The 72089-nt window shown below is 41.8% G+C and overlaps 1 protein-coding gene across 1 annotated transcript; it reads left to right on the plus strand.

The window, feature by feature from the left end:
• The first annotated feature begins 11059 nt into the window (after positions 1 to 11059).
• On the plus strand, positions 11060 to 43611 carry zswim6 (zinc finger, SWIM-type containing 6). The gene is made up of 15 exons (XM_034192968.1): positions 11060 to 11092; positions 11531 to 11603; positions 20879 to 21235; positions 24670 to 24818; positions 24906 to 25056; positions 30006 to 30170; positions 31524 to 31700; positions 31806 to 31952; positions 33535 to 33681; positions 34326 to 34577; positions 35655 to 35790; positions 36538 to 36674; positions 39101 to 39264; positions 39347 to 39428; positions 41946 to 43611. Exons 1-15 carry the CDS (start codon positions 11060 to 11062, stop codon positions 42806 to 42808), a joined length of 3033 nt encoding a protein of 1010 aa, XP_034048859.1. The 3' UTR covers positions 42809 to 43611.
• Positions 43612 to 72089: the final 28478 nt, after the last annotated feature.

Here is a 72089-nt window from a genome sequence, read left to right on the forward strand (position 1 = left end):
ATGGCTCTGTGGATACGAGACCGTCGTGTGCTCTTTCTCTGGTTATCACAAGAGCTGGACATCAGCCATTTTCCGGCAGACTTCACTTTTAACAAGAGAATTTGTCATGGAAAGCTGCGCGGAGGCTTCGCGCGTCACGACCGATTTGCTGATGAAGCAAGACAAAGGAACACCTCCGTTTCGGAGTGTTAGAGGACAAGTTTGGACATGCCTGTCTCGGCTTTCAGTGCTTACCAGTTGAGTGAGTATAAGAGAACTTGTGGAGAGCTGGACATGTCCAAACTTGTCCTCTAACACTCCGAAACGGAAACATGTTTGGGATGCTCTGGACCAGCGTATACGACAGCGTGTACCAGTTCCTGCCAATATCCAGCAACTTCACACAGCCATTGAAGAGGAGTGGACCAACATTCCACAGGCCACAATTGACAACCTGATCTACTCTATGTGAAGGAGATGTGTTGCACTGCATGAGGCAAATGGTGGTCACACCAGATACTGACTGGTATCCCCCCCAATAAAACAAAACTGCACCTTTCAGAGTGGCCTTTTATTGTGGGCAGTCTAAGGCACACCTGTGCACTAATCATGGTGTCTAATCAGCATCTTGATATGGCACACCTGTGAGGTGGGATGGATTATCTCAGCAAAGGAGAAGTGCTCACTATCACAGATTTACACTGGTTTGTGAACAATATTTGAGGGAAATGGTGATATTGTGTATGTGGAAAAAGTTTTAGATCTTTGAGTTCATCTCATACAAAATGGGAGCAAAACCAAAAGTGTTGCATTTATATTTTTGTTGAGTGTAAATTAATTTTGATCACTTTGACCCTTCATACAGCGGAAGCTGCTGTTTCACGGTGTCTGTTTTGCTGCTCTATAAAGGGGCTGCCGATAAAAATTTGTGTCCACTTGCTGGGATTCAGGCTCCAACAAGGCTGGACAGGCCTGAAGAGAGCGTCAGGAGGAAAGTGGCCCTCCATGAAAAGAGGCACTGGACCCAAACAATAAGGCAGTCTGCCGCTGAGAGACGCATACGTCTCCTCCTCTACCAGTGAGCTCACGGGTGGGAGAATCCCAGTGGACTTTCTTTTTTTTTTTTTTTTTTTAGTCAGTGCTGCCGTACCAACACTTGGATGTGCGACTTCAGCTTGGAAAGATGCACCTGCACAACCCCCGATGCATGCGTCATATCATATCATATAAAAAGTCATTGTCTTTCTGTTAAAGGTGTTAATATTTGAAATTTGTGCCCTGATAACATTAAATCACTCTGAACACTTTAGTTCAGTGATTCATTTATATTTTGTGTTAGTTATCATAGAATATATGTATATTTTTATATACATATGTATCATTTTTATTTTTTGGTTAAAGGGGTGGGCGTTTATAAGCTTTTGCTTCTGCCTGCACCCTTTTGGGCACATGGGTATGTTGTTAAATTGTTTTCTTTATGAGTTTTCTTTGTTATTTTATGTCTGTGTGTGCCGAATAAATAAATAAATTCATAAAATGATAAAATGCTAAAGCACAAGATGTTACCAGCTCAGTCCCTCAAAATCCAAATCAATTACATCAGTAAATTCAGAAACATAAATTACACTGATTCACATCGTACAGGATCAAATTTTTATGCTTAAAATGAATGAAACTGCTACTGAGTAATATTTCACAGAAAACCTTTGCAGTAACAGTAACATTAATAAAATGTTGCATCATATTTAATATCAACATTCTCCCTGACATCTAAAGTCAGTAAACTAAAAGTTGTAGATTTTGTAGGTCTGCAATTATTATTTTCTTTTAATAGGATTCTATGCGTATTTAAAAATTTAAATCTTAACTTTTGTTTTTTGATATTTGACTGCAAACAGCTTAAAGTTTTTTTTGCCAAAACGTGTGACAGAAACTTTACTCAAAACAAACAAAAGCCAAAACAAATCATGAAACACCAAAAAGAACGACTGCAACATTTACGAGGTCTGTCAATAAAGTAACGGCCCTTTTTATTTTTTTTCAAAAACTATATGGATTTCATTCATACATAAATATTGAATGTGGTAAATATGAACGCAGTAAAACATAGATTGTGGTAAAAATGAAAGCAGTAAAACTTGAATGTGGTGAAAATGAAAGCAGTAAAACAATGTGGTTAAAAGTGAAAGCAGTAAATATTGAATGTGGTTAAAAAATCAAAAGGGTAAAACTGGACTTGATAAAAATGGAAGGTGTGAAGTACTAAACATGAAAATGAGTGACGTAAAAACATCTGATTAATATTGCCCCTTTGAAAATTAGAATCGTTAAATTTGGATGCCATTAAAATCACATTATGGTAAATATTAATCTTATAAATATTATGTCTTAAAAATATAACATTGGCTAATTTAATTCACTGCCTCGTTTTTAGTACCTCTACTTTACCCACTTCAATTGTATCATTTGCTGTACTCAATTTAACGTTGAATGTTTTCATTCACTGCTTCAATTTTAGCAGGTCCACTTTACCCACTTCAGTTTTATCATTCACCGCTTCAACTGTGCAATTTTGCTCACTTCCGCTGGATCGGAATACGGCAGCAGCCACTGTTGCGACAGCGGAAATTTGTAGTCCAGAGCCACTGCACATGTCACTGACTGCGGGGTGGCGCCATTGGGAGTCACGGGCGAAGAGCGCCCAAATCTAAAAGCGGTTTTCTACTTCATAAAAGTAGCACTACTCGGCTCGACTCTACTCGTTGTACATGTTAGCAAAAAGTACAAAAGTTTATTCAAAATTCACAGTGAAACATAACCGGTGTATAACATGTAGGCAAATGACAGGTAACCCATTCCGTGGCATGAACTTTTGCAGCGGTGAAAAGAAAACCATCTGAAACACACACACACACACACACACACACACACACACACACACACACACACACACACACACACAGCATACATATTTTAATTGGTGCTGTCAGGTTATTACAAAATAATGTAATTGATTACAGGGTTTGTGATTAGTTAAGCTAAATGAATCATTTAATTGAAGGTATATTTAAAAAAATCTGTGTGTGTTTGGGGCATTTAATAATCTGGTAAACAGGGTGTGGGTTATTTCTGTTACACATCAAGCAGGTATTAAGCTGTTAATTGATCTTAAATTGGGAGAAGTGTCTAACTGTAATTTGGATGGGTTAAATGCAGACAAATTTTTATTGTGTTTATGTGTACAATGACAATAAAAGGCTGTATTATAAAGAATGCCTATAAAAACAGAATTTTGGAAATTTGGAAGCTGATTCTTTCTGCACTATGTTAATTAACGGTCATTAAAACCGAATTAACATTTTGTGCATGAACGTTAAATGCACAAACTCCCATGTTTGACTTTTAACAATAGTTATCAAAGCAAGTTACTTCAGTATAAAAAGTATTGACATCCAACACATTTATTGCTGTCAGAAACGTGTCTTCCTTTACAGACCAAGTCACTGACGTCTAAACAAAACTGAGCAAAGTGTTACAGGTGCTGTAATTAATTAATCTAATTTAACGCTTTATTTTGACAACCACAATTTTAATACTTAATAGCGACAGCCTGCAGTTATTACTTATTTATGAGCTAACGATTAGCTTACTGTCATGCTTTGTCTATTCATCTGTAGCACCTCATATCTTCTCGTCTTCATATTGTTGTATGAATTCCCAAAGTCTTCTGTACTTTTCAAGCGTGTTTCGTCTCGTCGCCAGCAACTTTCTCTTAAAAACTCACAGAGCAGTAAACACACGGAGTCCGCCATTGTTTGTTTGTGTCGCGTGTAAAACAACATCACTGCAGTTTGCTCTGCTGACCCCGCCCACGTTGAGGAGGTAGTGGAAAAGGACGCCTGGAACCAAACCGAGTAGAGTCGAGCTGAGTAGTGCTACTTTTGTGAAGTAGAAAAGCGCTTTTAGATTTGGGCGCTCTTCGCCTGCGACTCCCAATGGCGCCACCCCAGTGGCTCTGGACTACAAATTTCCGCTGTCGCAACAGTGGCTGCTGCCGTATTCCGATCCAGCGGAAGTGACCAAAATTGCACAGTTGAAGCGGTGAATGATAAAACTGAAGTGGGTAAAGTGGACCTGCTAAAATTGAGGCAGCGAATGAAAACATTCAACATTAAATTGAGTACAGCAAATTATACAATTGAAGTGGGTAAAGTAGAGGTACTAAAAACGAGGCAGTGAATTAAATTAGCCAATGTTATATTTTTAAGACATAATATTTATAAGATTAATATTTACCATAATGTGATTTTAATGACATCCAAATTTAACGATTCTAATTTTCAAAGGGGCAATATTAATCAGATGTTTTTACGTCACTCATTTTCATGTTTAGTGCTTCACACCTTCCATTTTTATCAAGTCCAGTTTTACCCTTTTGATTTTTTTAACCACATTCAATATTTACTGCTTTCACTTTAACCACATTAATTTTTACTGCTTTCATTTTTACCACAATCTATGTTTTACTGCTTTCATATTTACCACATTCAATATTTAAATTAATTTTGATCACTTTGACCCTTCATACAGCTGAGTTGTTTGCTTGTTTGAGTGACGAGGACACTTGCAGTTCCTCACGTGTGGTGAAGGCAGCCTTCTGACTTTCTGAAACAACTGAGGAATTTGCGTCCACTTAGTGAAGCTGAACTCCTTCCTCCTTGTAGTATTTCAGTGCAGTTTGTTAGTTCTCGAGGTGTACAAGCAGATCAGGTGGAAGAAAATACAGAAAATTAGTTAATTTGGGGGGTGGCGCTTTTTAAATGGGCTGTGGGTTTTCCTGGTTTTTCTGTTCGTGTTGTGTTCACTGTACTACAGGATGAAAGTATGATCTCAGAGTTGTGCCAGGTTTGATGTTTTTGGGTTGCAGGTGGTGATCTTCAGGTTAAAGCAGGTTTGTGACCTGAGGATCCTCAGTTTGATTCTCCATCAGACAGGAAAATCATTAGTCTTTTGGGCAAGATCCCCAAATGCAGTTATGGCTGTGTGCGTGAATGGGTGAATGATGAGGTACTGTTGTGAAGCGCTCCAACTGTCTGCTTCAGATGGAAAAGTACTATTAAAACCACAGTGCTATTTACATGCAGGTTCTTTGATGATGGCACATCTTTCAACACTGCTCACCACTAAATGCAAACCTGCCATTGTGGGTTTTTCCATGATCATTGCTCAGCACGTGTGCCATTTACTTCTTAGAATGCCATGTAGTTAATGTTTGGATGCTTCAACCATGATATGAGGCATCACAAGAAATTGCTTACTTTTTTTCACTGAGTCCTCCCAAGAGTTGAACAATATGCTTTAACATTTTGCCACTGATGAGTACAGTCTAAATTGGTGCAAGACTGCATAATGCTTGTGTCTATTATTGAGTCCGTTAAGCTCAGTTCACCCAATGAGTTAAAACCTCACTCCCCTCCAATTTATATGAAATTTGTATAGAGCTAATTCATGACCAGAAAAGCCAGAATTTTAATAATTTCATCTTCATCAATAATAACTGTTTTTCCAAAATCGGACCAGTGGTTTGCTGACTTACAGCAGTTTGAAATTTGGCAGCCACACCCCTTTTTGCCAAAAAAAAAAAAAAAAAAAAAAAAAAGGAAAAATTGAAACTGTGATATCTCGAAAAACCACTGGTCCAAGAAAGACAAATTTGAAATTCTGTTTTTTCTGGCCAAGAATTACATGTATACCAAATTTCAAATAAATTGGAGGGGTGAGGTTTAAAAATGCAATGTTTTGGGTGATCTGAGATGGACTAACCCTATTATTTCTTATTCGTTAATTTTCTTACACACTGTTTACAGTCACCATGATTACTCAGTGTAATTGATAACATCAATGTCAAAGACTGAAGGCATCCAAAATATGGGAGGTGGCTTGTATATTGTGCAAGGTTTTATTGGCAAACTACAACAGCAGTGGCACTATGCACGAAACTCTGATGAGGAAACATACAGGCACAATTCTGGTTGGTGATCCACCAAAAAAAGGCAAAACCACTGTAGGTACTGTCTGTTAACATTTATTGATATTCATGGCTGCCATCGGGCATTATAAAGCTTCTTTATAAAATATGACGGTACATGTTTTTTCCACTTAAAATATTTATGTATGTATTTATTTGTTTTTAGCTGAAATATACAGAAATACAATTGATAAATCCTGTATTGCGTAACTTATGCTAGCTATGCAAGAGGCTGTCAAGGTTGAAAATGATCTTGAAATAATCCACAAAGTTAGTAATGTTTTAAACTCCATTAATTTTTCAATTTATTTTCATTTATATAGCACCAAATCACAACAGAGTTGCCTCAAGGCGCTTTACACAAGTAAGGTCTAACCTTACTAACCCCCAGAGCAACAGTGGTAAGGAAAAACTCCCACTGAGGAAGAAACCTCAAGCAGACCAGACTCAAAGGGGTGACCCTCTCGTGGGCCATGCTACAAACATAAATTATAGACAATTCACAAACAACATATACAGGAAATGCTGTTGGTGCACAGGACAGGAGGGTCTCCAGTACAAATACCACACCCATCTCTGGATGGAGCTGCACCTTAACAGAGAGAAAAAAACAGAATCAGGCATCATACAATATATTTGTCAGCATTAAACAACAAGAAAAACAGGAAATACTAAGGTGATCTCCGGCCACTAGCCCTAAACTTCACTGAAAGACACAGAATTTAGATAAAGTTGAGGCCGCAGCACGCTCCGTTTCCTAATAAAATGAATTAAAAGAGTAAAAAGCGTAAAACTATACTATGCCAGTATGCTAGCCATACGAAAGGGAAAATAAGTGCGTCTTAAGTCTGGACTTGAAAGTCTCTACAGAATCTGACTGTTGGAGATCATTCCACAGAACAGGGGCATGATAAGAGAACGCTCTATGACCTGCAGTCTTCTTATTCATCCTAGGGACACAAAGTAGTCCTGCACCCTGAGAACATAAAGCCCGGGCCGGTACGTAAGGTCAGCTAGGTAGGGAGGTGCCAGTCTGTGAACAATTTTATAGGCTAGTAGCAGAACCTTAAAATGTGATCTCACTGGGACAGGAAGCCAGTGAAGAGACGCCAAAATGGGTGTAATGTGGTCGAACTTTCTGCTTCGTGTCTTCGTGTCTGCTTCATTACTGTGGTTGTGGGAAAAGTGTTGCCACATCTGCACTTATCTGCTGAGTTGAGCAACTTTTTAAAGTTTTGCAGTAGTGGGCAGAGGTGGTCCTGAACTGTGGACATTCTGCTTTGCGAGTAAGCACACCACCCGTTTAGCCACCACACTGTCCCAAAAAAGTATAAACATTAATCAACAGAAAAATAGTAGTTAGTAGCAACCCTACTGGAGCTGCAGTTAACCGGGTGCACACATCTCCAGATCCTATGCTTGACCAGTCATGTGAGTCATTTTTCCACACTTCAGCTGGTGGACAAAGCGGCAAAGGGGCACTACATCTACAGCTATCCTCAATAATGGTGGGCATCACACTGAGCTCTCTTCCATTCCACCCGCAGGTCATTTCTGCCGTTACGTCTCCTTGGATACGCTGTCAAGAGTCTGAATCAGCACACACTATATCCAACAGGATAAATGTACAACCTCTGTATATGTGCAGCTTGGTCATCATTGGCACATAACAATGGCCCCTGTTGGCCAGCCGACGTGAGGTAGGTCCGTCTTGATCATCTACTTAAGGCGGGCCACAGATTGACCTAGTTGACTGTAATCCTCAGTGACCTCCTCCCGACTGTAATGAAGGTACCTTCTCTGCTCCTTTACAGCACCTGTGAGGACACGTGCATATCCCTCCTCTTCCTTAACGCATTAGAATCAGAATTGAATTGATTGCCAACTAAATTTGCACATACAAGGAATTTGATCTGGTGTTTTTGGTGCATAAACAGTAAGAAAATAAAAGAAAAACACAGAAGTAAAAGAGTCGAACAGGCAAAGCTATATTCACTGTTAAATAAATATAACGTATACAAATAATGATGTTTATGAGTTCAGTGGTATGAATATTTCATGAGGTGAAAGCTGGAACATACCATTGAAAGAGGCGAAGCCTCCTCCAATGGTATGTTCCAGCTTTCACCAAATTACATATTTGTTCCATTGAAAGAATGTAAAAACATTCATTGTTTGTTTTATATAACAGCTAAAATAGATCCTTGTCATTTACAGTAGTGTTCATAATAATAGTAGTGCTATGTGACTAAAAAGATTAATCCAGGTTTTGAGTATATTTCTTATTGTTACATGGGAAACAAGGTACCAGTAGATTCAGTAGATTCTCACAAATCCAACAAGACCAAGCATTCATGATATGCACACTCTTAAAGCTATGAAATTGGGCTATTAGTAAAAAAAAAAAGTAGAAAAGGGGGTGTTCACAATAATAGTAGCATCTGCTGTTAATGCTACAAACTCAAAACTATTATGTTCAAACTGCTTTTTATCAATCCTGTGAATCACTAAACTAGTATTTAGTTGTATAACCACAGTTTTTCATGATTTCTTTACAACTGCGAGGCATTAATTTTGTTGGTTTGGAACCAAGATTTTGCTCGTTTACTAGTGTGCTTGGGGTCATTGTCTTGTTGAAACACCCATTTCAAGGGCATGTCCTCTTCAGCATAAGGCAACATGACCTCTTCAAGTATTTCGACATATCCAAACTGATCCATGATACCTGGTATGTGATATATAGGCCCAACACCATAGTAGGAGAAACATGCCCATATCATGATGCTTGCACCACCATGCTTCACTGTCTTCACTGTGAACTGTGGCTTGAATTCAGAGTTTGGGGGTCGTCTCACAAACTGTCTGCGGCTCTTGCACCCAAAAAGAACAATTTTACTCTCATCAGTCCACAAAATATTCCTCCATTTCTCTTTAGGCCAGTTGATGTGTTCTTTGGCAAATCCTGGAGCTGATCAATGGGTGAGCCTTTGCCATTCTGGTTATTCTTCTATCCATTTTGATGGTTGTTTTCCGTTTTCTTCCACACGTCTCTGGTTTTTTTTTTTGTCCATTTTAAAGCATTGGAGATCATTGTACATGAACAGCCTATAATTTTTTGCACCTGTGTATAAGTTTTCCCCTCTCCAATCAACTTTTTAATCAAACTACGCTGTTCTTCTGAACAATGTCTTGAACGTCCCATTTTCCTCAGGCTTTCAAAGAGTAAAGCATGTTCAACAGGTGCTGGCTTCATCCTTAAATAGGGGACACCTGATTCACACCTGTTTGTTCCAAAAAATTGACGAACTCACTGACTGAATGCCACACTACTATTATTGTGAACACCCCCTTTTCTACTTTTTTTTTTTACAAATAGCCCAATTTCATAGCTTTAAGAGTGTGCATATCATGAATGCTTGGTCTTGTTGGATTTGTGAGAATCTACTGGTATCTTGATTCCCTTGATTCCCATGTAACAATAAGAAATATACTGAAAACCTGGATTAATCTTTTTAGTCACATAGCACTACTATTATTCTGAACACTACTGTATAAACAACAGAAAAGGGACTTACATTTTGGGGATCCACTGCTGCTAAAGTCCAACAGGAACTTTAAATAGGAGTCCAAATTGTAACATGTAGTCTGATGATGCTGTGCCTTCTTCCAAAAAAAAAAAGAAGACTTTTTGTAGTTCCTCAGTGCAGCCAAAAAAATCGTGTCAGATGTTCATCTGAACAGCTCTTCATGCATCCAGACGGCTTACAGTGGAGTGGATTTTGTGTGTCTTACAAGAACTAGCACAGTCAGCGCAATCAAATTGTCATCCCGCTTGTGTTGTTGTCCCACGTGCACAACTGAGACAGCGCTTGTGCGCGCATGTACTACCCAAAAAAACATATGACACTGTACTTCCTCAGTGCAGCGAAAAAAAGTCCAGCTTTTCATTCTAACGTCCTGCTAACAGCCTCCAGACGGCTTACAGTGCAGTGGATTTGTTTTGTTTTGTGTGTGTGTGTCTGTGTGTGTGCGCGGGCTCGCGCAGAGTGCAATGGTACTAAACGGATGGACCCAAATTTGCACTCTAAATGGAAGCATATTGCACTCTTAAGTGCAATGCACCACAAATGGGACAAATAACCCATGTCACGTGACACACAAAGGGCCAGTCAAATGACAAGTATCCACTCAGCTGTTATATAAAATGAAATGACAGTGCAGAGACATGTGATTGGAGTACAGATGTACAGTACCTTTCAATGCAGGGATGATCAATTTGTACTTTGTGGTAGTGGGAGGGGGGTGGAGCAGGGTAAGTGGGGGTCTCTGGCATTATTTATTAGTCTAGCTGCGGATGTAAAGAAGCTGTTTTGGTCCTGATGGTATCTCAGCCTCCTGCCAGAGGGTAGGGTGACACAAAGTTTGTGTCCTGGGTAGGAGGGATCGGCCACAATCTGACCTGGAGGTGTACCGATCTTGTAGGGATGGCAGACTGCAGTCAATCACCTTCTCTGCTGCGTGGATGATATGCTGCAGTCTGCTCCTGTCCTTAGCAGTGGCAGCAGTGTACCAGACAGTGACAGAAGAGCAGAGGATGGGCTCAGTAATGGCAGTGTAGAAGTGTATGTGTTGTTCATCGTAACTGGCTCCAGGACAGTCTTATCAGTAACCATGGTGATGAATGACCAAATTAATGTCTAGAAATGTTTTTCAGAGTGACTGCCCTTTGTAAGACATGGTGACACTAGAATCACTGGAACAAGTTGGTACAGTTGAAACTCCAAACAAAGGAAGCTGCTGAGTTGGGGGTCATTAAGGCCAGGCAGCAATCTGCGCCCTGTGGCTATTGATTAGTTGTTTGCCTTCCTGTAAGCCTCAGCGGTGATGCTGAATTGCCGCAGATGAGAGACGAGGCTCCCAGATGTCATCACAAGTGCGCGGCACACCTTTAACGAGAGCCTCTTACTTGCACCTCTGGAGGAGGAGTGGAATATTTGACTGGTGTGACCGGCTTTTGTGCACCGAGTCGTGTTAAACAAAGGCTTTGGTCACATGGCTCAGAGTACCGCCCCCTGCAGCCAGACTGTGAGTGGCTGACATTGCACACAGCCTCTGGGATGAAGCGCTCCTTCCACTCTGTGGGGAGCGGAGCTACTGCTCTTTCACAGACTAACGCACGTTTTCAGCCACGGAATCTCACCCCGACTACGTCACAGCATAAGACAGAGATGACCTCAGTCAGCTCCCCCAGGCTTCAGTGGGGGTGAAAGGTTAAAGTTTGGTTTCCAGGCAAAAGTATTCCTCGGCACTCGTCGTGAAGGAGTTAAGTTTGGTTGCTACGTGGTGCACAGAGGCATATTATGCAAACTCTGTAGCAGATGCATGCAGAGAGGAAGTGCATCACAGAGTGCTGAGCTCAGGGCTTTGGCTCGCCGCCAAGCGTGCCGTCGCTCTCAGCTGAGGGCATACCGATTTTTCCAGCAGGTCTCCGCCTCTTGTGTCTCTCTTGTGCATATGTCACAGGTTCAGCTGTGGGCCAGAGGCGTGACGTGTGGAGGAGAGCACCGCGTGTTTGTTTCAGACGGGATGTGGACATGTGGATGTGTAAAGTGTCACGCTGTGTGTGTGTGTGTGTGTGTGTGTGTGTGTGTGTGTGTGTGTGTGTGTGTGTCATCTGCGTCCTCAACAGAAACAACAGAAGGAACTGAAAAGTCTCTATTTTAGCTTCACTCTAACATGTTGTTGTGCAGTTATGCCTCTGTTTTTTTTCTTCTTCTTCTTCTTTTCCCCTTTGGCTTGATGAAAAACACTGAACTTGTTAGTTGCTTTCTTCCACCCGTAGGGACAATATGTGTCATGCATGAGAATGCATGACCACAGTGGAAACTGAATCTACCCGTTTTTTCCAGTATGATTAGAACTTCAGATATTGTGTTTCAACATACTGCTTGGACCCAAAATGATTATTCACTTCAAGGTTTTTTTTTTTTTAATGACTATCAACAGCAAATGTAATATTTGAGTAATTACAGCACATGGAATCTGAGGATTTGCTCAATCCCAGACTTTGGAAAAGCCTAGACATGTACTCTCTAAAATGCAGTGAATAAAAAAACAAAAAAATGCTAAATGATTTTAACTGAAAACAGTAAATACTGTCATGTTGTAACTCGTAGCATTAAAAAGCAACAGTGTGAGGATAAACCCTGCCATATATTGTCAACTAACTACTTTGTTTTGCCCATGTACTGTGCCATAAATGTGTCTGCCACCTGCTGGACGGTTAGTGGATTGGGATTGATGATGAATTAGGAGCAGGTGTGGTGCAGACTGTTTCTGCACAGAAATGCATTAAATCATAACTTGAAGAATTCAGGTAATTTTCACTATCGTACATGAACCTCAATTTTAAAACAAACAAACATAAATTAGACAGAAGCTGAGTGACTGGAGTATGAGCTGGACTTACTAGGTCAGAAGAACCGGGTTATACATCGTTTTAAATATCTGTAGTTTTGGACTGCCGTCAGGCAAAAGTCCTGTTGTTAATTGTAGGAAATTTTACCAAAAGAAAATGCTTTTAACTGTGTAAATGTATAGTTTTAAGGTAGTTTTAGATTAAGCTCAACAAATATAAATGACAGCTTGGATGTTGATTTGTCATTAACAATAATAAAAGAGCAGAGTTTTGTTTTTGTATCAGATGAATATGGGGACATTAAGTTTTTTAAAACAGCGATCTGACGCTGAACTTCATTTTTTAATCTTTGTAAGATGGTAAAATGCTGTTGTCTTTCAATTAAGCAAGTTATTGTCTGTCTAATTTAACACCAGCAAAATGTCACGACTCACATCATTACCTACGGTTGATCATTACAATTCTACTTTAATGACCGATATGTTAGTTTTTCTATTATTGAAATTAGTACTCCAGAATTTTTTTTTCTTTTGTACTGCGGAAATTGCCAGCCTTGACGTCACTTCGGCAGATTTTCTGTCAAGAAGGGTTTCACTTTGTGTCTGTTACCTCTATTTCCAGAACCTGCACAACAAATGATCACCTTCAACATGTGAAACTATACAAACATGAAATGTAACCAAAGATGACAATTTAAAATATACACCGGGGTGGGTACTTGTTTTTAATCCACAATAGAGGAGGACATTTGAAGACGTTAAACAATATCGAGCTGTGACTGTGGTCGCACCTGAAGAGACCGTGCTGACATTGTGCTGATACTGTGCATGCTGGGCAGAAGTAGTGCATCGATAGACATTTTGATTTAATTGCTGTGGTTCGTACTGATTTCTGTGTGTACACAGTGCCATAGCTGGAGGGACAGTGAGTCAGAATAGAGCAGCATCTATAGCAGTCTGTCTGTCTGAGTTACATTAGCATGATTTAACTACCGTATTTTCTGGACTTTTGCAGATTGTGTTTCTAGTTTGGGAGGTCCTATGACTTCTATTCTGAAGCAAATTATACAGTGTTTCCCCTGCAGTGTTAGTAGCCTGGCTGGCTGCCTTTCCAGAAATATTTTGTTCATAACACCAACAAAAAAATTCAGTCAAATTATTATCTGTGTTATAATAGCCAAGTGGTGTGTGTGTGTGTGTGTGTGTGTGTGTGTGTGTGTGTGTGTGTGTGTGTGTGTGGTGTGTGTGTGTGTGTGTGTGTGGTGTGTGTGTGTGTGTGTGTGTGTGTGTGTGTGTGTGTGTGTGTGTGTGTGTGTGTGTGTGTGTGTGTGGCTTCAGTCATGGTGAAATTAGGGAGAGCTGACAATTGCTATTTGGTATGCTTATGTATTTTGGGTCAAGGATGAACACTGCAAAAATGGAACATGACAGGACAAATATTTTTGAGAAATGAGCCATTTTAACTAACCAGTAAACAATGGACGTTGTGCTGCAGTGCACCATGTGAGTTTGGGGTTTTAATTGTTATTGTGGCTCATGTCAATTTAACTGTTAGTGTTGTTGATTTAGGTGGTTTGTTTTTTTTTTTATTCAATTGGTTTAGTCAGCTTAGTTAGGTGTCATGTTTCTGTTACCAGGATCGAGTTAAGTGCCATGCTGGTGGTACCATGAGTGAAATGTGTATTATGAGTGAAATGTGTATTGCCTTTGATGTCTTCTGCCACCGTCACTGTTTGCATCTAAAAATAGAAGCACCTGCATGCGGCAGAATGCATAAGAGACAAGAACCTCTGCGTGCATTTGTATGTATAACGTCAGTCATGGCCAAACTGAGGACTGCTGACATTTGGTATGTTTATGTATTTTGTGTTAAGGATGAACACTGCCAAAACAGAACGTTGATGGGACTAATATTTTTAGACAGTCTACAGATATTAGCCAACATTGCCAATTACATTCTGGACTAACACACCATTCCAGCAGGGGGCGATAAATCATCTTTATATTAAAAGTGCAAGTGCATGCTTGCATGATTTTATTTAGTAAGTTTAATGTAAGTACATAATATAATTGTAAGTACATTAAAAATACATGGATGACACAAGAAAGTGAAAACACTTATTTCCATTGTGGTCTATTTAAAAATGAAATGACAAAATAGATGTAATAAAATAAAATTTAAAATAATGATAATAATAGTGTGTATATGATAACAACAACCTAAACAATTTTTAAATTCATTAAGACATTAACATTTTTTTAAAAATTACATAATTAATAGGATATAAATGCGTTTATTACTTCTTCTAAAAATGGTTGAGGTCTAACGTTCTGAAAACATTCTGGACTCACACGTCATTCCAACTCATTATAGAAACTTTGCACAATTTATTACCACCCTTGAAAAATGGCGGCTACCTATTTTATGAACACGACCCAATCTAGAGCCCATGGATCCCCACGGACAACACGCTAGTCATCATTAATTTGGATGTTAATAATCATTTCAGCACATTAAAGGCCCTTTTGACTCTGGTGTTCTCAAACACAATAGTATCTTCTGTGGAGTTAATGTAATTGTTCATAGTGATTTGACAGCATGGTAATTGCTTAATTGTTATTTTTCTAATCTTACAGCTGGAGATGGAGAGTGGCGTTACAAGCTTCACTTTGAGGACCACGTCGTCAGTGCAGTCAAACCATTTTAATAGAACATGTCAGAATCTGGCACCTATTCAACTATTCAGTCTATCTATTCAGATTTCGACTTGTTTAAAAAAGAAAAAAGAAAAGTTGGGTGACATTCAGTAACATTAAAAGCTCTTTCACCATTCGTGCTGTTAAAAGCTCCTCCATAAATCCTTTTACACAAAAACCCTGCTGACAAAGCCAACATGTCATTTAAAAAAAAAATTTAAAACGTGATTTTTAACTTTGTCTGAGTGATGGTTTATGTCACTGCAAGCCTACGGTTCAGAAACACACCAATTAGGGTTACTAACTGGTGCCCTGCAGGCCTCATAAGGCCCAGTGTCCTTTGTGTGGACATGCTTTACCATGGTGACTTAAACTTTGAAGAAAAAATGGGTGCACATGCACCCTGATATTTCTTAGTGATTTAATAAGATTCCACTGCTCATCATTTACAATTCTGCCGCACGGCCACAACTTGAACACTTGACCTCTCGCAGTTACTACTCCAGGCCTGTAGGAGCACCATACCCGGTGTTGATCACTTTGATTATCTGTTTAAATTCAGGTTTCAGCTTTTGTTTAAACAGTTGTTTGCTTGCTTTGACCTGGAGTTGAACTTCTCACCCCGAGCCTGTATGCTAACTTGACGTCAGAGCTCTGTCACAATGCTGCCAAAGATCATTTGTTTTAAACAGACATGCTGCTCTTGCCTAACCTGTTTGATACGCCACATGGTAGGAGTGCTTCTCTCAAGCATTTCTTAATTAGCAGCGACCGATAAGTTGAAGGACAACGTGTGAACGTGTGGGTCCGTCCTGCTCAGCCGGGGAGATAAAACCAGATGTAACATCTTCTAGCCTGGGAACTGCCCTCAGAACAATGGCTGATTGACTCCTCTGACCTGCATTCTCTCTCCTGCAAGTAGAAATAAAATCCACAAAGGCATTTTAACCATATTTTGACTATTTCTGATTTACAGCTCTCATGGGTTTGGGTCAACAGTTCTTCCACCACATTCCCTTTATTCCTAAGATTAGAGTTAGTTTAGCTGTTTGAAAATTATAGTACAAAGTTCCTGTGCTGGTTTCTATACAAACTGTAATTCTGACCCCAAAGAGATGAGCTGCCTTCGAGCTCCGTGCTCGTTTTTGCGGTGTATACTTGAGCCTGATGCAACATTTTTACCAACATTGTCATTGACCTCACTGAGCATTAGCCACTGATGCAGTGAAGACTTGCATATCGTGCTTTGATTCAGGATGATGTGTGTGCACATGATGGCCACGTGTGTTTTAAGCACGACGGTTGCACCACTTGGACAAATCCAGTTGTGTGTCCGAAATCTTTGTGAAATATTTGGAGAAAATGAAAGTGTTTGAATCAGATCAGCAGTTATTGACCGTCTTTACAGAAGAGCCTGTGCAGGTCACAGTGGAACAGTACAGACATGCACGCCGCTCACAGTGTGTGTGTGTGTGTATGTGTGTGTATATATACACACAGAGTGAAGTGTGTTTGTGTGTTTTTTTTGTTGTGATGGTGTTATCACTGGTAGTCGTGCACAGCAGTCCAACACATGTACTCACATGGATTCTACTTGGAGTCACATTCAGCTCTTTCAGCAGAGACCCTACAATAAAAAAAAACATTTGATTCTCTTAAATCTGAGACCTTCCTGCTCATTAGGGCGGCTGCACAGTTTCTTCTTGTGAGCCTCCGTCAGCTCTGTGGTGCTGATTTGCATCAAGCTGTTCACATATTTCAGCCGGCCAGATTGATGGGAAGCACAAAACTGTTTCTTCTCACAGAACAAATCGTACTGCTTGTGCACACTATTGTATAATTTATTTATTTATTCATTCTGATGAAGTTGTTTCCTGTACATATTGTGAGTGACGTTCAGTTCAGGCCTGAAAGACCAAACCTGAGGTGAAGCTGAAAATCTGCACCATCAAAATGGAAAGATACAAATTTCAGCTGACCGAAAAACCCATATTTTGAAAAAAAAAAAAAAAGCATGTAAAGGCCCAGTTTCCTGTTGTATATCCAGGTCATTTGTAAAATCTTAATCACTTGCTTCCGGTCCCCAGGTGAACGCCTACAAAAAATCCACCTACAACGTGTAATTAGCCCGGCGACCCATGATTAACATCCTTGTTGCAGGTCAACAGACACTTTTCGCCAAACTAACCAAAACCTCTGTTCTGGAAAACATAGGAGCCAAATGATCAGAAGTATCAGAGCAGACTGGACTCTGTTTCTGTGCTAGAAGTTTTCTCATTGGTTGTTATTATATGATTGACAAGAGAATAATGTAGTTGACTTTGAAAGCACTGATGGATGTCAAATAGTCCATTTCACCACTCTGTTAATTAGACAACAGAATTAGATAAAATAATGTGTGATGCTGTACTTTTATGTTGACAACAGCTGTGTCTTTGTAGTGTTTTAGTCCAGTTCACTAACTACGCTATATTTTTGTTCATAATTTTTTTTTTTTTTACATTTGGAAAACTATACGTTTTTGAAACAACAAAGTAAACTAGTATCTACACTGTATCAGGTTCATGGATATCTGATAATAACTTTCAGTACAGAACAAAGGACGTCATTCTTCACTGTCATTATCTGAATCACGATTCTTGTAATGTGTGTCGTCATTTTCGCATTGTGTGCTGCAAAGACAAAGGTCTGTGTCAGGTAAGTTCTTTGACTGGCATGAGCATCGTTTGGATGTACAGTTCCCCAAAAGCTCTGGTGTGGCAGACAGCTGTGGCCTCTCAGAAATTGGATGGGTTGTCACCTCAATGCTCTTCAAATTAGAGGATGATGCAGGTTGGGCTGGCTACAACTCTTAGCTGTCCACAAGCAAACCACTGAGTGAGGCTGGTGCATTGCCCCGACTCCCAGAAGTGGCACACTGAAGGTTATCTGATATCCATGAACCTAAGACACTGTAGATACTACTTTGCATTTTGTATCCCCAGTTATCCAGCATCATGATGAAGTGCTACAGAGAAAAAGAAGACCTGAAAGTTTAGCTTCACACTGCCAGAAGATGCATCTGAGATACAAGCCTAGATTTGATCTGTTTTGGTGAAAGAATCTCCTTCTCCGCTCTACTCCACGAGGAAGCTCAGAGTGGTGATACAAAATGCTGAATTTACACTGTGCATAATTTCTCCAATCACAGCCACAGAAGCCTGTAACTTCTGCATTGTCTAGGTGTCTTGGTGGCTTTCCTCACTCTTCGCTTTCTTGCACAATCACTCAGTTTTTTGAGAACTCTCTACTCCACACAGATTTACCATAGATTCATAATTGATGTAAATAAAGTTCAAGACATTCAGTGGCAGCTTCACCATCAGAGAGCCTCGACCACAAAAGACTCCAAGCTGTCACTGATGTTAAAGGGGGCAACACACAGTGTTAAGAACAGGGGGATGGAAACTTTTGATCAGGGTCATTTGGGTCGTACCTGTTGTCATTATGATTTAAAAAGAGTACCATCATTTCTGGACTATAAGCCACTACTTTTTTCACATGCTTTGAATACTGCATCTTAAACAGTGATGTGGCTAATTTAAGGATTTTTTTTTCCCAGGCTTTCTCATAAGTTGAAATATGTCAATTGATGTTGTCCATTAATTGGCTCTAAGCTGCGGTCCTCATGTGACATAAAGTCACACACACACAATAAATATAAAGTCTTACCTGTTAGTTTTAGTGGCTTCATCAACATGTCCTGAAGAAAATGACATCTGAAAATACTTCAATTCCAGTCCCTCTGGCACTTTGTGCTACAGTTGCACCTCCGTCAGATCAGTCAGCGGACCTTTCTCTCTGTCCCCCCCCCCCCCCCCCACACACACACACACACACCCTTCCCCACCGTGTCTCTGTCTTTGCACTACAAGTTGAAAAAGTCACAGCGCCTCAACTAGGGGATTAAGGACCTTGCCCAAGGGCCCTTAGTGATTTTCCGGTCAGGCTGGGATTTCAACCAAGGATCCTCTGGTGGACTTGATATAGACCATTGAAGTTTCTTGTCCCTCACCGCGGGACCTAGTCTCATGATTCAGGTGAAATATAAGAGAAATCCCTTTTTCCATTAATAGCTGAGAAGGAAATCCATGGGTGTCAAAGGGTCACCTGCACTGGAGTTCTAAAGTACACCAAACTGCATTTTTATGAACTTTAAAGTTGCATGGCATAGTTATTACCTCATTCTTGTATTTTATGATTACTATTACATTTTTATGGACAGCTGAATGGTGGTAAGGATCAGTGAAGGATTACACAGTGGTCAACGTTTAAAAATGTTCAAATCGTACTGAAACGTGTCCCACATTCTTTGTCTGATCAGAGATTCCAGAAAGGTACATTTTTTTTGGCAAAGTTTGTCTTGTTGCTGGTTTCTTGTCAGCAAAGTTTCTCTGTGTGTGCGTGTGTGTGTGCGTGTGTGTGTGCGTGTGTGTGTGCCTGTATACACACACACACACACTGTATGTGAGTTAATATTATGTCTTATTTGTGATTTCATCACAATGTCACTCTTATAGAAGTTGATCACAAATATTTTACAAATCAGTATGATCTTTTAATCAAATCTGTATCCATACTGATAGCAGAGATTTGAAGGTAAGAGTTTATTTTTATTGGTGTATATTTTTGCTGTCTTGAGTTTTAGCAATTTTTCCAGTTTTTCCAAAAGTTAATAATGTGGAGAAACTAACCAAAGTAATATTCCCACCGGCTTTGGTAAACATCAACCCACTTTTTTTCTTTTGTTTGTGGATTGCAATACTCTGCTCACACACACTAGCACACAGCACAATGAACACCTTTACCATACGACCTCCACTACCAGTGGATATCAATCAATACATATTTGTGATTGATTGGTGTCAGTGGCTTTGTGATAAAGTCACAAAGAAGTTATACTATGAAATCAGAATGTGTGTGTGTGTGTGTGTGTGTGTGTGTGTGTGTGTGTGTGTGTGTGTGTGTGTGTGTGTGTGTGTGTGTGTGTGTGTGTGTATATATATATATAAAATCTCCTTATTTGACTGTGTTGTCCATTGAAGCTGACTGACCACAAGTCTTAGTAAGTCATATGATAAAGTCATATCTGAGTGTGCGCTGGTGTATCCATCAGCCTTCTGATGCCTTTCATTGAATATGTTTCTCACATCCAACGTCTGACCAGACAAAGCTGCATTCATAATGAGTTTTGGACAAAAAACATTATTGGACAAGGACGGACCTCAGGAAGCCCTGGGGTCCAGAGTTTATTTTCCTTTTAGAGACCTCTAAAACTGGCACTTGAAAAACTGTATTCAAGGACACATTCTGATCCAAATGTTTAGAGACCTGTGGGTATGTGCACGTGTTACTCAGCAGCCCCAGAAGGAGTTGCGGGTTCCAAATGTACAATAGCAGTTCTGTAGTGAAACGATCCGCTGGTCTTCAGGTAACTTAAGCAACCAAGGATTTTGAAAGGGAAATTAAAAGGAAATGAGGATATTTCACTCTCCGGCACCCTTTCTCACTCTTTTTCTTAATCTTTTCAACCTGAAAAGTATTTACATCAACAAAAGAGAGTCGGTTTCACAGTTTCTCTTTTATTTGACACCTGTTTAAAATGGGCATTCATTAAAAAAGGAGAGAGCAAACTTTTTCCAGTCTAAATACTCATTATTTGAATCATAACACTGACCGTTTGATGACTGACCGTTCATGTTTGCTGTTTCTCTGCAGGGTTTAACCTCAGCGGCACAGTAACAGAACCCACGACATCCTCAGAACCTGAGGCAGTCTGCAACGTCAGCATCAGCTTCGATCGTTGCAAGATCACAGCAGTAGCGTGCAGCTGTGGAAACAAGGGCATCTTCTACTGTGCCCACGTGGTGGCGCTCTCACTGTACCGGGTACGAAACCCCGAGCAAGTGGAACTGCGGCTGCCCATCTCAGAGAGTTTGCTCCAGATGAACAGAGACCAGCTGCAGAAGCTCGTTCAGTATCTGATCGCGTTCCACCACAACGAGGTGCTACCGACGGCGCAGGTCCTCGCAGATGAAATACTGTCACAGAACTCTGAGATCAACCAGGTTCACGGTGAGTGCAGCTCAATGTGGAAACAAACCGATGCATATATACGCACGAGCACACAACACATGCTGGGGTCCATGCTAAATTTCCTCCGTCTCGCTCTGCTGGATGCCCAGCTGGGGACAACAAGATGCTGAGGAGGATGTGAAGAGGAAGCACTTTGATCAGGCTGTGCACAAAACTAAAGTCTTACATCAAGTTACATTTGACTGAAATGCAGTGAAAGAAAGCGCATGGAATTGATGCATTTGAACCACTTGGGGAACCCCCCCCCCCCATCCCACAGTATAAAATACAGGGGGAATATAACAATCTGTCTGTCTGTCTGACATGCTAACAAGCTAAAATTGACAGCTCTGTGAATACTTTCTGGCTGCATTGTAAATAAAGTCTTTGAGTATAGATTTTTCAAATATTACAGTTACTAAAGTTGTAGCTGTCCCACAAAGTGCAAATAAATTGAGTGCTCTGTAGAATGTTAGTCCTTATCTTTATTCAAAAGGTTAATCCCTCTGTTTATTAAAGAACATGGTTTATCAATTTAACTCATTCTCAACCCAGTGCTTCCTCTTCATTCAGATCTTATTCTTCTTATTTTACTTTAGCTGGAATTCGTCTTGATGGTGCATCACCACCACTTTGTGCTCTGAAGTTTGGACCAGACAGATCAGTATACATCTTGTCCTGCATGTAAATGCTGCCATCTTGTGGCCATAGATCATAAAGCAGTATTTTTTGGCATTTAATTCTCTTTTGCAGGTCACAGGATCAGCCATGTTAGTTAAAATAAAAATCCACACACAACACACACAATTCTGTATTTGTTTTTAGGAAAATATCTTAAGTGAAACATCTTGCTTTTAGTAATATTGAAGATGAAACAAGCTGTTATTTTCTAAGAGATATAACTCAAGAAATCTTAATTGAATTTTTACTTGTTCCACCAGTACTTTTTTTTTGTTTCTTTAACTTGTTGCAAGCTGGTTTTAATTTGAAAGATAATTCCACTTGCTTTGAGCTGCAGTGTTTTTTTGTTTGTTTGTTTTTCTGTGTGTGAGGTGGTGAATGTGGTGAGGTGCGGGGTTGAGCACATCCTCCCAGACTTGACCTGACCACTGTAAACGGCTCTGTTACATGTTCACTGTAATCCTGCTGTCTTTGTGTTTAACTGTCAAACCTCCCTCCATGGAAGTAAATACAGTTGTGGAGCGTTTCTAAAGTTCACTGTAGGTGGTGTATGTGCCGAGTGTCATTTCCCGTCTGGTGGAACACTTTCAGGAACTGTCATGTGTGTCGTCTGTCTGTGGTCTTACTTTGCTGCAGGGTTCCTTATCCCAATGACATTTCAGATGCTTTGTTGCAGTTCTGTTTGACTTTTCATCCAAACGTTTACTTACAGGTACTTCTAAATGTGGTTTGATGACAGATTACGGTGCCACATGCTAGTTTGGTTACGGTTATAAAACCTTGCACAGTGTGACAGTTTTTGGTCCTTTAAGACAGGTTAACATGAATTATAATGGATTGTGACCCGTGTGGTTTTTTGGATGCGTTACTGTAAATATGTGGTGTATAAAACTGGACTTGGTTGTGCTTCTGCAGGACATGTAAAAGTTCCACTTTTGGTGACTGTGTGCTGCCGTTTAATTCTTCTATACATGTAGATGTTTAATCAATCAATCAATCAATCAATTTTTTTTTTTATATAGCGCCAAATCACAACAAACAGTTGCCCCAAGGCGCTTTATATTGTAAGGCAAGGCCATACAATAATGATGTAAAACCCCAACGGTCAAAACGACCCCCTGTGAGCAAGCACTTGGCGACAGTGGGAAGGAAAAACTCCCTTTTAACAGGAAGAAACCTCCAGCAGAACCAGGCTCAGGGAGGGGCAGTCTTCTGCTGGGACTGGTTGGGGCTGAGGGAGAGAACCAGGAAAAAGACATGCTGTGGAGGGGAGCAGAGATCGATCACTAATGATTAAATGCAGTTTAGTGTTTAGTGTTGCTAGAATTCATTTATTTTTCTTAAATGATTTTAACTGCAGCATCGTTCCTGTCGTACTATAAGCAGAACACAGAGTCCCTCACTGACTTGTAGTGACTCGATGAGAGCAGGTTGGGGTCAATGTATAACCGTAATTGGTTGTTTCAGAAATTTTTGTCAAATTAAATGCGGTGAAGAGTATATTTGTGTCTTCCTCTCCTTGCTACCGGACACTTCTAATGTCATTTTATCTTCTTCAGTAGTGATCAGACGTGGTTATCGTTAGCCGGTTAGTTCCTGACAGCGTTTGCTTTCTAAATCAAGACTGCACCAGTTGAAATAGTTTTTGTCCGGAGTAAAAAGCTGAAACAAAAACCATCTTAAAGTAGAGTCCAGATTGGCCTTGTGACTGTGTGAACAGACAGAATGAAATTGAAGCTGATTCATATCAATTCAAGTCCAGTGCTTTTCTCTGAAAATGTACTGTGATTTTTATTTGTTGACTATTTTAATGCATTTTAAATTCAGCAGGGCTGCTTTCACCCTGAGTCATCCGGATGGCGTTGGGGAAGTTGAGGGTAATGATGGGGACTGTATGCTGGGGGGGCATCCCTGAAGGACCTGGTGGTGCTTGATGGGTGCTCAATGTTTGTGGCGCTCTGGCTCACTGATTTAGGGTTTTATGGCTGGCGGGCTGTGACCTAAAACTCCTGCTTGCAGACCGGTTGGATGCAGCCTCTCCTGGAGTGGCTGGTCTGCCGTCTTTGTCATCTCTCACCTCCTGGTAGTGCCCGGCTCTGGTCCTGTTATGGCGCATGTCCTCTCCCACAGTGCAGTCTGTGCCATGTGGCGTTTGCCATGGTTTCAGGTCCCCTGCGGGGTATGAGTAATCGCTGGCATTGATGCAACTCCTCATAGTCATTCGTGCCATCACACATCTGATTACAGTAAATGAATCGCACTCTGCATATAGATTTCCTGTGTACCGAACCCTCACACGCCTGCAAACATAGTCATATAATTCACACTCACACGATGTGCACTTTAACTTACCTAAAACTGCATATTTTTACCATAACTACTTCTGTCATTTTTGAGCACCTCCCGTATTAAACCTGTTTTTTTTTTGTTGTTGTTTTTCTTTTCCTATCGCTGTTTTTCGCCGGCATCCTTGTTGTCCACACAGACTCTGTTTTCTGTTTTAGTCTTATTATTTGTTGTTGTCACTGTCGTGATTTGCCTGACGTCTCTTTAATTGTTTTTTTTTTAAAGGTGGTAATATTATTTGTGGTATAAATCCTTCACTCTGTGACTCGGCTGTGACCCATCCTACACTGATATTTACAGAGAACAGCTGAAACTAAATAAGGAATTAAATTAAAAATAATTACTTGGTGAATGAGTGAATGGAAACATATCACCTGTAGTGAATCGTTTTCATTCTTCCGTATTAGGAGCTCCAGATCCAACGGCAGGGGCCAGCGTGGACGACGAGAACTGTTGGCACCTGGATGAGGAACAGGTTCAGGAACAGGTGAAGCTCTTTCTCTCCCAGGACGGGAACCACGGCTCAGGGAGGCAGCTCAGCTTACTGTTCAGCAAGGTGACAGTGTCTGCACGCACGTTTCTCTGAATCACCTCGTAACCGCGTCGTACCAGCGGCCTTACCCACAATGCTGTGTGTCTGCAGGTGAGAGAGATGCTGAAGATGAAGGACTCCAACGGAGCTCGGATGTTGACGCTGATCACAGAGCAGTTCATGGGCGACCCAAAGCTGGTGATGTGGAAGCAGCAGGGAAACCCCATGACCGACAAATACAGGCAGCTGTGGGACGAACTCGGTACTGTGAAAACACGCTGACGCACAAAGACATACTATTCATATTTCTGTTTTTATTTTAAATTGTTGGCCCAAATTAAGCATTCCTTATTGGATGATTTTATTTCACTTGTGACGTCTTTGAGGCTGTGTTGCCCAGTGAACCTTTTCTCAGCTCAAAACACAGCAGCGAACTGTAGCGCACGTATTAAGGACAGTAACGTGACTTTCATACAGTTGTATGTAAAAGTTTGTGCCCCCCTGATGATTTCCATGATTTTCCTTTATAAATCATTGGTTGTTTGGATCAGCAATTTCAGTTAAATATATCATATAACAGACAAACACACTGATATTTGAGAAGTGAAATAAAGTTTATAGGATTTACAAAAAGTGTGCAATAATTCTTTGAACAAAATTAGGCAGGTGCATACATTTGGGCACCCCAACAGAAAAAATACATCAATTTTAGTAGATCCTCCTTTTGCAGAAATAACAGCCTCTAAATGCTTCCTATAGCTTCCAATGAGAGTCTGGATTCTGGTTGAAGGTATTTTGGACCATTCTTCTTTACAAACCATGTCAGGTTTGTTGGTTTATGAGCATGGACAGCCCGCTTAAAATCACACTACAGATTTTCAGTAATATTCAGGTCTGGGGACTGAGATGGTCATTACAGAATGTTGTACTTGTTCCACTGCATGAATGTCTTAGTAGATTTTGAGCAGTGTTTAGGGTCGTTGTCTTGTTGAAAGATCCAGCCCCGGCGCAACTTCGTCACTGATTCATGAACATTGTTCTCAAGAATCTGCTGACATTGACTGGAATCCATGTGACCCTCAACTTTAACAAGATTCCCAGTACCTGCACTGGCCACACAGGCCCACAGCATGATGGAACCTCCTCCAAATTTTACTGTAGGTAGCAAGTGTTTTTCTTGGAATGCTGTGTTCTTTTTCAGCCATGCATACCACCCCTTATGTCCAAATAACTCAATTTTAGTTTCATCAGTCCACAGCATCTTATTCCAAAATTAAGCTAGCTTGTCCAAATGTGCTTTACCATACCTCAAGCGACTCTGTTTGTGGCGTGTACGCAGAAAAGGCTTCCTCTGCATTACAGCATCATATAGCATCTCTTTGTTCAAAGTGCACTGTATAGTTGAACAATATCCTTCCCCTAAACTGTGATGTTGAACAATCTTTGAACAATATCCTTCCCCTAAACTGTGATGTTGAACAATCTTTGTTTTCACGTTATTTGAGAGTTGTTTAGAGGCTCCCATGTTGCCACTCATTAGAAGAGATGCAACGAGGGGAAACATTTGCAAATGGCCACCTTAAATACCCTTTCTCATGATTGGGTTCACCTGTGTACGGAGGTCAAGGGTCAACAAGCTTACCAAACCAATTTTGTGTTCCAGTAGTTAGTGCTAAATGTATTCAAATCAATAAAATGACAAGGGTGTCCAAATTTATGCACCTGACTAATTTTGTTTAAATAACTATTGCACACTGTCTGTAAAAACTAGAAACTTCATTTCACTTCTCAAATATCAGTGTGTTTGTCTGCTACATGATATATTTAACTGAAATTTCTGATCCAGACAATCAATGATTTGTAAAGGAAAATCATGAAAATTATCAGGGGTGCCCAAACCTTTGCATACAACTGTATATACAGTACTTTTTTTTCTCTCTCTATAGCTTGAAAAATGATCTAAAATGGAACAGAGCAACAATTTAAACTTTTTTTATGTGACTGCATTGAGAAATTTCTAAGTAAAAACTTTGCGTTTGTAAGTTTGGAGTCTTCAGAATACATAACTAAATTTGACGGGGAAGCAAATTCGGCAGATTTTTCTCAGTATATTTTAAATCCTAGTAAGTCCCTTCAGCTGCTCCCTTGTTTGCACTCGGGGTCGCCACAGCAAATCCAAGGTGGATCTGCATGTTGAATTGGCACAAGTTTTACGCCGGATGCCCTTCCTGACACAACTCCACATTACATGGAGAAATGTGGGGGGGGTGGGATTTGAACCAGGAACCTTCTGAACTGAAACCAAGCGCAAAATCATAATGGAATATAATTTAATCTAAGCGAGTAAAACACAACAATAGGAACAGAGTATCAGTGGCACTGAAGGTTTAATTAATTGGTTACAGATTTATAAGGAACAGTATGTTTCAGAATACAGGGTTAATCCACTATCTGCTGTTTTTGCCCCCACTCACTTCTTTACATGAACTGCTAATTGTGTAATAACTATTTGGCACGTGAGACCCTTTTTGGTTTTCTACAGTGCATCCAGAAACTATTCACAGAGCTTCATTTTTTCCATATTTTATTATGTTACAGCCTTATTTAAAATTGGACGAAATTAGTTTTTTTTTTCCTTAAAATTCTACACACAATACCCCATAATGACAATGTGAAAAAGTTTAGATTTTTGCAAATTTATTAAAAATAAAATGCCAACAAATCACATGTAAGTATATAAGTATACACAGCCTTTGTCATGAAGTTCAAAATTGAGCTCAGGTGCCTCCTGTTCCCACTAATCATGCTTGAGATGTTTCTACAGCTTAATTGGAGTCCACCTGGGGTAAATTAAGTTGCTTGGGCATGATTTGGAAAGACATACACCTCTCTACATATAAGGTCCCACAGTTGACAGTCAGAGCGCAAACCGAGCATGAAGTCAAAGGAATTGTCTGTAGACCTCTGAGAGAGGATTGTCTCAAGGCACAAATCTGGGGAAGGGAACAGAAACATTTCTGCTGCTTTGAAGGTCCTAATGAGCACAGTGGCCTCCATCATCTGTAAATGGAAGAAGTTCAGATCCACCAGGACTCTTCCTAGAGCTGGACGCCCGTCTAAACTGAGTGATCGGGGTAGAAGGTCCTTAGTCAGGGAGGTGACCAAGAACCCGATGGTCACTCTGTCAGACCTCCAGCATTCTTCTGTGGAGAGAGGAGAACCTTCCAGAAGCAATCCACCAATCAGGCCTGTATGGTAGAGTGTCCAGATGGAAGCCACTCCTTAGTAAAAGGCACATGGCAGCCCACCTGGAGTTTGACGAAAGGCACCTGAAGGACTCTCAGACCAGGAGAAACATAATTTTCTGGTCTGATGAGACAAAGATTGAACTCTTTGGCATCATGTTTGGAGGAAACCAGGCACCATCCCTACAGTGAAGCATGGTTGTGGCAGCATCATGCTGTGGGGATGTTTTTCAGCAGCAGGAACTGGGAGAGTCAGGATTGAGGGAAAGATGAATGCAGCAATGTACAGAGACGTCCTGGATGAAAACCTGCTCCAGAGTGCTCTTGACCTCAGACTGGGGCGACGGTTCATCTTTCAGCAGGACATTGACCTAAGCACACAGTCAATATATCAAAGGAGTGGCTTCAGGACACTCTGTGAATGTCCTTGAGTGGCCCAGCCAGAGTCCAGACCCGAATCCGATTGAACATCTCTGGAGAGATCTGAAAATGTCTGTGCACCGATGCTCCCCATCCAACCTGATGGAGCTTGAGAGGTGCTGCAAGGAGGAATGGACCAAACTGCCCAAATATAGGTGCAACAAGGTTGTGGTATCATATCCAAGAAGACTTGAGGCTGGAATTGCTGCCAAAACGTGCATCAACAAAGAACAAAGGGTGTGAATACTTATGGACGCGTGGTTTCTTAGCTTTTTATTCTTTGATAAATTTGCAAAAATTTTAAATTTCAAAGAAGGCTGTAAAAGTCACTCCCTTCGGCTGCTCCCTTGTCTTTTTCACTCTGGGTCGCCACAGCAGATCCGATATGGATTTCCATGTTGTATTGGCACAAGTTTTATGCCGGATGATCTTCCTGATGCAACTCCACATTACATGGAGAACGTGCCAGGGTGGGGTTTTAACCGGGAACCTTCTCCAATGAAACCAAACACCCTAACCACTGTGGCACCACATAACAAAATGTGGAAAAAGTGAAGTGTTGGGAAAACTTTGACGGATGTGCTGTATTAATATGCTTCAGTTTAAAAGCTGTTCTCAAGTTTCTTTTAAATTTCAGTAGCATCTTGGGTAAATTAACCATGTGAAAAGCTGATTGTCAATTAAACACAGTCATCAGATGGGAAGAGTAAAGTGTGTTTTTAATTATCTGTTTATAATGAGGACACCAAATCAAGTATTAGAGAGAGGGAAAAAAACAGCCTCCATCATTGTCTGACATGAACTCAACATGAAAACGTGTCTTTGTGGCAGTAAAACCTGAGTAGATTCTATAAAAAGACAAATGCATCAAAAAGAATACTTTGACATTACTGTGCCAGTATGGAGCTATGATCAGATTTTCAGGTCATTATAGATTAAAGATCATTTTAATTTGTTTGTAATGGGGTGGGGGGGGGGGGGCATGGGAGTGATAAGTTATTAGCAAAGCCATGTATGAACGTGTGTGCGCGCACACACACACACACACTCTTGAGGTCCACACGACCGTCGCTTGCATGTTTACAGAGTTGGGATGTTTCTCCACTGTTGTCTCAGATTGATGACATCACTGCGCCTGCAGGGTCACACATCTCACCTTCTTACCCCCTCTGCTTTTTTTTAACACTTTCTCTTCCCCCGTTTTAAAACAGTTGCTCTGTATTTCGTCATGTCCTTGTGTCTTCTGTGTTGTTCCTCCCTTGTTGTCCTCGTTGGTGGCCCCTCCCCCATCCACATTCACGTCCTCAGTCTTTCACTTTTTCTTCGCTTCAGCCGTGTTTGTTCTGTAATCCTGCGCTGCTCCTCAACACGGTGATTGTCTGCCATTTATCATGTGGATGATCTTGTTTTCCACATCACATCACTGAAGTGATGAAAAGTATCTTGCTGTAATGACTGAACGCCAGAGCAGTAAAGGATTGTGGTGCTTCTTGCTGCAGTGCATTGTGGGATATGATGTTTTCTGACTGTGTGTGTGTGTGTGCAGGAGCGCTGTGGATCTGCATCGTGCTGAACCCTCAGTGTCACCAGGAGCAGAAGGCACTGTGGCTCCAGCAGCTCCACAGGTGGAGCAGCATGGACGTCTGCCCCCTGGAGGATGGTAACCGTGGCACCGAGCTGACCAACGGCACGAGCGCTCCTGGCAGCTCCGGTGAGAGAACGCCGAGTCTGCTTACTCTCTATCCAAACACCTTTGTCTGCTGCTCCGCTGTGTTTCTCCTGCAGCGCCTCCTCATCCTTAGCTTCTCCTCCGCTGTGTTTCTCCTGCAGCGCCTCCTCATCCTTAGCTTCTCCTCCACTGTGTTTCTCCTGCAGCGCCTCCTCATCCTTAGCTGCTCCTCTCCTGTGTTTCTCCTGCAGCGCCTCCTCATCCTTAGCTGCTCCTCTGCTGTTTCTCCTGCAGCGCCTCCTCATCCTTAGCTGCTCCTCCGCTGTTTCTCCTGCAGCGCCTCCTCATCCTTAGCTGCTCCTCTGCTGTTTCTCCTGCAGCGCCTCCTCATCCTTAGCTGCTCCTCCGCTGTGTTTCTCCTGCAGCGCCTCCTCATCCTTAGCTGCTCCTCTCCTGTGTTTCTCCTGCAGCGCCTCCTCATCCTTAGCTGCTCCTCTGCTGTTTCTCCTGCAGCGCCTCCTCATCCTTAGCTGCTCCTCCGCTGTTTCTCCTGCAGCGCCTCCTCATCCTTAGCTGCTCCTCTGCTGTTTCTCCTGCAGCGCCTCCTCATCCTTAGCTTCTCCTCCGCTGTGTTTCTCCTGCAGCGCCTCCTCATCCTTAGCTGCTCCTCTCCTGTGTTTCTCCTGCAGCGCCTCCTCATCCTTAGCTGCTCCTCTGCTGTTTCTCCTGCTGTGCCTCCTCATCCTTAGCTGCTCCTCCGCTGTTTCTCCTGCAGCGCCTCCTCATCCTTAGCTGCTCCTCTGCTGTTTCTCCTGCAGCGCCTCCTCATCCTTAGCTGCTCCTCTGCTGTTTCTCCTGCAGCGCCTCCTCATCCTTAGCTGCTCCTCCGCTGTGTTTCTCCTGCAGCGCCTCCTCATCCTTAGCTTCTCCTCTGCTGTGTTTCTCCTGCAGCGCCTCCTCATCCTTAGCTTCTCCTCCGCTGTGTTTCTCCTGCAGCGCCTCCTCCGGCTGCTGTTTTAACTCTGTTGTGCCTCCTCTCTCCTCCCACCCTGCTGTCTTTTTAATCAGCGCTCCTCCTTTGGTGCCTCAGAGCCTTATTACCTTTTTAATGCAGCTAATTGAATGAGCCCAATAACCCAGTCAAGGTCCTGCAGCATTTCTTCTGCTTCTTCCTGCTCTCTCCTCCTGCACTCTCTTTCTCCACGCTCTTCCATTAAATCACAAAAACCCGGACACATGAACATTTCCATTAGTCCCGAATAAAAATGTTGGAAAGACACTTGCTCTGGTTATCACACCTCAGTCATGGCACGACATTGTTATATGGTGTTGATTTTGTTTTTTTTCCTCTCATGCAGCTACAACGTGAGTTTTAAAATGTGTCTTTTCTTGTAGAGTCACTGACTCCGCCCCACAGGACCGTGTTCACGCGGGCGGTTGAAGCCTGCGACCTGCACTGGGACGATCTCCACCTGCAGCGAATTATCACAGAGGACTACTACACCAACCATGGTTACTATGACAACCATGACAGCTCCATCTTTGATGCCAGAGGACGGCCCCTGTGGCACGGTGAGGGGGGGCATGTGGTCAGAGGGGAGACAAATTAAATTAATAAGACTAATAGAGGTACAAATTGACACGTCTGTTCCTCTTCTTCCATCACATTCCCCACAGAGCACGTGCCCACTGCATGTGCACGAGCCGACGCTCTGAGGTCCCACGGTTACTCCAGGGAAGCCCTCCGATTGGCCGTCGCAATCGCTAATGCACTGAGGAGACAACAGCAGAAACAGCTGGAGTTCTTCTGCACACACAAGAAAGGTCATTTGATCCTCTTTTGTTCTGTGCAGAATAGTAAGTTTATAACAGAGCGTCACATGTTTATTAAAAATACAAAACATGGCTCTGTTTTGATGAAGCTTTGAATCCTGAAACCATCAAGATTAATGTGTGATTATATAACAGCTGAATAGATCCCTGTCATTTGATTGGTGGTTTAATGTCATGGGGTATTCATCATTTGTCCCAGTTGCCATTGTGCTCCATTTAGCGTGTAATTTTGGTTCCACTTAACGTGCAAATTTGGTTCCACTTAGTGCGAAAATTTGGTTCCACGTAGCACGCAATTTTGGTTCCACGTAGCACGCAATTTTGGTTCCATTTAGTGTGCATTTTTGGTTTCATTTAGTGTGCAAATTTGGTTCCACGTAGCACGTGAATTTGGTTCCACGTAGTGCGCAAATTTGGTTCCACGTAGCACGCAATTTTGGTTCCATTTAGTGTGCAATTTTGGTTTCATTTAGTGCTCAAATTTGGTTCCACGTAGCACGCAATTTTGGTTCCACCTAGCACGCAATTTTGGTTCCACCTAGCACGCAATTTTGGTTCCATTTAGTGTGCATTTTTGGTTTCATTTAGTGCTCAAATTTGGTTCCACGTAGCGCGCAAATTTGGTTCCACGTAGCACGCAATTTTAGTTCCATTTAGTGTGCAATTTTGGTTCCACGTAGCGCGCTAATTTGGTTCCACGTAGTGTGCAAATTTGGTTCCATTTAGTGCGCAATTTTGGTTCCATTTACTGCGCAATTTTGGTTCCATTTAGTGCGCAATTGTGGTTCCACATAGCATGAAAATTGTGTTCCATTTAGCATGTAATTTTGGTTCCATTTAGTGTGCAATTTTGGTTCCATTTAAATCAAATCAATTTCATTTATATAGCGCCAAATCACAACAAACAGTTGCCCCAAGGCGCTTCATATTGCAAGGCAAAGCCATACAATAATTACAGAAAAACCCCAACTGTCAAAACGACCCCCTGTGAGCAAGCACTTGGTGACAGTGGGAAGGAAAACCTCCCTTTTAACAGGAAGAAACCTCCAGCAGAACCAGCCTCAGGGAGTGGCAGTCTTCTGCTGGGACTGGTTGGGGCTGAGGGAGAGAACCAGGAAAAAGACATGCTGTGGAGGGGAGCAGGATTTACTGTGCAATATCAAATTTTTAGGCATTATATAAAACAAATAATGATTTTTTTTTTTTCCATTCGTTCAGTGGAGAGTATTTCATGAAGTGAATGATGGATTGTTCCATCTTTCACCTCATGAAATATTTGTACCATTGCGCTCATAAACATTCGTTATTCATTGCAGAAAAATGCACTTGGAGAGATTTTTTTTTTTTTCTTTCTTCAAGGATTGGTGCATCAGTTTTTATTTATTTATTTATTTCATTCTTTCCCAGTGCACGTTTGGTAGCCACCAACGTCACGGCTGCTTGATCAGTGTCTTGATGATGTACGTCGGGGGCGAGGCAGTCAATTTAAACATAAGTGTGCGCGCGTCCTGTGTGACGCTCTAACGCAGCACTGTGTAAATACAAGTGTCCACGTGTTTCTGTGCTACTGCAGAGCTGCTCCATAACGATGTGACGTCCATCACCAACCTGGAGGGTTGGGTGGGCCACTCTCTGGACCCTATCGGAACACTTTTCAAGACTCTTCTGGAGATAGGACGGGGCTTTGAGGACGGAGCAGCCACCCCACTCGACTTCTCAGGTACACACACACACACACACTTTGGTGGATATGCTTCAGTCTCAAACATTTACACTACAGTGACTGTGCCCTCCTGTCGGAGGTGTTGGCCCTCAGATTGTAATCGACAGTGATGACACAGACATGCTGATTGGCCCCCAGTCATCCTCCAATAACAGCTCATGAATAAGAAATGCAGGAGCAGCGCTCCAATTAAAATGCATTAATTATGCAGAGAGCTCAGCTAAATGAATTTCACATAATGTAGCTCCAAAGGATGGTCACATGACCCCGTCTGAATAAGTGACAGCGTGTTGAAATGGCTACAAGGAGCACACCGTGGTGAAAGATTTTAATTAGGATTTGTAGCCCTGTGCTATTTTCATGTGTGTGTGTGTGTGTGTGTGTGTGTGTGTGTGTGTGTGTGTGTGTGTGTGTGTGTGTGTGTTCATTAGGGACGATTAACACTCCTGGGATGAACTGTGAGGTCTGCCAAGACATCATTAAACCATTAAAATACACGATTACCGTCCTCAGGAGGATAGATTCTCTGAAAAAGAACACCAGAAAGTGCTGATTTGTCAATACTTGGATCGATAATTAACCCAAAGGGACAGTTGTTCCACTAATTGATCTCTGGCTCTGTTCTTTCCTCAACTCACTAGGTTCAGGCAGGAGGACGGAAAATTGTATTTTCCCAGCACAGCACCTCCTGGAGGAGGGCGAATCCTTTGTGTCACTGGCTGTGGAGACGGCGCTGATTGGCTTAGGCCAGCAGAGGGCGATACCACAGGGCCTGTACGCTCAGGAGAAAATCTATTCCAGCGAGGAGCAGCTCCTGGCTAAGCTTCAGGAAGTGGAGCTAGACGCAACTTTGGTGAACATCATCTGCAAGCAAGCGGTGTTCCTGCTGGAGGGTGAGAGAGATACAGACACAATGTTAGATTTTCTTTTTTTTCCCCCAAACATCCATTTCATTTTCTAAACCTGTTTATTACAATTTAGGCTCATGGGGGTGGAGCCTATTACAGCTGTCACAGGGTGAGAGGCGGGGTGCATCCCTGGACACGCCCCCAGTCTGTCAAAGGGCTGATGCATATAGACAGACAAATTTTAATATTATGATTAACATTTAGAAGTCTGGTATGGTGGATTTCTGCCCTTTTAAACGTGTGAATGCTCTCAGTGCTTCATCCCGTCGCATTGTTTTTGTTAATATCTCAGCAGATTGATGCATGTTATGAGCAAATACTTAAAATTATGGTAATTAAGTAAGTAAAATGTACTTTTATTTATTCTTGTATATCAATCAATAAATCAATTTTTTTATATAGCGCCAAATCACAACAAACAGTTGCCCCAAGGCGCTTTATATTGTAAGGCAAGGCCATACAATAATTATGTAAAACCCCAACGGTCAAAACGACCCCCTGTGAGCAAGCACTTGGCTACAGTGGGAAGGAAAAACTCCCTTTTAACAGGAAGAAACCTCCAGCAGAACCAGGCTCAGGGAGGGGCAGTCTTCTGCTGGGACTGGTTGGGGCTGAGGGAGAGAACTAGGAATGCAGAGTGGTGCATACAGAGCAAAAAGAGAAAGAAACACTCAGTGCATCATGGGAACCCCCCAGCAGTCTAAGTCTATAGCAGCATAACTAAGGGATGGTTCAGGGTCACCTGATCCAGCCCTAACTATAAGCTTTAGCAAAAAGGAAAGTTTTGCACTACAGCAATTGTTTGCAGCAATTAAAAACTGTATAAGTCTCTAAATTCAACATGTTTTTTTTCCCAGTATGCTGTAAGACCTTTAATACTAATCAGCGTTTTTTGGGATTTTCCTTTTTCTACTGTCAAGATATAATCTGTTCCTTTATGAAGTGACGTCACAGCCAGCTGAATGATGCTGCTCACTGAGATGGTTTTTATTGTTGTTCTCCTTGTGATTTGTCTCCATTCTGTTGACTGTTGTTCTGACTGTGCTTGTGTGTTGGGTCCAGCTGGTCCTTACAGCGGTCTGGGAGAACTACCCCACAGAGAAAGCGTCCCCATGCACACCTTTGCCAAGTATCTCTTCACCACTCTGCTACCTCACAATGCCGAACTAGCGTATAAAATTGCACTGCGAGCCATGAGGTGAGTGGAGCCCAAAACCTCTTTAAGATGCTTCTCCTTTTTCTTTCCCATCCGTCAGTCAGACACCAAGTAATGAGGAGCGGATGGAGAGTGGGACTCGTGTAAATGCAGAGTCGCTGCACTGGATCACACGAAGCCTTCAAGTCACGTGTTTGACTGGTGTGAGACAGAGACAAAGGGAAAAAAGAACAGGGCAGATTTAAGAGCTACATGGGACATTGTTTAATGACAAAACCCCTTCCTGCTGGATTTTCACTAAATAATTCAGCACTGATGAAAATGAGTTTTATACAACGTGTGAATAATAAATCTGTGGTATTACTTTTGTCCCTCAGTGCTGTGGGCTTTGAGAAACTTCCTTCAGCCCAAATTGAAGCCCTTTGATTTTTATGTTATGTAAGTCTTTGTATTCTGTGACGCCTTAAACTCAGATTACTGCTGAGTGTGAAGATCCTGAAGCACATTATGACAGCAGCTGTAGAGGAGATTTGTGAGTGCGTGCAAGCTGATACTCTATAAACCTGCTGTGCCTGCGGCAGAGGTCCACCTGTGTTTAGGTGTGCAGGTGCACACACACACACACACACACACACACACACAGGCGATTGATTTAACACTGCTCTGTGATATCTTCTTACACTCAGAGTGGACAGACAGATTCCTGTGTGTTTGTATTCCAGTCTTCTTCTCTGCTTCATTCTTTGTCCAGTAATGAACTAATGAACTTCCTCACCCACGTGTGCACAGGTTTCCCATCCTGGAGTTCCCCTCCCCGCACTCCGGTGACTCATCGAGGCCACAGCGCTTCCGGCGCTGGTGCACCATCAGCCACATGGAAACCCAGCAGTGTGAACTAGCATCCACCGTGCTCACTGCTGCCAAAGGTACGGCAGCGACACGACAAGATGCTTATGTTTCTCCAAAGGTGCCGCGTTACCACGCAGAGAACAACAATGCCTTCATTTCAAAGAGAGAGCAGAAACTAACAAGGACCATCTGTTTCACTTGGCCGCGAATAATCAGGTTACAATCAAGATGGCTTCTAGCTACACATCTACACTCGCTACAGTCAAAACAGACGCGTGATAATGGGTAATGCAAGTATGGACCAATAAATGGACTCAGACTCCTTCACTCTTGTTGTCCATTCAGCTGCTCCAGTTTTGTGTTCGGGGTCGCCACAGCGGATACAACCAGATCTGCATTGATATTTGGCACAAGTTTTACGCTGGATGCCCTTCCTGACACAACTCCAGTGTTACCTGGAGACACACACACAGCCGTTGGTGTTCCAAAGAGGTCTCCCATCCAAGTACTAACCAGGTCCCGCACATCTTAGCTTCTGAGATCTGACGGGATCAGGCTGACACAGAGAAGATCAGCTGCAGACTCCTTCACTCTTGAGGGAGGATATTCCAGTTCCAACCAAGTCACCTGCTGGCATTGACCTGAGCAGACGTCAATGTATTTACCCACAGTCCTCTCCGGTCTGGCTGTGGACGCTACCTGCACAGGATGGGCCTGTCCAACAATAAATTTTGCAAATGTGGGGAAGAACAAACTGCGTCTCACATCCTACAGAGACACCCAATTCATTGCCTGAGTGGGGATATGATCTCTGTAGATGACACCTTCAGAGAGTGGATCTCTTTGTCGATAATTGATATCTGACATTCTCATATGCATAAATAAATAAACCACATAGGCTCAAACCTTCTTAGGAATATAATAAAAACATGGCTAGAACGGCATGTCCGGGATGTATTCCTGAAGCTCCCGGCCAAGCTTCAGGAAGTGGAGTGAGATGCAACTTTGGTGAACATCATCTGCAAACAAGCACGCAGTGTTCCTGCTGGAGGGCGAGGAAGATACAGACAAGAGGGACATGTTCCGGATATGTCCTTCTTGTTTTTCAGGTACTCTGACATGCTATTCTGGTATAATATCCACTGTGCAAACTGCTTTTGGTCACAAGTGAGAACCATCCAGGTAATTTGTGCATCCAGATCTCCCTGAAAATAGCCAGTAATCACCTGCAGCCACGTGTTACGTAGGTCCTCTCTTGGCTTCATTCAGTTTCTGGGGTCATTGGAAATGATGCAAATCCGTCTCTGGAAAATTCGTCACATAGTCGTAGTTTGGCAGTTGACGTTCCTTTAAGGTGCAGGTAACAGGCCTCATCCCTGTCTGTGTAACTGAACATTCAGTCATGTTTGTAGGTGTTTGGACACTGACACAGTTTCTGTAATTTAGCCTCTGTGCACCACCACAAAATAGAGGTTCAGCTAAATAGTTGTTCAGCTAAAATATTATGTTACCAATTTAGGAATTATCGCCATTTATACAGATACAACTTTATTCTTACAACATTTACACGGGCTTGTGTGCATATCAGTGGCAGGCACAGTTCCGCTAATCTGCTAACCACTAATTAGCAAAGCTAACTTTTTTGTTAGCAGATTAGCTATTCAGCTAACTTTGAAAACATTAGTGGACCACTTAGCTTCCGCTGAATTTAGTTAGGCTAACTTTCACTCTGCTAACATTTTTTTTTTTTTAGGCATAGTGAGTAAAGCTTAATGGTCAAAAACATTTGTAAACACTAACATCCTACATGTTAGCCCCGTCTGTTGCATGTTTTGCAACAGTCAGACCACTGTGAGCAGATATCTTTTAAAGTAATGCGCTAATTCTGGAGGTTTCAGCGTTAACTGACACGCACCAAAAGGCATTATGGGAAAGAGTCTCAATTACCCCCCCCCCTGTAAAAAAATGCACAGAACACTGCCATCTACTGGATGGGAGTGTGAATAGTGACCATTGATTGTGTATGTATGTGTATATGACAATTTATTAGGTACACCTTGTTAGTACCGGGTTGGAACTGCACTAATACTTCTGGGCATCGATTCAACAAGGTGTTAGAAACATTCCTCAGAGATGCTGGTCCATACTGACATGATGGCATCATGCAGTCGTCCATTCAACCAGTCTGTCCGTTCGCCTCTGACATCAACAAGGCATTTTCATCCACACAACTGCCGCTCAAAGTTGCCTGGAATTGACTCTGAAGGAGTTCTAAGCTGCTGTGGTTTCAGGATGGATCTCAGGATCCAAGCCTGGTTTCTCTTCCCTGACAGAGTGACTGTATTGTGACAGTACTTAATTTTCCTACTTTTTCAGTTGCGTTCATCACATAACCTCCGTCCCTCCTCTATTGGTTGTTGAAAATCATTCTTTGGAGCCTGGCAGAGCTTTCCCATGTTTTCACTGTATTTATTTGCTGCTCTTGTGTTTGTGACATTGACAGGCAGCTCTGCAAAGCTGAACATGGTGCTGGACTCCATCCAGAAGAACATCCACTCCTCATCATACATCTTCAAATTGGCCCAGGATGCTTTCAAAATCGCCACTCTTGTGGAGAACCTGCCAGACATGTCAATGCTCAAAGTCTCGCTGGAGCTGGGCCTTCAGGTAACAGACATTCATCCATGCGCACACGCGCGCACGCAGTCCCATAAGGCAAACTTCAGAGTGATTCCTCTTCTTTGTGCAGCTGATGAGAATGACTCGGTCGACTTTGAACTGGCGGAGGAGAGACATGGTGCGATGGTTGGTCACTTGCGCTACTGAAGTTGGTGAGTTTTTCTCACAAAAAGCATTTTTAAATCACTTCAAACTATGTTACAACATTACTGAGAAGTGCAAAACCAGCTTCAGGAGGTTATCAGCGGTGCTGCTGTCTTCAGTACAGATGGTGGTCTGTGCTGATTAAGCGGCCCCAGTGTTTTAGTCTCAGTACTGAAGTGTCATGGCTGGGTCCCTGAAGTGGACGGGACATTATGTCCTGAGGAACAGAGCTCGGTCAGGGGAACCCCCCCCCCCCCCCCCCCAAAAAAAGTTTCTTCTGCATTGAGTTGGCTTGAATTGATTCATTGACAACTTTCCACAGCATCAAACTACCGATTTTCAACACTGTTGGTGGAGTGTTATTTGAATAACACAAATAAAGATAAATGATGAACATTTGAAGATTAAGAAATATACAATCCTCTGTGGCCTCGACGAAATGAAAGAAACTAACAACCTCATTCAGGAAAATATGCAACTTAAACCAAACCGTCATGCATATAAGGTTTTTCCCTGCAGCCGTCACATATGGTTGGTTTAATCAGATCTAAATCAGTTTATTGTCCATTCAGTCAATTCTCCACAGGCAGAATGTTCTGCACACGCTCACCACGTATGTAATGACATACGTTCAACAATGTACTCAAGGTACTTTTTGGATGGTTAAATGCCTGAAAGTCCCTCAGTTTTTCACTTGAAAGAATTCGGGAAGTGACTCCAGATTTGTATCACCAGTCCCTGTTTTGCAGTCTGGTCCAAGGGCTAGAAAGAGATGAAAGTTAAAAAAAAAAAGAAAAAAAAAAAGCACATGACCTCTTTAAAATCTCTACGTATTTAGCTTGAGCAGTGAGACACAGCAGGAGCTGCTTTGTGCACGTGTCTGAATAGCCATATAATAGTCCTGTAGATTTGGCATCACCTACTTGTGGTGGTGAGATAGAGCCACGTTGACTTGGTCAAGGTTTCTCAGCCAACTGCTTCACCAAAATGTCATTTAACAGGTCATTAGAAACTAACATCTAGTGGGTATTTGATTTGTAGCACCTCGATTATGATATTAATAGCTGGAGGGGGCACATTTCTGTGGCCACATAGTTCTCAGCAGTATCATAATCATTATCGACAACATTGGTAGACTTAGGCTGTGTCCTGGTTCAGGATCTGCAGCCTTCTAAGGCAGAGTCCCATGAAACGCTTCAGCCCTTCAGACACAACAGAGGCCATAACAAAGGTTTTGGAAATGAGGCAGCGTAGCTCACGGGACATTCTGCAATTACAGTATGAATGTAAACACGAATAGAGTACAGTTTAAAAAGTGGCTGTAAACATTTAGGGCAGTGATTGTGAACACTGGGGGCACAGAGTCAGTGCTGTTAAGGTGCTAAAGGCAAGAGGAGGTATGTTGGGTTGGGTGGGGGGTTGGGGGGCTTGTGTTTATGGAAGTAGGGTGTGTGTGTGTGTATTTGCAGTACATATGGCTCAGGGGAAGAAGCGGTTTGTCAGCCTACTGGTGTGGAACTTTGTTGTCCTGTAGCATCTCCCGGAGGGCAGCAGGTCAAACAGTGTGGGCAGGGTGTGAAGGACCTCCTGTGATGACCTCGGTTCTCCTCAGGCAGCAGGATGTGGCTATGTTTTCCAGGTCTTCTGCTGTGGCGCCTGTGTACCACACACCCAGACTGTATGTCAGTACACTCTCCACTGAGGAGCGATAGAAGTCCAGCAGCAGCTTTGTGTTCAGGTTGTTCTTCCTGAGGACACACAGGAAGTGTAGCCACAGCTGATCCTTCTTAACCAGAGCCGTGTTTTTTAGATGCATTTCAAGGAAGAAGAAGAAGAAGAAAAAAAAAACACCATCATGTATTCAGGCTAATACGGTAAAACAGAACAGAAAAACCCCCAGAACTGAATAATAAATAGAACATGTCACTGGGAATGACGCCATGAGTTTTTATCTTTACTGCTGATTAGCGATGGCTAACTTGAAACACTGCTGCAGAGAGCTGGTGCCAAACGACAGAAAGCAAGAAGTGAAACAAACGCTTCAAAATGTTCAAAGTGAATTCCCCTTCTTGTGTTGAAAGATAATAAAACACAATTGTATGAACCAGGATCACAGTGATTTTGCATTTCATATTTAAAAGCTACAATCAGTACAGGGGCGTCTACGTTGTTTGTTCTATTTTTAGGTAGATGATAGACAGTATAAACTGAATGACTGCCTGCAGCTGCTGGACTGAATGTTGGTGGACTGTTCTGAATTTTGATAAAGAGTGGGTATATCACGTTTTGTTACTGCCCTAAAAATGTTGTTGTTTCACGTATTTAAAGACTTATGAAAAGGCAAGTCACAGGCTGTGAAGCACTGTGTTGTGTGTCTTATCTGGCCCTCAGTCCTCCAGTTTGGCACACTGGTTTAATAACATGCCTAACGGGAAAGGGGACCACGGTTGATCTTTAGCAGGGAAACGAGTACATCCATCAGGTTGGACTCTCCGACTAACTCGTGTGCTTTCGTCCCTCTCCAGGTGTGTTTGCACTTGATGATATCATGCAGAACTGGTTCAATCTCTTCACTCCTTCTGAGGCCACCAGCATCGTGGCCACCACAGTCTTGTCCAATAGCACCATCATCCGTTTGCATCTGGACCGCCATCAGCGAGAGAAACTGGCCATTTCCGCCCGCACCATGGCCCTGCAGTGCGCCATGAAGGACCCACAAAACTGTGCACTTTCAGCGCTGATGCTCTGCGAGAAGGACTGCGTGGCCTTTGAGACGGCCTTTCACATTATACTGGAGGCAGCTGCCACAGGATTGCACTACACGCAACTGTTTGTGATTGCGCGCTACATGGAGGATCTTGGGTTTCCCATGAGGGCATATAAACTGGCCACCGCCGCGCTACCTCACATTAACCTCAGCTACAACCAAGACACGCACCCGGCGATCAACGATGTGGTGTGGGTGTGCATGCTCAGTCACTCGCTGGGCAAAGACGAGCTGGCGACTGTTATCCCCCTGGTGGTAAAGAACGTGAAATGCGCCACCGTCCTGTCGGATGTTTTGCAGCGGTGCGCACTAACGCCGCAAGGGCAGGGTCCGGTGATCAGTCGCAGGAACTCTGGGAAGCTGATGCCTCTGCACAAAGGTCCGCTCAGGGAGCTGCTGGACGCAACAATCGAGGCCTACATCAACACGACGCACTCTCGGCTGACGCACATCAGCCCGCGCCACTACGGTAAATTGATTGAGTTCCTCAGCAGAGCCAGAGACACGTTTCTGATGACGCACGAGGGACACGTCCAGTTCATGCAGTTCATAGACAATCTGAAACAGATTTACAAGGGAAAGAAGAAACTCATGATGCTCATCCGTGAGAGGTTTGGCTAAAGGAGGGTCAGAAGACCAAAAATCAGCTGTTTACTTGAGTCTCCTCTTTATCCTTTCTAACTTGAAGTAAAAAAGCCAACTGGAACTTTAAAATATTTAGGACTCACGCACAGGATATTCTGAAGGAAAATCATCCATATAGAAGGTGATGTTCAGGTCCGGTCCTCTGGCAGTGAATTTGTGCACGCTGCCCTTCTGCTTAGTGGAAAGTTGAGTACCCCACATCAATTGTACTGAACTGCATCAGGTGATATGGGAAAAAAAAAAAAAAAACATTTTAAAGGGTAAATTTAGTTTAAAACTGGAGACAGAGAAAATCAAATGGTCTGTAAACTCTTAACACTTGGTATTGTTTAGACAAACTTTCATCTCACCTCTGTGAAAGTTTGTCTTTCCCTTTACACATGTAAATGTCCACGTTGCTCAACGTCCCCGCTGTGATTAATATTCAGCGCCTCAAAAAGAAGGAGCTTTAAACCAAATGGAGCACATCCATCCGAAGTAACATGTACCTCTTTTTAAGGATCTGGCTTTACAGCGCCCCCCAGTGTTCATCACACATACCAAACATCCAGTGTGATCGTTTTATGCAACACATTTTTCACGAGATACAAAAACAAAGTGTGCTTGTGGAATCATGGCAGCTGTCAATGTGCATTCTCAGGGATTTCTCTAGAAAAACTCACAAAAGAGAAAAAAAAAAGTTTTATTGTCCTGTATATATGAAAGTATATGTCTGAATACTGATAAATGTATATGTCAACTAATTTATGACACAATATGCTATGTAAGGCACAATACTTGAAGCTGCAGTACCTTTTCCCCCACTTTGGAACAAACATATCACACGGATGTTATGGAAGCTCATTTCTGCCATAGAAACAGAAACATGGAGTTTTATGGTGAGAAAATTACAAAAAAAGAAGAAATTATCTTGTGTTATGTCAAACTTATGACTTTAAGCCATAATTATGTGATTTTAAAAAGGGGAAGACATACTGAGCTATGGTTTACAAAGCTTATTTTTTTATTCATAATTATTTGTCGTTATTTTATCCTTTTAACATAATTGTGGCTTAAAAAGTTTTTTTTATCTATCTGTGAATGAAAAAGTTTAAAATTTGGCTTCTAATCTCAGTTTTGAGTGTTTATTTGTTGTTTTTTTTCCCCCACACGTTTTCATACTATTTAATAGCATCCATGGCCATGAAGGCAAAAGGACCGTGGTGCTCTTACCTTAGACCCCAATGACCTTCTGGTTGACCTTGTCAGGGCAGTTCTACAATCCACTTACGTGAGTGTGTAGTATAACCCCATTTGGTCCAAACAGAGTTAAACATTTAGTTACTTGACCTTGACCTCTGCCAAAATAAATTCTTTAAGAGCAGTTTCCGGGTCGACCTTCTGTTGTGTCAGAAAATCATTGGCATAGCAAGTTTTGGAGGAATCCACAAACCACTTTTGGTGGAAACTGGTCAAAGGACCTGGGAGTAGCAGACCAACAAACAGGCAAACGTCGCTCAAGTTACAGTACAGTCGTCATGGTTTTTGGTTGTTTACTATAAATGTGGTAGAAACAGGCTTCTGTAGCCTTCGAATGCTTGCTTTGCTTTACATGAGGAGCCAGCTCAGACACGTCAGCCTTTCTGGTTGTGTGAACGCAGCCGTGCAGGTGATAAGCAAAATGGATATTCACCCACTGACACAAAATGTTCGGACATCTGTGGACTGAAATCTGACTTTTTGTCTCCATATTGTGTAACGTGTCCACACTTCTATTAGACATATTTCCTTGTTTTGAAACCTCAACTTTGTGCAGGCCAGAAAGTTGCTCTATACTCTGTGTGTGTGTGTGTGTGTGTGTGTGTGTGTGTGTGTGTGTGTGTGTGTGTGTGTGTGTGTGTGTGTGTGTGTGTGTGTGTGTGTGTGTGTGTGTGTGTGTGTGTGTGTGTGTGTGTGTGTGTGTGTGTGTGTGTCATGGCTGTTGCACTTTTTTCAGTGTTTTTGAGTTCTTCTCTTCAGCTGACTTTTCTGTAGAATTCCACACAAGAGCCGTCTTCTTTATTGCCTTGTCTTAATGCTTTAAAATAACCAAATGGGAGTTCAAACTACCAAACGTGTGTACAGTATATATATATATATATATATTTTTATTTGGCCAACAAACTTTGGTTGGAACCTGTGTGTTTTGCGATGAGCTGAACAGCTCCGTTTGCTTTAAAAGCCCCTGTGTTTTCTGCTCTCTTATTCCTCGTTAGTTTTCTTATTAGCTCAGTTTTATATTTATTACGTTCTGTGATCAACTGTAAAAAATGTGTTCATGAAGTTGAAATTCGTATTTGATACACTGACCTGTTTATTTATGTAATTAAATCAGTTTTATAAACTTGTTAAAGAATCATTTTGCTGATTAAATTAGTTTTTTGAAACTGTGACGTTTTATTTGTTGTATGAGTGCTCACTGCTCACACTCTTAATGATAAAAACACACAGTCTTTACAAGGCACATCTGCATTTGTCTTTTTTTACCTGTCAAAATTGCAGAAGTATTACAGTTTTCTTGAAAGCAAAATTTTCCACAAACCATATGAGGTGTCAGAATATTGACGTGTTCACTGGCGCTTTGGTTAAAAACCTTTCAACCAATATCACTTTAATCAGTTAATCAGTGAAATCACCTGGTGGAATCAGTGGCTGCAAAGAAAGCCTGCACCCTCTTGGCCCTTTCTGGAACAAGTTGCCAACCCCTGATGTAAGAAGAAGGTAACGAGGAGACTGCCATGTAACTAAGCATACGAAAACAAGCTGACAGGAAATGCTTGGCACAGAAAGAGAAATATCAGTGGCCTATACCTGGGTACTGCGAGTACCCAGGTATAGGCCACCTCTGGTGTCCAAAAGGTTATTGGGGATCCCAGAAACTTAAGCAAAACAAACACTGTAAAAATTAGTGTTACTCACCAAGGCACCCTGCCTGTATTCCCAATTGTTGGCAATACTTGCAGAAGTGGGATGCTTTTGAGTTCTTAGGCATGGATTGATTGCTCCAATCAATCTGCCTGCCTGACTGATCAATCTTGACATCACAGTTCCCTGTAGCCAGTGGTGGGCACAGCTAACCAAAAAGATAGCTTCGATAACCATTAATCCGCTAACTGAAAAGTTAACTTTTATAACGCTAAACCAATAAACAGCAAAAAAAATTTACCAAAAGCTACAGCTAACAGCTAACTTTTAGTATTGACTCAATACACTGTTGGCTAGCCCAGTTTCAAGTCTAAGCACCACATGCGATCAAAAACCAAAAACGGGGGGAGGAAGTGATGAGTGGAGATCATTTGAATTTCCCATAATGCCTTTTGGCATGTGTCTTAAACCTTCTGAATTAGCACATTACTTTAAAAGATATGTGCAATATCATATTTTTACTTGTAAAATGACAGAGTTGCTATTAATGTCGATAAACTGTCTGGAATTAGTTGTTCTTAAATGAAACCATAAATGAAAAGTGCTTTGAGTTGATGCATGTTGAAAGTAAGTGAAGGGTTTTTTTTTTTTCTTCTTCTTTGCAATAGCAGCTGTCAGCTGGTTCACCCCTTCTGCTGGTGGAAAACTGAGGTTATCACAGCGGTCTGAATTATTGCAAAACACACGAGAGGTTTTTCAGATGTTTTTGACCGTTAAGCTTTACTCATTGTCAGCAAAAAGAATGTTAGCGGACTGAAAGTTAGCGGAACTAAATTTAGCTGAAGCTAAGTGGTCTGCTGATGGTTTTCGAAGTTAGCTGAAAAGCTAATCTAATTAGCGGTTAGCAGATTAGCGGAACTGTGCCCACCACTGGCTGTAGCTTTACCCACCATCACCAACTCAGGCTTCAGTGGTGTCCATCGCTTGAGGTAATGCTGCTGTGTGGAAGGAAACAGGTGGACGGTGGACATGACATTAGGGTTGCTACCTTTCAGAAATGAAAATAAAGGACGCCCACCATGGCCCCCCGGGGCCACTACCACCACCCAAGGAGTGGTATATTTAACTAAGGAAATAAAAATGAAAAATACTTGTTTGCCTTGTACCCATTGCCACTAACGCTGCTAAGCCGGGGGTTCGACTCTTCTCCCTCATGTCTGTACATTTGCAAACGTTTTTTGCTTCTTTAGATGGGGAGGAGTTTCTTCGCTACAGGACCTGGAGTGAGGTACACAGTTGACTTTGGCAGCCCTTAATATTTCCTGTGTTTTGTTCATTATTCAGTTTTGATGAGTGTGTGTGGGTATTTATGAAAATACGGAACAATTTACAATCAGTACAGGATGCAACAGTTAATTGTCAAATAAAGGACAATTCTGTATTTTAAGGGATGGGTGGCAACCCTGCATGACATCAGCATTTGACACAGACATGCCAGCAGCAGAACCCAAATGCCCAAAACGATCTGTTCAAATAGGAATCAGTGGACTCGAACTGATGCATTATTCTCAGACGTTACGATCTGTGACGAGTCATTTTGAATCCAAACAGCACCATCCTGTCTCTGAAGATGGATCATGTTTTCATCCTTTTCTCTCAGGATGAAAACACATCACCCTGTTTTCTCTCGTCTTTCATGTTTGCCATAAAGACATCTGGTGTGGGAGCTGCTGTCATGTTCACTCTAAATTCTGTGGCCCATAAAGCTGAAAACCTTCTTCTTCATGGCTTCAAAGGAAATCCAAAATGTCACAAGCTGGAGCAACTGCTGTCCATAAAATTTTCATAAATGTCACTGTGAGCGGAACAGCCAATTGCAATTAGGTATTTTCTAAAAGGCCACCAGAGAGAGAGAGAAAACATCTGGTAAAACAACTAAATATTTCCAGTAACATTTCCATCTTCAGAAGCTCTATAGTTGTTGTTATCCAGATGTAGAAACTAACAATTATATACGACCATTTACAGGTGTAAAACTTGATTTCTCCAGATGTTTGATGATTTAAGGTAATGTTTCTCAAACCTTGTCAGATCAAGGAGCACTTAACCAATTAAAAAAAAATCACTACATTACGGTAAATGCTACTATGGATCCTAACGATTAAAAAGAGAAAGAGAACCAATATCATGTTAAAGCCTCTTTATGTTTTGTTTCATTGTCTTTCATATAAAGGATGCCAGCAGGTCTTTGTCTGACACTTCTTCAATTAACAGTGTAGGAGCCAGAACACATCCCTGGGGAACACCCCCCCCCCCACACACACACACACACACACACACACATACAGCACTTGCACTATCTGAGTCTCTATGAGCATCTTCATGGAGTTCTCAGAATGTGAGAATTGGTCTTCTCCAGTTTCTGAGGTCCTTAACACTGAGCAACCTTGGCTGATGAAAAGACGTTTTGGTGAAGCAACTGACTCCAATGTCCAAACCCCCACTGCCACTCCTGCCCACCCCCCGTAAATAATATAAAAGTCAGTAAAGTATAACCTAAATGTAAAAGGGCAACACCCCCTTTTCAATGAAAACTCTTAAATGAGATTAGAAGATTTATGACCTGTTGCTCCTGTTATGTCAGTTTTATAAGAATGTCACTGAGGTCTGTGAGTTGTTCATAGACTTTATTTACACACAGTAATGTGCACATACGTGTACATTACTGACCTCAGTGTCAAACATCTGCAGGTTCACACAGAATAAGTTATTACACTATCTTTCCCCTTAGCTGTCCGAGCAACATAAATCACTGAGGTTTTATTGGGTGGCAGGGAAAGGTGAAATATCTGTGAAATATCACTTTCATCTGTTGTGTAAGTGAAGATGCTGCTCATCACATGGCTAAAATGTCACAGATGATGGACGCTCCCTCATCATGCCAATGCTCCTCCTCATCTGAGTCTCGCTCAGAAACCAGTGTTTTTACACAAAGTCACTCCAACAGATCTTGCAAAGGGACCTGGGACCAGAAATATCCAATCCTCAACTTAGGTCACTAGTTGGCATCCAAGGATCACAACCATACAGTGACAGGAAGCGCCAGGACCCTAAAGACCTGGACCTTCATCTTTCTTAGACCACATAACTCCATTAGGTCTTTCCAAACATCTCTTGCTCTCTAAGGCTGAGGACCCAGAGATATGAATGTCATTGCTGAGATAAGTGAATGTCTCTTCTGATGGCTGAGTTCATGAAGTCTCTTAGTCTTTATCCTGGACAATCGCAAACCCAGATGCTCCAGTTCCTCACTCAGCTTCTCAAGTCCTGCAATCAGAATAATTGATTCTGCAAAGACAACAGCGTCATCAGTGACTCGCTCAACTGTATGAACTTATTGTACTCAGTTAATTTTGGTTGTTTATGGGATAAGAGGATACAAGATAATGCTGACTGCACGTCACATGAAGCTCCATCCTGAGGTCAGATTGTGTTCCCATGTAAAACATTATGACTGCACTCACTGATATTTATGGCTGGAGTTCATAATTAAATTCTAATTACAATTTCTACACTGAGTGGAGTCTTCCACGCTGTCACATGATGATGAATAGCCATCATTTATTCACATACCAAGCAAAGCTGCAAACCTGCAAAATTAAGAGCTGATTTCACTCAAACTCATTACCACAAGAACAAAAGCAGCACAAACTGATTCTTCTGACCGTGTTGGACCTCCCTGCAATAAGTCTTTAGCACCTACTATAACAATATAATGTAATCCTCTGTGGAAAGTGTGCTGGATGGAGTAGAAATAAAAAGGAATTGATAGATTAAAATTTATGTGCTTTTTTAAAAGGAGAATTTCACCAGAGGGTTTCTATTAGCTTTTTATTTCTTTTGAGGTTGAGGGGCAGTTAATTAATGTGAGTTGCCAGACTATATCTGCTATCTCAAACTTTAAGTGCTGCTAAAATATACAGTTGTATGTAAAACTTTGGGCCCCCCTGATGATTTCCATGATTTTCCTTTATAAATCATTGGTTGTTTGGATCAGCAACTTCAGTTAAATATATCATATAGCAGACAAAAAATGATATTTGAGAAGTGAAATGAAGTTTATAGGATTTACAGAAAATGTGCAGTAATTATTTAAACAAAATTAGGCAGGTGCATAAATTTGGGCACCCCAACAGAAAAAATACATCAATATTTAGTAGATCCTCCTTTTGCAGAAATAACAGCCTCTAAATCAGACCTGGGCAAACTGCGGCCCGGGGGCCACATGCGGCCCTCATGAGGTCTGTTATTATTATTATTACATATATTAAAAATGTCAAGCTTGTGTGTTGCAAATCATTAGAGAGATTTATTTAGGTATATTTAAATATTTACATATTATTACAATAAAAAAAAATTACCCATAAAAGCTATTAAATAGGTAATTTTTTGTGAAATTTGTAATGGGAGACAGCCTAGTTATCGATGGTGTGGCCCTTGGACATAATTCAGGTTCCCTATGTGGCCCCTTGTAAAAATGAATTGCCCACCCCTGCTCTAAATGCTTCCTATAGCTTCCAATGAGAGTCTGGATTCTTGTTGAAGGTATTTTGGACCATTCTTCTTTACAAAACATCTCAGGTTTGTTGGTTTCTGAGCATGGACAGCCCGCTTAACATTACATCACAGATTTTCAATAATATTCAGGTCTGGGGACTGAGATGGCCATTCCAGAACGTTGTACTTGTTCCTCTGCATGAATGCCTTAGTAGATCTTGAGCAGTGTTTAGGCTTGTTGTCTTGTTGAAAGATCCAGCCCCGCCGCAACGTCAACTTTGTCACTGATTCATGAACATTGTTCTCAAGAATCTGCTGATATTGACTGGAATCCATGTGACCCTCAACTTTAACAAGATTCCCAGTACCTGCACTGGCCCCACAGCCCCACAGCATGAAGGAACCACCTCCAAATTTTACTGTAGGTAGCAAGTGTTTTTCTTGGAATGCTGTGTTCTTTTTCAGCCATGCATGCCGCCCCTTGTTATGTCCAAATAACTCAATGTTAGTTCATCAGTCCACAGCACCTTATTCCAAAATGAAGCTGGCTTGTCCACATGTGCTTTAGCATCCCTCAAACGACTCTGTGTGTGGCGTGTACGCAGAAGAGTCTTCCTCTGCATTATAGCATCATACAGCATCTCTTTGTGCAAAGTATGCTATATAGTTGAAGGAGGCACAGAGACACTATCTGCAGCAAGATCATGTTGTAGGTCTTTGGAGCAGGTCTGTGGGTTGACTATGACTATTCTCACCATCCTTCACTTCAGCTTATGTGAGATTTTTCTTTGCCTGCCACTTCGGGCCTTAACTAGTACTGTGCTGCAGTCTTCCATTTCCTCACTATGTTCTTCACAGTGGAAACTGACAGCTGAAATCTCTGAGATAGCTTTTTGTATCCTTCCCCTAAACCATGATGTTGAACAGTCTTTGTTTTCAGGTCATTTGAGAGTTGTTTAGAGGATTCCATGTTGCCACTCATTAGAAGACATGCAAAGAGGGGAAACATTTGCAAATGGCCACCTTAAATACCCTTTCTCATGATTGGATTCATCTGTGTAAGGAAGTCAAGGGTCAATGAGCTTATCAAACCAATTTTGTGTTCAAGTAATTAATGCTAAATGTATTCTAATCAATAAAATGACAAGGGTACCCAAATTTATGCACCTGCCCAATTATTGCACACTTTCTGTAAATACTATAAACTTCATTTCACTTCTCAAATATCATTGTGTTTGTCTGCTATATGATATATTTAACTGACATTTCTTATCCAGACAACCAATGATTTATAAAGAAAAATTCTGAAAATTATCAGGGGTGCCCAAACTTTTGCATACAACTGTAGGTCCTAATATTTATAATAATCTTGAAAACACCAGCAATGAACACAAGTCCCCCGCCGTCGATCCTCAGCAGGACCCGGCAGTTTACAGGCTCCCTTTGTGGAGAGATGCTCCCAGTTATTGTTGTGTTGTGTTGATTTGATAATTGTTTGGTGATGGACTGATCGACTGCAGTTGTGTGTAATGGGGGCGTGGCTTATTAAATAAAGAGCCAGGGGTTCCACGTGCGGTGCCACTGCACAGTCACACTCTGCTAACACCCTTGATCATCATCAAACATTTTTTTGAGGGTTTTTCTCTTATGCTAACCAAATAGTTACAGTCATTTTTCTATTATCCTGCTAACAAATACACAAAAAAGTAAAACAAAAACTTAACATGACTAGAACCAGGAAACTACAGGCAGCTGCTGAAAACCTGCAGCTGTCTCCCTTCAACAGCTAATCAATCAATCAATCAATCAATTTTTTTTTTATATAGCGCCAAATCACAACAAACAGTTGCCCCAAGGCGCTTTATATTGTAAGGCAAGGCCATACAATAATTATGTAAAACCCCAACGGTCAAAACGACCCCCTGTGAGCAAGCACTTGGCGACAGTGGGAAGGAAAAACTCCCTTTTAACAGGAAGAAACCTCCAGCAGAACCAGGCTCAGGGAGGGGCAGTCTTCTGCTGGGACTGGTTGGGGCTGAGGGAGAGAACCAGGAAAAAGACATGCTGTGGAGGGGAGCAGAGATCGATCACTAATGATTAAATGCAGAGTGGTGCATACAGAGCAAAAAGAGAAAGAAACACTCAGTGCATCATGGGAACCCCCCAGCAGTCTACGTCTATAGCAGCATAACTAAGGGATGGTTCAGGGTCACCTGATCCAGCCCTAACTATAAGCTTTAGCAAAAAGGAAAGTTTTAAGCCTAATCTTAAAAGTAGAGAGGGTGTCTGTCTCCCTGATCTGAATTGGGAGCTGGTTCCACAGGAGAGGAGCCTGAAAGCTGAAGGCTCTGCCTCCCATTCTACTCTTACAAACCCTAGGAACTACAAGTAAGCCTGCAGTCTGAGAGCGAAGCGCTCTATTGGGGTGATATGGTACTATGAGGTCCCTAAGATAAGATGGGACCTGATTATTCAAAACCTTATAAGTAAGAAGAAGAATTTTAAATTCTATTCTAGAATTAACAGGAAGCCAATGAAGAGAGGCCAATATGGGTGAGATATGCTCTCTCCTTCTAGTCCCCGTCAGTACCCAAGCTGCAGCATTTTGAATTAACTGAAGGCTTTTCAGGGAACTTTTAGGACAACCTGATAATAATGAATTACAATAGTCCAGCCTAGAGGAAATAAATGCATGAATTAGTTTTTCAGCATCACTCTGAGACAAGACCTTTCAGATTTTAGAGATATTGCGTAAATGCAAAAAAGCAGTCCTACATATTTGTTTAATATGCGCTTTGAATGACATATCCTGATCACAAAATGACTCCAAGATTTCTCACAGTATTACTAGAGGTCAGGGTAATGCCATCCAGAGTAAGGATCTGGTTAGACACCATGTTTCTAAGATTTGTGGGGCCAAGTACAATAACTTCAGTTTTATCTGAGTTTAAAAGCAGGAAATTAGAGGTCATCCATGTCTTTATGTCTGTAAGACAATTGGTGTGTGTCCTCTGGCTTCATGGATAGATAAAGCTGGGTATCATCTGCGTAACAATGAAAATTTAAGCAATACCGTCTAATAATACTGCCTAAGGGAAGCATGTATAAAGTGAATAAAATTGGTCCTAGCACAGAACCTTGTGGAACTCCATAATTAACTTTAGTCTGTGAAGAAGATTCCCCATTTACATGAACAAATTGTAATCTATTAGACAAATATGATTCAAACCACCGCAGCGCAGTGCCTTTAATACCTATGGCATGCTCTAATCTCTGTAATAAAATTTTATGGTCAACAGTATCAATCATTATCTAATGTGAAGATAAGTACAATAAGACACGTTTATTTCATCTCAACACTTTTATACTGGTGTATTCTGAGGTTTGAAGTCCCTTCTTATCTTTACTGATCAGTGTCTGTGCCTGAGGATGGAGTTTGGTGTATGTGTATATATTCGGTTGTGCCCTATTGTGTCATTCACGTCATGTTTCTCTACCTGAAGTGTCATCTGCAGCTTGAAGAGCAAAGATGAAACACGGCTTTGGTGTCACATTTGTACAACTAAGGCAGAGACAAAGGCAAAAGTGACAAGAGAGAGACAAAAGATGAGCTCGAGCCTCATGATTGATTCAGCCCCACGGCGCCTCTCAGAATCTGGGTTCACCGTGAACTGGAGGTAGGCAGGAATGATCTACGATACGAGAATAAAGTGGATGGAAGCACAGACGTGACATACATGTGATACGTTTTTCAGTCATGTCATTTTGTGTTTATCTGCTTTGTGTCCTTAACTAACTGTTAATACAAATGACTGATAAGAGACTGAAACATCAAAACAGGTATGTCACAATATTAAATAAACTATGCAGACAATAGATGGGCACTCTGCCGAGTGAATACCTCTGCCAACAACAGACTCTTTATCCATACTAACCTTTTGAGGTCGATGGACACACCTGTATTTCCAACTGCCTTCATGTTTCTATTCACAAACCAGCAATGGAATGTCACAGACTTCTTTTAACCATTTCTTGAATCTACAAAGTGTCACCTCTAGTTTCAATACCTGTTCAAGACCATCTTTGCCTCCCAGTCAAACATAGAGAAGGGCGAATGTTACATGGGTCTTTCTCTTTAACAGGCTCATTCAGAGTGCACCATCACTCTGCTCAGGAGGCAGACTCATTCACACTGCCACTAAAACCTCAAAAAATGGTCTTGTCAGCCTGGAAACACTTTTTACTTTTTATTCAGTCCTACAGTCTTCAAGGTTCTGGTGTTCCCAGGTTTATGCGCCTCTCAGATGTTTGAAGAAAAGCCCACCTTTATATAGAATAAATACACAGCAAATAACTGCTAGTTGCATGTTGCAGTAATCGCCTCCATTACAGAGGAATCTCACAGCCATGAGATTATCACAGAGTTTTGAAAATCGCCAGCTGCCATACAGTGTGTCTGTGCCTGATAAGAACAGACATTCAGTTTAATACAGTGTGGAGGCAAAAACGATTTTAAGTCAAAGTGTCTGAGACTGTTGTGGAAGTAAAGTCAAAGAATTGGCAGATTAACATTACAGGCTTTTTATTTCGAGGCCTTGAAGACACATGCAACAGTCAAAAATCTGAATAGCAGGATTTTGAATGTGTGATTCTGCCTGATTCTGTTTTTTCTCTGTTTAAGGTGCAGCTCCATCCAGAGATGGGAGTTGTATTCGTGTTGGTGATCCTCCTGTCCTGTGCGCCAATAGCATTTCTTGTATATTCGTCCGTGAATTGTTCTGTGACTTGTTTCTGTAATTTATGTATGTATCATGGCCCAAGCAGAGGTTCACCCCTTTGAGTCTGGTCTGCTTGAGGTTTCTTCCTCAGAGCGAGTTTTTCCTTACTACTGTTGCTCTGGGGGTTGGTAAGGTTAGACCTTAGCTGTGTGAGGCGCTTTGAGGCAACTCTGTTGTGATTTGGCGCTATATAGATGAAAATAAATTGAAATTTTGTGTGCGCCCAGCAATTCTGTGAGAGCTGTTGTGTACATTCAGAGAAAGGTGGGGTTGCTGCAAACGGTCACGTACGCATTTTCCATTAAGTGAAACTTTGAATTTCTCAAGAAAACTCTCACTGAAAATGAATGTTATCAGTTTCTGCTGTACAGGAGATGGAATGGAAGGTCAGGCAGAAACAATGTGGTTATTAATGCAGGTGCTTAGCTTATTAGTTTACATGGGGCCTTCAGTACAGAGTTAAATGCAAAAGTTTTAGGCAGGCTATGTGTAAGACATTAAATGAATAATTTTGTCACTACAACAGAAAGGCATGCCATATTGCTGCATGTATGCTGAATCTGTGGTTACTTGAAACTCCTACGATGCAATCTGTGCTACATTTCATTCTGACCACACATGGTACACTCTTCAGTCACCAAATACTGCAGTTTGTAAGTACATTCTAATGTCCAGATCATAAAAAACATCTTCCACTACAGCTGAGTGAGGTGGAGTTTATCCGCTTTTAAGACCTGTAACTGGAGGAGCTGAAAGAAAGAATGAAAGAAACATATAGGTGCACCCTCAGGAAGGGGTGGTGTCCATGTTCCTCTGCCAGTTCACAGTAGAGGTTGTTTGTTTCTGGAGCAACATGGATGAGACCACAACCACATGCACCCCTTGTCGGCCATCCATTTTTCAAGAAGAAGCAGACTGTCACTATAATGTGCACAATGTTCTTCCCCTTTTCATAAGTAATAATTTAAATGGTTCTCAGAGAGCACATCAGGTATGTCCTCCTCCCTGGGACATATGGCTCATGATAATATAAGCACTTCACTGACTGTTTAATATGCTGTAACAAATCACCAGGCTGTAGGTTTATCCAGTGCTGTATCAAACACATTAAATAATGGCTGAAGTTAACAAGATTTCTCAAGAATTTGCTCCACTGACCTGCGACCTTGAAAAGTTGGTCAAGGTCAGTCACATGCAAACTCATCTGAGATTATGACATAAGCCATCTCTATAACAAATTTGGTGAACCTCCTGTTAATTGTTCTCAAATTATCATGTTCACAAAGAATTTCCTAAATTGACCTCTGTAACCTTGAAAAGCTGGTCGGGGCAATCCACATCCAAACTCATCTGAGGTCCTTGTGAGAGACATCTATAGACCAAGTTTAGTGGGTCTGCTGTCATCATGTTCACAATGTGGAAAACCAATCGCTGTAGGCCCTAAAGGACGGCACAACAACAACAACAACAACAAATGGACAAAACCAAGAGCAAATTATGAAATCACATTTGATGAGTAGATGTGGTGATATTGTGATGACACGACTGTCACATGCATTACAGTTAAACAACTATCACATCATTTTTGTCACACGCCTGAGAGAAGCATCACTGTCAGACTGAGACAGGAACCAGTCTATATCTTTGGTACAAAACTTCTCCAGAGAAGCCGGGGATGGAATGACTTTCAAATGGTTACTCAGATGAGTGTTGACACTTGCATTGCGAGGGAACGTCAGCTACAACATTTTGGCCATGTGGTGCGTTTCTCTGGGTGTGATCCAGCACGCTGGACCCCAGGCAGAAGGCCAAGGGGATGACCTGGCTATGTCAAATAGATGGCTACATTCGAGAGATGCAGATCTGTTGTCTGTCTGCGTGTTTGCCATCCAGGACCCAAGGCAACTCTGTAGTGGTTAAGGTGTTGGGCTTGAGTCCAGAAGATCATGGGTTCAAATCCCCACCTGACTGGAAAATCACTAAGGGCTCTTGGGCAAGGCCTTTAATCCCCCATTGCTCCCGGTGTGTAGTGAGCACCTTGTATGGCAGCACCCTGACATCGGGATGAATGTGAGGCATAAATGTAAAGCGCTTTGAGCGTCTGATGCAGATGGAAAAGCGCTATATAAATGCAGTCCATTTACCATAGTGTGGTGGATGCGTCAATGTATACTTCCAGAACTGACCTGATTTGTCTGTGAATAAGCTGGGTCCATCCTCAGTCCCGCCATGTGCATTCATGCAAATTTACACTCTAACACTGGGTAAGAATGGGAAAGAATTCCACCTACAAAGCTTCAACAATTATTGTCCTCAGTTCCCAAACGCTTATTGAGTGTTGTTAGAAGGAAAGGTGATGTAACACAGTGGGAAACATACCACTGTCCCAGCTTTTTAGAAACCTGTTGCAGGCATCCATTTCAAAATGAGCAAATATTTGCACAAAAACAATAAAGTTTATCAGTTTGAACATTAAATATCTTGTCTTTGTGGTGTATTCAATCGAATATAGGTTGAAGAGGATTTGAAAATCATTGTATTCTGGTTTTATTTACATTTTACACAACATCCCAACTTCATTGGAATCGGGGTTGTAAATCAACAGTACCCAGTACCCAGGCCTCCACAGAGACACCGTCTGGCTGCACCCACTATTTGCATTGGGCTGCCCGCGCAGCAGCTGTCAGACAGGTGAGCTACCTGCTGACAAACACGACATAAACACTTTTCTTTCCCTCTTTGGAGCTGCGCCTGCTGATGGATGGAGTTCTGCACAAAGTCACACTTCATGACCCGCCGATGGAGGCGGCAAGGAGCGCTGACGGAAGCTAACTGCTAAAAGCACAAAACACACAGTCTTGTTCGAGCCTTTACAAAGTCAAGTCAGTCGTGTTTAAATCAGAGTGAGATTCAGGAAGACCTTCAGGACGTCTGAAAAAGAAACAACACAGACTGTTGGTGTTCCTACAGCTTTGAGGTTTTGGGGTTTTATCTCTATTCTATCTGTACTTATGCCATATATTATTAATGTGCGACTAAAGACAATATATCTGTTTTTGACATCTGTAGGTCTTTCTGAGCTATCCAGTTAACAGACAAGAAACAAACAAAACCAAATACCCTTTGGGGGAGGTGATGGTCTCGTGGTTAAGCGTTGGGCTTGCGACCAGAGGATCCTTGGTTCTAATCCCAGCCTGACTGAAAAATTACTAAGGGCCCTTGGGCAAGGTCTTTAATCCCCTAGTTGCTCCCGGTGTGTAGTGAGCACCTTGCATGGTGAATGTGAGGCATTATTGTAAAGCGCTTTGAGCATCTGATGCAGATGGAAAAGCGCTATATAAATGCAGTCCATTTATTTATTTTACCCTCCATGGTGGATGTAAAAAAAAAAAAGAAGGGGTGTGTGTGTGTGTGTGTGGGGGGGGGGGGGGGGGTATTAATGTATGTTTTCTTGCAGTATCTCAGTGATCCATCCAGGTCTGGGACATGTGGGCTCTACATGGGAGCTATGTGAGATCAGATCAGAGATGGTTAGGAGACCATCTGGGTTGGGTGAAAACACCAGCTCACCAGTTGTGGTGTGTTTATTGGGTTCTTCATCATTTGGATGTCCTTTGAGCCATTGGTCATTGTGTTAATGTTACGTAGCTGCAGTATTTCTGTCTCTGCATGTTTGATAATTAAACAGTCAAAAACTTATGCAGATACACTTAAATCTGTTCCCGTGTGGACTCTGTTGTTCTTTTGTTTTATTTCAGTGTTTTGTTTTTGTTATTATGGTCACCCCGTTGACTCTGATCTGCTTCAGATTTCCTCCTGTAATTAAGAAGAAGAAAAATAATTGAGTTTTTTTTTTCCTCACCACTGTTGCCAATGTGTTTGTGGGTAAGATTAGACTTTACTCATGTGAAGCACCTGAGGACGACTTATGTTGTAATTTGGCTGTGTACAAATAAACCAAATTGAATTTTATTACCAAAAAGGTGTTATTTTTTTCTTCCACGTTCTGTATTTGATGACATCACACAAGCTGACCAGACGCCTGTGGGAGAAGCTGCTCAGTTTGTTTCTGCAAGTGTAACCATTGTGTCCAAAGTAATATCATCATCATCGTCATCATAAGCAGAAGAACAAGGAGGTCTGTGAATAGTGTTCCAGCTCTCTGTGAACCAGGTCTGTACAATGAGATATTGTAGTGAAAAGAATTGGTTACAATCCTTTACATGCAGTTAACACGTGGAATTAATGCAGAGTGGAAGATAATGTGTTATTATTTGCAAAACGTTGCATACTTTCTATTGAAGATGTTTAAGTGAATGATAACAACATAAGGTTTTATTTTTCTGAAGAAGCCTAACAATCCAGTGTCATGTAAGACATGCTGACCCTGTACTGATGAACTCTGCAGAAAAAGAAGCTTTGTGAGCCAAAAAATCTCACCTCTGCTGCCATAATTCTTGAGTTTGATTTTAATGATGTTTCATTACTAAAGGTACATTAGAGAAAAAAAATGAAAGTTTTGTCTCTCCCAGAGCCCTGGAGGAACCAACAACACGGCAAAACCTGACCGTAGCACTCCCATGGTGGTGTTCCACTGAAGTGTTTCTATACATACCTGCCCGTTACCTCTGCCATGGGAGATCATGTGACTGTGCGAAGCCTCTGTTGTCACTCTCTGAATTCAGAGCATCCAGAAAGTCTTCCACCAAAGATTTACTCAGGTAACTCAATTACCTGACAATAAATGGCTTTTTACTTGATTTTATTGTGAGCCATTTGTTGTTGTTGTTTGTAGTCTTTTTCCCCTTTAAATGTCACACTGATACAGTCAAACACATACTCACACGCTTACAAATGTTTGGCATTAATCCCATACTCGCCGTGTTCACGTGGCCTTTTGCCAGCGTCCTCAGAGACGTGGCATTGACAAACCTACAAACAGTAATTGGGCCATTATGACGGGTTGCGTTGGTATTGATTTGGCAGTTTTAGGTGCAGGTGGGTAATGGCTGTCTAGACAGAAGGGTTCATATTGCAGGCGGTCCAGCCTGCTGTATTAAACACACGAATCAACATGCTGTTCATGACTCAGGTGTGTTGTTTTGTATCACGACTCGTATGGCTGCACAGGATCTTGAGCAAACGTACAGATGATGAAACAAATATCCAAACAGAATTCTGCCAGAAGCTTATTGTTGGCAAACGCAACTGCCTTTAATCAGGCATTTAATCAACCAGCAAGTGTGATGTATGTACAGTTTTGACACCTGTGTTAATTTCAGAAAGAAAAAAAAAACATTTAAAAAGAATAAGTGTTCACTTGATGTGCATTGTGTTCACATCAAATTCAATTTTAAAATACCCCATAAACACTGAGGTTCTACTTGTTTTTTTTTCTTAAGTTTTAGTTTGTCAAAAAACAAACCTGTAATGCCAAGAATGGATCTGAAGAAAACTTTTACACAGTTTCCTGATTAAAAAATTGCGAGTAGCTTAAAACATTCAACACACAAAACTGACCATAAACTCAACTGAACAGTCCACCGAACCTGTGGGTCTTTGGATGTGGGAGGAAACACCCGGAGGGAACCCACACAAACACGGGGAGAACATGAAAACTCCACACAGAAAGGCCACAGGTGGGAATCAAACCCATGACCTTCTTGCTGTGAGGCAACAGTGCTAACCACTAAGACACCATGCCGCCCCTAAATCAATACTGCACCAATTAAATTTGTTTTTGTCCCACGTAAAAACGTTAACCATAGTTTGGAAAATGTCAGTGTTCTTTAACTGTGACAACTCTTCATACACATTAAGTATCAGTAATTAACATGAACAATAACTTATAGCTGCATAATCAATAAATACATTGAAAGAAAAGTGCACCTGTAATAAATAATTATTCAGAGGAAGGTGGTTTCTGTACAGGTCATAGGTACCTTGTGTTAGCCTCCACAGCTAAGTGCCACTGGCAGCCTTGTTGGCACAGTGTGTGCGGCGGGCGTACGGCTGCCTCCTGCAGTAATGTGACACATGTCACAGACATCTAAAACGAGCTGTTTCATGCTCACAGTTTTCTAAAACAAAGGCACTTTCCAGCTTGTTGACCTTTGAATATGTTTCAACATTAAGCCTCAACTGTCATTAAGTGTAATCACTAGACTGAAGGGAAAGAATATTTTGCAAAATAGGGCCCCTGAAAATGTGACTAACTACAGTCTGCTTGAAAATGTTTCCTAACTTTGAAAATCCCTTCACCTGGAGAGCACTGCACGGCTGACAGAGATGTCACAGCACTGATTTTGATCCAAATCAAACATCACTGAGGCTGTGTTACCATGGCATTAATGTGGCGCTTCTTCTGCGACATTTTGGCCACGGGGTGGGGGGGGAGACAGGGGTGCTCTCCCACTCCCTTGTCTGTCGTGTCGGTCCAAACGTGAGCAGAATCCATGATCCGGAGTGTTGACCACCTTTTCACCTTGCATGACTCTGTGGAATCGTGCGCTGCACAGTAACCTCCTCTCCCGTCCGGGGCAAAGTGTCCGCAGAGAGATGCCGCGGCTATCGATTGCTTTCTCCACAGTGACACAACATGCAACCCACAAGCACACAAAATGTCAGCAGGTACGAATTGTATAAAGAAGTCTCTGTGCTCTAATTCAATATTGCAAAGCCTAACAAAAGGTCACACCTACGGTAAAATAACTTCTATTTTTTTATTTGTGATACTTGTGATTATGGCTCCTGGTCCTAAGGCCAGATCCTGCTTCCTGTCACCTTCTGCCTGCAGTATTAATGTGGGACAGCGCTGTCATGATGAAACACACACTTTAATGCTTATAAGAACACGACCCCGGGCCCTTTTCACAGCATCAGTCACCTACCATCAAATCAAAGCTGCCCATCAGGGCTGGAACAGGCGCCGCCGCTGCGCCACGCAGAGAGACAAAATCATCGGCACGAGCAGTGTTTAGTCAAACATGCAGGTCTCTGGTCCTTTGTTTGCTCTGTCACAGATGTTTCTTCTTCCCGTGTGATGGAGGCAGCGCGTGCACCGATTTTCTCTGTGGTCTGCTGATCTCTTCGCTACATTAGGTCGGGTCATTCCAGTGATTGCAGCTAAAGCTGCCGAGTTGACCAAACGAGCGTCTCAGGAGGAGACGTGAAACCGCGGCCTGATTTTCACTTTTTTTTTTCTTTTACAGGCCAGAAGCAAAAACAAACAAACACGACTCCAGCTTTTAAAGCTTTTCGTTGCCGCGCTGTAACCGCCGCGTAAACGCTCATTCTGTGCATGTGTTCGCCATCATTAAAGACGCACAATTGAATCGACTTCAGTCTGTTTACATTTACTGTTTGTAGGAGGAAGGACACAGAATGACAAAGGATCAGAACTAATCTCTACGTGTTCACAGCCAGCTGGAGGGGAGTTAGCTGCACTCACTGAAAAGGATTGTGGGTAGGGGGCCTGGGTCTGTGATTTGGGGTTCTTTCCTCAGTAATTGCCCTATTGTGTTTTGCAGACTGTTGAAGACCTGTCCGTCCTCACTGAGGACACATGCATTTGATGGATGTTTGGTGGTTGGAAGCACCGCTCACAGACTCCCAGCTGTAGATGCAGGTCTTCACGTATCACGCCGCTTTACCAGAGCATCCACAGGACTCACAACTGAAATTTAAAGGGGTCAAATTGTGCAAAATGGGTCTTTATCTGCCTTTTATAGCTACTTTAAGGTGGAGGTTCATGTCAAACATCCTCAGAGTCACACAATTCTGCGACTGCATAAGTAGAAGCTATATCATCCTCTCAATAAAATTTAAGCCTGAAACAGCTCTGTCAGGCTGGGTGGCGGTGTGGCTCAAACAGAGCAGGACACAAATACAACCTCTCTCAAGCAGATTGGTGTAAGAAAAAAGGTTTCATAAAGTTAAACAAGCAGGGATTCAGTATACGGGTGGACCAGGAGCAAGGCAAAGGTAACAGACTAACGAGAGGCTGAGGTGTGGTCCAAACAACAGGCAGAGGTCAAAATATGCGGCATTGTGAAGTTCAGTGGCGACGACAAAATCAAAGTCAAAGACAAGGCAGGTCAAAACACAGGCAGGCAGATAATGAGGCAAAACAGGACTATGAACAAAAGCTGGAATGTGAAATAAATTCAACAATCTGGCAGGGGAGAAGAGAAAGTGAAGGACTTAAATAACACAGGTGAAGTAATTAGGGAAACAAGATGCAGGTGTGGGAGAACAATGCGGAAGGGGGGCGTGGCAAACAGAAAAGACAGGACACGCCCACACCAAACCCTGAACACCAGACAAGAGAGGGCAGTAAGACAAAAGCAAAGTAAACAGGACCCAACTCAAAGATGAACCTAAAACCACAGTGATCTAAATAAAATCCCAAAACCACAGAAGAACAAAACCCAATTTCTAATACATAAGAAGTAAAATAAAGAAGACCAACGTGAAAGAACAAAGAATTAACCAGGAAACAAATGTAAGTACTGAAAAGAAATCAACAACAAAAATAAAGGCTTGGGCTAAACTAAAATGGAACTCACAAATGGCCACAGTAAAATAAGCAGATAATTCAACATATGACAAAAGAAAAACAAACAGGTGATACAGCTAGTGACAATACAATGGGGAGAGACAAAAGCTGGGCAGTAACTAAGACTGAACTAGACACAAAAGATAAATGATAAACAAAACCAGAGACTACCAAATCAAAGACTGAAGATCGAAGAGGGAAAGCATGGAGACAAAACCATAACAAGGGCCCGAACGGGCAGAATCATGATCTGAGCCAGTCTGCAACAATACCACTTGGCCTGTAATGAACAGACATGCAATAATGTGTGGAGAGACGGGGGGGGGGGGGGGGGGGGGGGTGTGACAAACAGCCGCTGTTTCTATTTAAAGCAACAGGCACAGAAACAGGGAGGGCCCACTAGTCCTATGGTCCACTGATCCTAACCTTGTTCTCCCTCAGCCCCAACCAGTCCCAGCAGAAGACTGCCCCTCCCTGAGCCTGGTTTCAAAGTTCAGTTTACAAAAATAAAACATTTTGGTTGTGGGATTTTGTACTGTCTTTTTGTTCATGATTGCATTTTTGTGTGGGATTTCTCTTGTCGTGTGTCTGGGTGCTTGGTGTTGGGTGTTTCCCTCCACTCCTTCCTCCTGTTTGCCACACCCCCTTCTAGATCCTTCCACCACACCTGCCCTGCATTTCCTGCTTTTTACTTCCCCTTTATAAGTTACACCTCTGCCCTCCCTTCCTTACATGATCGTCGTGCCGTGTGCCTCCGTTTGATTGTTTCTTCTGTGAGTTTTGTCCTGTTCCTGCCTTGCCTGTGTTTTGGACCCTGTTTTTTGCCTCATGTTTTGGAAACTGTTGCTTGTTTCTGCCAGCCTTGTTGTGTAACGCACCCTGCCTGAACACTCATTAAACGCTGTTGAACTCACAACTCCTACGTCTGAACCCTGCAGTTGTGTCCAACCACATCACACCACTGACTCTGACAGACATTAGTCACTTTTAATTGTACTGTTGTCTATAAATCTGTTGAATTGAAAATCAACAAATAATGGTAATTCACCATAATTAATTGTCACATTAATTGTTTTTGAATTGTGACACTTTTGTAACATTACTGAACCTACTTTAGTGCAACATATAGCCTACCATAAATGTAAAAGCAACTGCAACATGCTCTCCTTAATACTAGGAGTAGGACTAGGGGCCCTACGACCAGTGGACCCTTAGACCAGTGGGAAGTTCCTCACAGAAACAGGTCATTTCTCAAGCACAGTTTTTACTTCCAGACTGCTGTACATTGGTGTGTTGACTAACATCTAAAAAAAAATTGTGGCTGTTTGTCTTTACAATTCTACATTGCCACAGGAGGCAGTGGTGCATCCCGGTAAGAAGTCGGATTGGAAACATCTTTTTTTAGCCTAGCATAGCATGTCACAGTACAATAATACTGTATCTCATAAAAGACAGCAATTGCCTTACTTCTTTCATGCTGAAATTTGCCTGTTTCTGATGTTTTTAATCAACATTTGTGCAGCCACATCAGCTTTATTGTTTTACAGTTCAAACCCACGGCAGCACATTGAACCAGTCAGCTTGGTAGAACAACATGCTGTTCAAATGGATCAGTGTTTACGTCAATCACACAATCTATAGTGACTATAGTAACAAATCACTATCAAAACAATAGGAAACAACATGTGCAAATCTTTATGCATGTTGGCACATTTAACATGCAGATATCAAGTTACGCCCGTCATGACGTGGGTGTATTCCTATATAAATCATTAAATTAAATGGTCTTTTTGAGCCATAAATATTGTTGCTTGGAATGACAGTATTGCACAGCGAGAAGAATCCAGTCTCCAGAACCCCACTAACAGAGGTTGCTAACAACTGTGGCTAGACTGTGTTTGCCCTTTCTGAACATTTTATTAAAAATATGTCACATTATGGCTTGCTGTGAGGCTAACTGTACTAATGTACTAATACACTAATACAAAAGTCAGTGTTCCAATATTTTCATGAAGTAAAATTTTAGTATTACTTAATTTGTATGTTAGCACTATCAGCGCTGTTAGCAGGTATTAGCTTGGTGATATTAGGTCCACTGATGATGACGATGCAACATCACTGTTGCTGACGCAATATGTTGGTCGTAATTTGTTATGAAAATGCGCCAATATGCAAAAGATATGCGATGATCAAACACTTGAACCAAAGTTAGGCAGTTAGCCTTAGCTTAGCTTCGTTTGTTTGAGGGGTATGTTCAGGCTTCATTCACACCAGTTTTGTTCTCTCTCCACCTCTTTTTGAGCCATTTGAGCTTTGGAACCGGTCTTAATAAAATCTGTAGGTGCTGTAACAGGCAGTTTGTCCAGGATATAAACGTTCTAAGGAACAAACTCATCACTCTTTGATCTTTGGCTACCTGATTTAAGATCTTGATCTCCAGGCTCAGTGTTCCAAACACCCCCAACCCAGAAATAAAGCAACCCGTTGGCTGAAGTTCTCGCTCATTTAATGTCATTATTTACAGCAATTCAAGCATTGCTTAATAAATTAGATTAATAATCTGAGGACCTACAACTGGTATGACTCTACACTTCTCAAGGGGATATCAACACACGAGCATTCAAAAGCCTCTTTTTCTAAATGTCCCTGTCAATCATGACATAAGGTACGTTTTCACATCTTGAATCTCTTTTTAAAAGTTGTTATTCCTCCCTGATGTACTGTAATCCTTGATTTATTAGCGTATTTCCAGGCTCACTCCTGCAGAGTGTTCGGCACGGGGAGATCATTTGTGGGGAAGCTTTGCTTTGTGTATCTTCATTCCAAGCTGGAAGATGTGGGAGACCGGTCATGCAAGAGCGGAATTCTCTGTGAGGAACCAAAACGCGTCTGAATGATGATGAATTATTCCTCGCTGAGGGCCCACGCTTTGATTTCTCCCTAATCGAACTGAAGTTTGCTGTGCAGAAGTTCTCCGGCACAACAACGCATGCATTTTTCATAAAAGAAGGATCACAGAATGAAGTTCTGAGAAAGATAGCTGGGACACATTGGTACTGAATACACCATACATATTTCATAAAGAAAAAATGTTTTCTCACCACCGGCTGGGTGAGTGTGCAGACTCAGAGGACTGGAAGGGGAGCGAGCGTGCCGCCGTTTCTCCCGCCTGCAGTCGCAACGTGATGTGGCTGTTTTTGTCCACAAATCAGAGTCACAAATGTTTTATCACACAGCCACAAACACTTATTATTGTAAAAGGCCTATTTCATATTTCTATTTAAAGTGGAAAAACACAAAATTCCCATTTGAATGCATGTGAAGTAATGATGCATTGATGCATCAATGATAAATTCCCATCAGCCAACAGTGTAGCGCGATCGCTCACTGTCATCTGCTGCAGTTTGTCACCATCCACAGCTTCCCACTGATTCCCGGGCTGACAGCTGCGGGGCCCCACTGAGGGAATCAAATGGTTTCTGAGAGCAGTTATCTGTGCCAAATTAAATGCCATGTCCATGTGTGAAATATACATTCTCAAATAAAAATTGACAAAGAATTTTAATCTCAGTTCAGGGAATGGCTGCGGAATTGTCACTGGAGATGATTAATTTTCTGCTCAGCGTGTGTGTGTGTGTGTGTGTGTGTGTGTGTGTGTGTGAGAGAGAAGCGCTTTGAGTCGGCGCCATAACAGCTTTATCATCTCACCATGAAATAGCCGTAGTGAAATAAGTGAGGAGAAGAGCAGGTTTGGCAGATCGATGGAATCTTGTTTCAAAACAACGTGAACATCATCTGACAAGACATCAATTCATACTGCGCTGACAAGTCCCAGAAGTAAAACCATAAGATATTTTATCTGTCAGAGACAAAAGACTAAATTTAGCCTGGTTTATGGCTGTCAAGATCAGACTGAGATGCAACTCCTCGCAGAGCCAGTGCACGCAAATTCCAGGTTGAAAACATGTACAGTTAGTATTTTCAATCAGTTACAATTCGGTCCATATGCAGTTTTTGTTATTTGAGCTGTCACCTACAGTGTTTTGCAGAAGGAAATATATATATATTAAGTACGATAAAAGCTAATTCACCTACAACAGCACTCAGAAACCAACCTACCTATGCAACCTACGACTATTCACAGCATTTGGCTCAGTCCAATTCTTCTTCTTTCGACTCTTCTGCTGCCTCAAACCTTCTCCGGACATCTTGATAGTAGTGTAGATATGCTGATCTTGCGATGTCTCAGGTATCAGGAGTATCTTTATGGTCATGTGCTAGAGGTAGGTCTTTCCATGGTTTATTGAAAATCTGATAATAGCAGGTACTGATATGATGGCATCGGGCAAGTTGTCCAAGGTGTCTGAGGTTCTAACTGAAAAGGTGTGTTTGCACAGATTGGTCCTTGGCCTGGATTTCACGACTTTCAAATGGTGTCTTCTTATGTTTAGTGTTTGGTCTGAGCATTTCATCAAATTACACACTTCACACTCATATTTGCTAGACAGAATCTGATACATTTCAATCATGTCTCCACGGAGTCTATGGAATGCTATTGGAGGAAGTTTTAGTTTTTGGAGTCTTTCAGAGTTTGGTAATTCCTTGAGACTTTGGAGCATTTTGGTTGCATGATGCTGGACGTTTTCTATGGCTTCTAAATGTTTCCTCAAATATGGCAACCAGATTTTGTTGGGAAATTTGTTGATGAGCCGATGATGAGGAACTTTTTCAAATGCTTTAAGAAAGTACAAGATACTACATCTCCCACCCCACCTCTGTCTATAATGGTCTGTCCATTCCCCCAGAACTCTTAGTAATTGAAGTACTGTGGATCTCTCTGGGAAAAATCCAAACTGCTTTTTGAATAATAACCTATTGGTTCATAAATGCTCCATCACAGCATCACGGATAATAGATTCTAGATGTTTACAGCAGATACAGGTGAGACTAACAAACCTATAGTTTCCAGTGACAGTTTCATGTCCTTTCTTATGTATAGGTGATATGTTAGTGATCGTACAATATCGGGTGTTGTTGAATATGATGCTGAGTGGGGTGTTAATAATAATAATACAATAACATGCTTTTGGAGGGCGATATGCATTTTCTGAGTCCCTCTGTCCACGCCCAGTCACCCAAAATGACAGCCCGAGTTAGACAATACAGTTTGCATTATTATCACTTACTGAGATACACAACATGTAACGCGTACATAAAAAGTTGGCTCACTTTAACTTTTGTCGTGTTGGCTGGCGCGTGCTACTCTCCAAATTCGGCAGTGCGTCCTCATCAAGCTGTCTGCTTTGGCTGCTGTTCATTGTCGTACTATCCATGAGAAAATCATCCGGAATGTCCATATTGGGACCAATGCGGACAGTTCTTGGGCTGCGTGCGCTGTGACATCATTTGTTTACGCACAGCGGGCGGGTATGCTGATACTTGTTCGCTACTGCAGGCAGGTATAGCCAGGTAGCGTCAATGTAAATCTACGCTACCGGTAAAGTGATAATAATGTCACATAATTCCTTTTAAATTCTAGGGTGAATTCCATCAAGTCCTGGAGATTTCAAATTGTTGAGCTTACTACGTAAGTTTCCTCATAGCAGTGTCAGGTGTAATGACCAAGTGAAACTCTGAGGTCATATCCCTCAGTGGATGTTAAAACCAAAAAAAAACCAACTAATTTTACTTGTTCTTAGATATAAGCACTCTACATGTGTCTGATTTATGTTTTTTAATATACCTTTGCCAAGGAGGTTATTGTTTCAGTACCATCTGAAGTCTGTTACTTTTTTTAGCTAAAGTAAGTAAAAAAAAGAACACTGAACCACTTTTCTTGAAACGGAGGTGGAGTCCGGGTGAAGGAAGAAAACCGTTTAGTTTGGGACCTGGTCCAATTATGGAGGTGAATCCAGGATTTTATTTATTTATTTATTGCTTTCTTTGATATTGAGACATGGGGCATTCTTAAACATTTTTGTGAATTTCCAAAGAAATAATGCACAGGTTTTTAAAAAAAATTGTGCATTATCTGAGAATGCACAGAAAGAAAAGAAACATATGGTTCATTAGCCGCAACATTTCTATCACAGCATGTGCTGACGATTTTTGTTGTATTACGTCCTCCAAGGGCGCAATAAAATCATCAGCACTTATTTATGTAATCAGGTGAAAAAGTAGGTATCTGTGGAAAATGAACATTGTTAAAACCTATGATTGTTTAATTTTGTTGGACTGATGTAAATCCTGCTGCTGTGAATGAAGTGTACTTTACTCAGAGAAGAAACACCCAAAGAAGAGCACTTCATTTAAGAAAGATGCGCCAAGAAACACTTTTTCTTTTTCTTTTTTTTTTTGGAGCTGAGAGGTGGAGAAAACACTGTTTTAGACCACTTGAGTTCGAACTGTTCGGTGAGAAATAGTTCAGTTATTCTGTATGAAATTCAGTGGAGGATGTTAACAAAAATCTATTTTGTTTTTGTTTGTCCTACAGAACCACCACTGCCCATTACTGAGCTGCTTATTTAGCCGGTTATTATCGTCCATGTGCTGTTTTTCTCACGTCTTTATGAATGACGCTGTAATAACACCATTTTGCGACTGTTGTTTCACTGTTGTAAAATAGTTACTGTTTAAAGTAAAATAGTTACTGTTTAAAGTAAAATAGTTACTGTTAAAATAAGCCCGTTCAAAGAATGAAAACTAAACAGTTGTTCTGATGCATTCGAGAACAGAATGGCGAAATTAAGATTGAGAAATAAACAACACTTTTTGTATTTGAAGTTGCGTGGATTGTTTTCCCAGCTTCATTTATTTATTACTTCCACCAAGGATGTAATAAATACATTTTCGTCTTAAACCCCTTAGGCTGTCCCAGTAGATACATACTATAGAGTTCTTAGAATTTGGTGAAAGAACAGTGCAACATGTCACACAGACCACCTGACTGGAAAATTACTAAGGGCCCTTGGGCAAGGCCTTTAATACCCTATTGCTCCCGGTGTGTAGTGAGCGCCTTGTATGGCAGCACCCTGACATTGGGGTGAATGTGAGGCATAATTGTAAAGCGCTTTGAGCGTCTGATACAGATGGAAAAGCGCTATATAAATGCAGTCCATTTACCATTTACTACATCAGAAAGATGGCCCCCTGAGATCAGCTGCTAGAAGAACACCTCAGGCAGCTGAAGACAGACGGTAATAAGGAACAGGAGGAGGAGATATCACAGAAGACCAAGCCCCTCCATGCAATGTACAGATAGAGGAAGTGACTGACGTCAAAAAGTCCTACTAGTGGCTAGAACAGGCCAGCCTGAAGGACAGCACAGAGGCTGTGATCATGGCAGCACAAGAACAAGCCCTAAGTATCAGATCCATAGAGGCAGGAGTCGATCACAGCTGACAGGACTCAAGCTGCCGGCTGTGCAAACGTGTCCCAGAGACAGTCCAGCACATAGTAGCAGGATGGAAGATGCAAGCTGGGACAGTGTACACTGAGAGGCACAATCAAGTGTCGGGAATCATGTATAGGAACATCCGTGCCACATACGGATTAGAAACCCTCAAGTCCCAACGAGAGACACCAACAAAGGTGGTTGAGAATGACAGAGCTCAGATCCTGTGGAACCTCAAATTCCAGACAGACAAGTAGCTGATGGCCAACCAACCAGACATAGTGGTGGTTGACAAGGGAATGAAGACCACAGTTGTGATGGATGTGGGAATCCCAGCTGACAGCAACATCAGAAAGAAGAAGCACGAGAAAATAGAGAAGTAGGAAGGGCTGAAGGAACAACTGGAGCAGATGTGGAAGGTAAAGTCCAAAGTGGTCCCAGTGGTAACAGGAGCACTAGGGGCTGTAACCCCCAATATGGGGACATGTAATTATTGAACATTAACTAATGGCTGTCTGATGTCTTTGTGTCTCGTTACACTGACCAGAGGATTCCTATTTAATGTCAGTGTTGATGGATATTAAATCAAATCAAATCAAATCAATTTCATTTATATAGCGCCAAATCACAACAAACAGTTGCCCAAAGGTGCTTTATATTGTAAGGCAAAAGCCATACAATAATTACAGAAAAACCCCAACAGTCAAAACGACCCCCTGTGAGCAAGCACTTGGCGACAGTGGGAAGGAAAAACTCCCTTTTAACAGGAAGAAACCTCCAGCAGAACCAGGCTTAGGGAGGGGCGGTCTTCTGCTGGGACTGGTTGGGGCTGAGGGGAGAGAACCAGGAAAAAGACATGCTGTGGAGGGGAGCAGAAACAGAACAAAGACATGGATTTAAGGTAAAATAATAAAGACTGTGTCCAACATTATGCAGAATGCACAATGTCTGCTGAGCATCATGAAAATCAGGATGATTTTTACTGATCTGGTTTTTACTGCTGTCATCTGTGGAGCTAGTTACAGAAGGAATCTTCTGTTGAGACCAAACTGAAGCATGAAGCCATATCATGGAGAGGAAACAATGGAA

Source organism: Thalassophryne amazonica, chromosome 17 (assembly GCF_902500255.1).
Source record: "Thalassophryne amazonica chromosome 17, fThaAma1.1, whole genome shotgun sequence".
Lineage (NCBI taxonomy): Eukaryota > Metazoa > Chordata > Actinopteri > Batrachoidiformes > Batrachoididae > Thalassophryne > Thalassophryne amazonica.

Excerpts from the sequence above, each read along its gene's own strand:
- zswim6 (XM_034192968.1), top strand. The coding sequence starts at position 11,060 with ATGGCTCAGAGTACCGCCCCCTGCAGCCAGACT. Across the intron at positions 24,819-24,905 it reads TCAGCTTACTGTTCAGCAAG|GTGAGAGAGATGCTGAAGAT; the intron begins GTGACAGTGTCT and ends GTGTGTCTGCAG. Across the intron at positions 25,057-30,005 it reads GCAGCTGTGGGACGAACTCG|GAGCGCTGTGGATCTGCATC; the intron begins GTACTGTGAAAA and ends GTGTGTGTGCAG.